The 70,171-nt window shown below is 50.8% G+C and overlaps 4 protein-coding genes across 4 annotated transcripts in view; all 4 read right to left on the bottom strand.

Moving 5' to 3' along the window:
* The window catches only part of TDRKH (tudor and KH domain containing), a 9,559-nt gene extending 5,300 nt beyond the window's left edge, over positions 1–4,259 (bottom strand). Inside the window, 6 exon segments of the mRNA XM_047784646.1 lie at positions 747–1,068; positions 1,179–1,318; positions 2,589–2,778; positions 3,361–3,467; positions 4,135–4,228; positions 4,230–4,259. Of these exon segments, the coding sequence (XP_047640602.1) occupies positions 747–1,068; positions 1,179–1,318; positions 2,589–2,778; positions 3,361–3,467; positions 4,135–4,228; positions 4,230–4,259 (883 nt within the window).
* A 22,654-nt stretch (positions 4,260–26,913) lies between these two features.
* Positions 26,914–32,450, bottom strand: LINGO4 (leucine rich repeat and Ig domain containing 4). Its single transcript, XM_047784645.1, has 2 exons — positions 32,324–32,450; positions 26,914–29,365 (listed from the first exon to the last, which is right to left on the bottom strand). The coding sequence occupies exon 2, from the start codon at positions 29,350–29,352 to the stop codon at positions 27,571–27,573; it is 1,782 nt and encodes a 593-aa protein (XP_047640601.1). The 5' UTR covers positions 29,353–29,365; positions 32,324–32,450; the 3' UTR covers positions 26,914–27,570.
* A 1,885-nt stretch (positions 32,451–34,335) lies between these two features.
* Positions 34,336–58,370, bottom strand: RORC (RAR related orphan receptor C). Its single transcript, XM_047784644.1, is given in 13 exon segments — positions 34,336–34,998; positions 39,034–39,143; positions 40,326–40,373; positions 40,376–40,435; positions 40,620–40,727; positions 40,883–41,015; positions 42,055–42,176; positions 42,391–42,903; positions 44,105–44,183; positions 44,185–44,247; positions 44,557–44,642; positions 55,939–55,968; positions 58,125–58,370. Coding segments are annotated over 13 exon segments (1,554 nt in total). The 5' UTR covers positions 58,165–58,370; the 3' UTR covers positions 34,336–34,836.
* A 5,086-nt stretch (positions 58,371–63,456) lies between these two features.
* On the bottom strand, positions 63,457–64,675 carry C2CD4D (C2 calcium dependent domain containing 4D). Its single transcript, XM_047784643.1, is given in 3 exon segments — positions 63,457–63,587; positions 63,589–64,164; positions 64,167–64,675. Coding segments are annotated over 3 exon segments (1,062 nt in total). The 5' UTR covers positions 64,590–64,675; the 3' UTR covers positions 63,457–63,524.
* Between the last annotated feature and the right edge of the window lie 5,496 nt (positions 64,676–70,171).

The following is a 70,171-nucleotide window of genomic DNA, read 5'->3' as shown; positions in this document are numbered from 1 at the left end:
ATTCAGTATTTTACTCATTTAAATATGTTTGGAGAAAGAATGCCATGTAATTCAATTACTTGATATATTACAGACTAGTTTCCTGTGAACTATCTATAATTAGCTGGTTTGTATTCAGAAAGAAATATTTGCGTTTAGTACTAATCTAAGTAGGAGTTCCTGTTGTGGCACAGCGGAAACAAATCCCGCTTGGAACCATGGGGTTGCAAGTTCGATCCCTGGCCTCGCTCACTACATTAAGGATCTGGCGTTCCTGTGAGCTGTGGTGTAGGCCGGGGCTACAGGTCCGATTTGACTCCTAGGCCTGGCAACCTCCATATCCTGCAGATGTGACTCTTAAAAAAAAAGTACTAATCTAAGTAAAATATTACAAGAGAGTCCTATCTGTGATTAAAGTTGTACGTGTAGTCAAGAAAACAAATTATTCTTTGTTGTTTCCTATTTGGGGTTATCTAGGCCAGTGGATACTGGTCCCTTTTCGTTACATACTTTTTTTTTTCTCTTTACGGCTGCACCTATGGCATATGGAAGTTTCCTGGCTAAAGGTGGAAACAGCGCTGCATCTGAGGCCACAGCCAGAACCACAGCAACCCCAGATCTAACTCCCATCTGCGAACTATGACAAAGCTAGAGGCAATGCCAGATCCTTAACCCATTGAGTCAGTCTGGGATTTAACCAGCATCCTCACCCACCTACGCTGTAGTCTTAACTGGCTGAGCCACAATGGGACCTCCTTGTTACATACTTTCAAACATGGACATCTCGGAACTGGTCTGAGCTCCAGACATCTGAAAGCTGTCATCATTATTTTTCTCCCAGGAACTTTCTTCTGGTCCTACAACAGCCAAGTCACCGCCTCCTTTGTGAGGAGGAACTGCCAGAGGCGCAGGCTGCTGCAGGCTAGGACCAGTGTTTTTCCATAAAGCTGGCTCTCCAGCGCCACCTGGTGCTCTCACTTCCTCTCTCCTTACACTGATTGGCTGCTTGCGTGGAACTCTGGTTTCTGCAGAATGAGCAATTCTCTTTCTAAGTTCTTCATCTTCTGAAACTTTCTCTAGTATCAAATGCTGTGGAAAATAGGAGAAGGGATGATATCTACATGGCCAAATATTGAATCAGGATGGAGTAAACGGTTCTTCTCATTCTTAGATACAATTCAAATCTCTCAGCTACTTGCCTTGGCTGCTGCCACTTCCTTCTGTGTTCCTGAGATTTTTATAAGTCTTGATAGTAGCAGTGTCCCCTCCGATTCTTTGTCACAGGTTATTTTGGCTCCCGAGGCCTTACAGATAGAACGAATTGTCTCGCCACCTCTCCCTGCATTGAACAATACATAAAAAGCTTCCTTCCTGGCTAAGCTTAATTACTAGAGATACCACTATTTTGTATAGACTACGAGAGTAGAGTCAGTTCTCATCTTCAAATTAAATAGAATATGAGACAGTGAATGGAAAGCAGGAGCTACTGGAATCCTTACTATAATAAGAATATTAGATTATTTGCTCTATCAATTTTATTTAAATTATAAACATTGGCTAGGTTGATGTGATCATGTTACTTTCATTCCTTTTTTTTTTTTTTTTGCTTTTTGGGGCCATACCCTCGGCATATGGAGGTTCCCAGGCTAGGGGTCCAATTGGAGCCGTAGCCACCGGCCTACGCCAGAGCCACAGCAACGTGGGATCCGAGCCGCATCTGCAACCTACACCACAGCTCACAGCAACACTGGATCCTTAATGCACTGAGTGAGGCTAGGGGACTGAACCTGAAACCTCATGGTTCCTAGTCGGATTCGATTCGGATGTGCCACGACGGGAACTCCTACTTTGATTTCTTGATCACTCAGCATACTTTACATCCCCACTTCATTAGAAGGTATCCTACATGGTGTATGAAACACTGGACCAAGGACAGGGTATTTCTCTGTCTTTAGTAGCAACACAAGGAATGCTCGAGGAGAAAGCATAATAGATGCTCTCTAGAGCACTGTCTTGAAAAATCTGGGATAAAATAAACATCCTTAGCTTCCCTTTAAAATCTAATATGAGGTAAATACGGTTACCCTTCTTCTGGAATACTTCTGGAAGCTATCTGTAAGGTTCAGATCATACAACTTCTTGAGGTAATGAGTATTGCTTTACCACTGTTTCTGCAAAAAAAAAGTAAAACTCTGGTCTCAAAGTCCCTGTCTTTTTTTCTCAGCAAGGTGAAGGGGAAGTAGGTCGGGAAAAACCCTTGGGAAGGTGTAAAAGAAAGGCAAAGGTAGGGAGTTCCCGTCGTGGCGCAGTGGTTAATGAATCCGACTAGGAACCATGAGGTTGTGGGTTCGGTCCCTGCCCTTGCTCAGTGGGTTAATGATCCGGCGTTGCCGTGAGCTGTGGTGTAGGTTGCAGACGCAGCTCGGATCCCGCGTTGCTGTGGCTCTGGCGTAGGCCGGTGGCTACAGCTCCGATTCAACCCCTAGCCTGGGAACCTCCATATGCCGCGGGAGCGGCCCAAGAAATAGCAACAACAACGACAAAAAAAAAAAAAAGAAAGGCAAAGGTAAACAAATAAGGAAACAGCAGACGAAGCTGTCCAGTGGTACCTATGATTCTGCCCACAGATCTCTGGGGTACTGAGAGCTGCTCAGACACTGGGGTATTCTCTGTCAGGATCTGATGAATTGCTGCTTTGGCCTTGCACACCTGAACAGGAAAACCACTGATAAGCAGGACCCGCTCATCTCCTATATCCTCCGTGTCCACATCGATCCGAGCACCTGTCTGTTTTCGTAGCTGCAGAGAAAAGGATACGTGGTGGTATGCTCTGGAAGAGCTCTCATCTGGGTCAGTTAAGGATACTCTAAACCTAACCCTGGAGGTAGATGGAACACAGCAGTCAGTTAAATCAGTGCTATAAGTCCTCAATTATGTACCCTTATAGAAGGAGATTAGAGACAAAGGCAACCCCAAATAGCAGTTAATCCAGACAGTTTCTCTGTGTTTAGAACGTTCTTCCCCTCTAATTTTACTGGGATCAGAGAATTGACTGTTTTCTTGACATTCCAACTGAACAAATGGAAGATGGTAAAAAGGATCAGGCGGGCAATTAAATAGCTACTGTCGATTAATGAGAGTTCATAATTCCATAGTAGAAAGGAATGATTCAAGCTAATCGAGCTGAGAATCATCCAACTAAAAATCCCCACTTCAAGCTAAGTCATCTATTCTCCAGGGAGTAGAAGTATTATTTCTAGAAGGAAAATAGCAGTTAGCTTAAAAAGTTCCTATGTTTTTTCTGTTTTAAAATACACATAGTGTGAGTGGGTTTTATGGAATGGGCCCAGAGGGAAAGCTGTTGCCGGCTCACACACTTACCTGTTTAATATTGGCTCCTTGCCGGCCAATGATGAGCTTCACAGCCTCCTGGGGAACTCGCATCTCTATCTCGATGTCATCCTCCCCAACAAATGTCAGTCGCTCCTCTGTACAGATCATGGCTCATCAGAGGAGACTTAGATACCACCCAGAGCTACTACCTCTCCTCCCCTGAATCTAGCTTTCAAAGAAACAGGGATACAAGAGATAAACTGAGCATCTCAACCATAAAGGGAAGCGGCACCTGAGTGGGAATTAGAAGGTCCCAAAAGACCAGAAGATGGGCATCATCTCTGGGATACTGTTTCCAAATGCTAAAATGGGAGAAAACATTTCGCTCTGCAAGGAAGGGGTGCTGGATTCTAGGCAAACTACTTCTCCCAAGACACGACTCCTAGAGAAGAGTGAAGGCTAGAAGTTGCCTGAGGAGTCTACTAGGCTCAGAACTTCGCTTTTATGTGCTTACGTCATCTCTCTAGGTCTGGCCCATAGGAAAAGTGGATCCCATAGTTAGTCTTCTAAAAATAGAGAATATTAAAAGAGTTTGGATATAAAAAGAGAGAGAAGAACCCATTGTGGTGTTGGTGTTGCTGAAAGGAACAGATCAACAGAATTATAAAATGGGTATTTCATAGACTAGCTTCACATTAACAATATAGGAAAGAAGAAACTTTGTCTCAAAGACCCTTCACAGAAAGCCATTTACATCTCAACAGATGATAGTCTAGAAGGAAAGTTTTCATTTCAGTTTAACAAGGCCATAGATTCACATACCTCTGCTTTCCCTATATCTGCGATATAGGATATAGGCAACTGTTGCACTGGCTGGGATCCCAAGGCCCAGTGCTATTTTCTGAATAGTGGACAAAACTTGTCCAAGAAGTCCGTTCGGTGGCCATTTTCTGCTGCCTCCTAAAATAAGCAAATGAAGGAAAAGGAGTTTTCATACAACTTGTATAACAGGCAGAGAGACTGGGAACATGTTACAATATTATTAAAAAGAATACTACTGCCTACTTTCCCATTTCAAGAGCTTGAGCAATCTGGAAGTCTACCTCATGTGAAAGGTCTCGGGTATTTTTAACAAGTTAGCTAAGGGGAACATACACATACAACTCAAAGAGGGACACTTCTTCCTCCCCAACCCCTCCAAAGAATTATACATTGATTAGTTTTAAAAGACAAAGGAGGAGTTCCTTTGTGGAATAGTGGGTTTAGGATCCAGCATTGTCACTACAGTAGCTCAGGTCAGATCACTGGCCCAGGAACTTCCACATGCTGTGGGCACAGCCAAAAAGGAAAAGAAAAAAAAAAAGAAAAGAAAAATGGAGAAAAAAATATTAAATGAATCATATATTTTAAAAATTTAATTTCATATCAAACTATCTAAAATTCCTTATATGTGCACTTCTATGTCTCCAGGCCTTTCCAGAAGCTGTTGTCTCTGCAAGGAATGGCTCTCCAGCCCTAGCTTTAGGCTTTGCTACTTCTACTTTTCTTGTAAGTACGGTCTATTTGCTATTTATACTCCTTATTTCTACTCACTTCTCAACTAACTTTAACTGTTTTCTCCTGATCCCTCACCAAAACTACAACTTCCTAGGTAATCAACCTAGAGGGCACTTCTAAGCTTACACCTGTGTCCTCTTTCCCGTGATTTCTCCTATTTACCTGGAGGAGTCTTTTGAGTTTTGAGCTTGTCTTTTAGTGACCTCTATCCATCAATATTGTTACTGGGCTCTCTAAGGGCATTTCTATATATCATTGAGGCTTCAACTACCACCTATAGGCTATGTCTCCCAAATTGTACCTGAATTAATTCTGAAACTCATCAAATCTCATTTAGACTGCTGCCATGGCCCTTGCTATCAGTCTCTCTCTGACAATGTACCTTCATTTTGCTGCCACGCATATTTTAACATATCCCTCACTGTATTTCCTTATTCCATAAAATTTCTCATCCTCCCAATTATTTCATACCATCTCTCTGAAGCCTCTAGTGCTTCCTTCTCCATCCTCCCTCTCAACTGCTGTTTCTGTGCTTCCTACTTCACTGAGAAAGTAAAGCAGAGAAATTATTAGCAAACTTACAAACTGATCCAGCTACCTCTATCTGTGCCTAATATTCTATCTTCTTTCCTGTGGCCATTGATGAGCTGTTTCTGCTCCTAGCACTAAAGTCTCTCATAAAGTGTTCTCCTTCCTTCTCCTGCTTCATTTTCCTCTCAACTGAGTGTTTCCATCAGCAAACATGTCCTTATTTCTTTCTTAAAGAAAATCTTTTCTCAATTCCACTTATTCCTCTAAACACTACTCATTTCTTTCTTTCCTTTTACAGGAAACTCAAGAGTGTCAATCCTACTTCTGTGCTCAATTTCTCTTCTTGAATGTCAAGGTCTTGCCTTGGTGACCTTGGATTTGCTAATCCAATGATCAATTCTCAGTCCTTACTTTACTCCCTCAGGATGTGGTACAGCTGGTGACTCCTTCTTTCCTGACACTTTCTTCACCTGGCTTTCACCACGGCACTCTTTCCTGTTTTTCCTTCTTTCTTTCTGGCTGTTCCATCAATCTCCTTTGTTGTTTCCTGCTTCGTTTTCTATCCTTGAAACACTGGAGTGCCCCAGAGCTTCGTCCTTTGCCTTCTTTGCTCTATCTCACTTCTTTGGAGATCTCAAGTCTCATTCAGTCTTGTCTTTAAACCCCATCGATATACTGATTTAACTCCCCAATTCCTAGATCCAGTTAGGATTGTTCTCCTTAACTCCAGGTTTGTGATCCAGCTGCCTAAGCAAAGTCTCCATTTGATGTTTAATAAGCATCTGAGACTTAGGTGCAATACCTAGCTCCTGATCTCATCCTCTTCCCGTGGTCTTTGCCATCTCAGTAAGTGGCAACTCCATCTTCCAGTTCCTCAGGTTAAAAATCTTACTTTCTTCACCTCAAACAGAACATCCATCTTAACAAATCCTATTTGTTCTACCTTCAAACTATCCAGAATCTGACATTTTACCTCTCTACTGCTATGACCACCATCTGCTCTATATCACCATCATCTCTTGTCTAGATTATTGCAACTCTTTTAATTATGTTCCTGCTTTTGCCATTATTCATTCAGTTTATACTCAACAGCTGGAATAAGTCAAATAATGTTACTCATCTGCTCGAAAACTTCCATGACTTTCCATTTCACTATGATTAAAAAACAGTCATTATAATCACCTGCAAGGTGTTCATTCTCCTCCCCCCATTAGAAAGTAAACTCGAGTTCCTGTCGTGGTGCAGTGGTTAATGAATCTGACTAGGAACCATGAGGTTGCAGGTTCAATCCCTGCCCTTGCTCAGTGGGTTAACAATCCGGCGCTGCTGTGAGCTGTGGTGTAAGGTCGCAGACTCGGCTCGGATCCTGCATTGCTGTGGCTCTGGCGTAGGCCGGCAGCTACAGCTCCGATTCAACCCCTAGCCTGGGAACCTCCATATGCCGCGGGAGTGGCCCAAGAAATGACAAAAAAAAAAAAAGTAAACTCCCCAAATGCAGGAATTTTTTGTTTTGTTCCTTAGTACTTAGCACATAGTAGTCACTCAGTAAATATCACTTGTTGAATGACTCAATACACTTATTATTCTTCAGCAACTCTCTTGCCTACATGTAAACCCAGTGGCAGGAAAGTTTCTTTATATAATCTAATCTCTGCCTACCATCTTCACAGTCTTATGTTCTAAACCTGCCTCTAGGAGGATGTGCTCTCTAATGTATCTTACTCTGACATGCTACTTCTGTCTTCCTAGTTTTATTCCTTAGCCCACCTGGTAACTCAGAAAAATCCTATTCCTTGAGGTCTCAGCTCTACCATCACCTCTCTCGGAAGCCTCTTGAATTTCTCCCAGCTAACTTAGGGTGAGGTTCTCTTTAGCTCATACTGCTGTGAATGATGCCTATATGATAGCGCTTATTAACACTGTATGCAACTGTTTATCTAATACACCTGTGTCCTCCAGACAGGTGGCTTCACCAGTAGTCTTACAGGACACAGTTCAACCACATTTATTAGGCACTTCTATGCACTGGATGCTACTGTAGTACTAACGATCCAAAGGTGAAAAGATAAAGTAGCTACCATACCACCAGGCACCTTCTGTACATTATTTTATTCAATCTTCATACAATTCTGTAAGGTAGGAAATATTAACCCCAGATTTACAGAGTACACACGCTTAAAGAGGTTACCTAACATCTCATCCAGAGTCTGGGTTATTACTTGCATATTAAAAACTTTTTTTGGAGTTCCCGTCGTGGGGCAGTGGTTAACGAATCCGACTAGGAACCATGAGGTTGCGGGTTCAGTCCCTGCCCTTGCTCAGTGGGTTGACGATCCGGCGTTGCCGTCAGCTGTGGTGCAGGTTGCAGACGCGGCTCGGATCACACGTTGCTGTGGCTCTGGTGTAGGCTGGTGGCTACGGCTCCGATTAGACCCCTAGCCTGGGAATCTCCATATGCCGCGGGAGCAGCCCAAGAAATAGCAAAAAGACAAAAAAAACACCTTTTTTTGGGGGGGTGCACCTGGGGTATATGGAAGTTCCTGGGCAAAGGGTCGAGTTGGAGCTGCAGCTGCTGGCAACAGCCACAGCCACACAGGATCCAGGTCTTGTCTTCGACCTATACCACAGCCCATGGCAATGCCAGATCCTTAACCCAACCAGCGAGGCCAGGGATCGAACCTCATGGATATCAGTCTGGTTCACTACTGCTGAGCCATAATGGGAACTCCCTACATATTAAAAAACATTTTAAAGTGACTTTATGACTTCTGCCCTGGCTTTTACCTAAACTCTCATGGGAGTACTACCTGGTGTCTTTATCCTGATCAATACATTCAATTCAAAATTATTAACAAATACTGGTGGAAAACATTGCAGGTGGTAAAAAAAACTAAAGAAAACGTCTATTTCCCAATATTACAACCTAGTAAAATAAAACACAATGTAGCTTTTAAAAAGATTTGCTTTAAAATGAAGAAATGGGGAGTTCCCACCATAGCGCAGCAGAAACGAATCCCACTAGGAACCATGAGGTTGCGGGTTCGATCCCTGGCCTTGCTCAGTAGGTTAAGGATCTGGCATTGTAGTGAGCTGTGGTGTAGGCTGCAGACACAGTTCGGATCCTGTGTGGCTGTGGACGGCAGTTGTAGCTCCAGTTTGACCCCTAGCCTGGGAATCGCCATATGCTGTGGGTGTGGCCCTAAAAGGCAAAAAAAAAAAAAAGAAAGAAATGTAATTTATGCTATAATTTGCCTCCAGTCACAAAAAGTCAATCCAAATAATTATGATATCCAAGATATGTCACTCACTTATCCTAGTTAAGACTAAGAACATATTCATTAATAGAGGACCTACTTAGAAATAAAACTTTGGTTCCAAATATGTTTCCCGACAGCCTTTTAGGAAAGAGTGATGAGGGAAAGGTGAAGACCTACCACAAAAATCTTATTCCAAGGAGCAGATAAAAATCACAGAGAGACTGGAGTTCCCATTGTGGCGCAGTGGTTAATGAATCCGACTAGGAACCATGAGGTTGCGGGTTCGATCCCTGCCCTTGCTCAGTGGGTTAAGGATCCAGCGTTGCCGTGAGCTGTGGTGTAGGTCACAGATGTGGCTGGGATCCTGCATTGCTGTGGCTGTGGTGTAGGCTGGCAGCTGTAGCTCTGATTAGACCCCTAGCCTGGGAACCTCCATATGCCACAGGTGCGGCCCTGAAAAGACAAAAAGACCAAAAAAAAAAAAAAATCAGAGACAGCAGGTAGATTTCCTTCTACTATCAGAAACAGGACCAAGTTTTTTCATCTGGCCTTGGAGAGTTTTGTTGACCTAAAGAAATAAACTTCTTCAGAGAACTACCAGAAGTTTGCCAAATCTATTTTTTGTAGTCAATAGTTTATAAATATATATATGCATGTATGTATACACCCCCCCCATCTCTTTTTGGCTGCACCTTTGGACATGTAGAAGTTCCTGGGCCAGGGATCGAACATGTGCCACAAACATGATCTGAGGTGCAGCAGTGACAATGCTGAACCCTTAACCCACTGAGCCACAAGGGAACTCCTCTAGTCAATAGTTTTAAACAATTTTTGTTTTTTTTTTTTTTGCCATTTCTTGGGCCACTCCCGCGGCATATGGAGGTTCCCAGGCTAGGGGTCGAATCGGAGCTGTAGCTGCCGGCCTACGCCAGAGCCACAGCAACGCGGGATCCGAGCCGCGTCTGCGACCTTACACCACAGCTCACGGCAGCGCCGGATTGTTAACCCACTGAGCAAGGGCAGGGATTGAACCTGCAACCTCATGGTTCCTAGTCGGATTCGTTAACCACTGCGCCACGACGGGAACTCCTTAAACAAATTTAATCTACTCTCTTGCCCAGACTCATGGCCTGAAGAGAAAAACCACCTTTTATTATCTTGGTGAGAGGCTCTTTTCTTTTTTTCTGTTTTTTTTTTAGGGGCCACACCCGCAGCATATAGAGATTCCCAGGCTAGGGGTAGAATCAGAGCTGTAGCTGCCGGCCTACACCACAACCACACAACGCCGTATCCGAGATGCGTCTGTGACCTACACTACAGATCACAGCAACGCCGCCGGATCCTTAACCCACCGAGCGAGGCCAGGGATTGAATCTACATCCTCTTGGATGCTAGTCAGATTCGCTTCAGTTGAGCTACAATGGGAACTCTGAGAGGCCCTTTTCAAGTGTCTTTTGTTATTCCTGCTAATTAGTTATGAAATAACCATTATATAGATAGTCTCTGACAACAATGGTTTGACTTACAATTTTTGACTTTACAATGGTGCAAAAGTGAAATGTACTCAGTAGAAAGGATGCTGGCCCTAAAAAAAAAAAAAAAAAAAGACAAAAAAAGAAACAAGAAACCATGCTTAGAATTTGGTTTTTTTTTTTTTTTTTTTTTTTTGCTTTTTAGGGCCGCACTGGCAGCATATGGAGGTTCCCAGGCTAGGGGTCTAATCAGAGCTACAGCTGCCAGCCTACACCACAGCCACAGCAACACCAGATCCGAGCTGCATGTGCGACCTCCATCACAGCTCACAGAAACGCCAGATCCTTAACTCACTGAGAGGGGCTAGGGATCGAACCAGCAACCTCACCGTTCCTAATCGGATTCATTTCCACTGTGTCACGTCAGGGAATCCTGAATTTGGACCTTTTCTCAGGCTAGTCAGCCAGCAATAAGTGATAGCACACTGCAGCTCCCAGTCAGTCACAGCATCACAAGGGTAAACAACCAATACACTTACAACCATTCTGTTTTTCACTTTTAGTCTTCAATAAATTACATGTGATGAAGTAAAAATTCATATTCTAAGGCAAGTCAAGGATAATCTAAACATAAAAAATTTTCTCTGCCCTTGGCCTCTCTCCGATCTGTGCATTGTGTATCTGGATTATGCCGACCAAACCTTGCCATTGGCAGAAATACATGCTCAACGTAAAGTGCAACACTCTTGAGAAGCTAGACTCAGAAGCAGCACACATTCAATTCACCACTGTTCTCAAAATTTTAAGATCTCATATCTGAATTAGGCTGCCAAATTAATGAGAAATTGTGTCACAAAGGTCTAACAGCTCCTGTGCAGGCAGACAGCCACTTATGGGGATACCAGCTGGGTTTATGTATGCTTGCAAGTACTTAATTGGGAATTACAGGAAATCCCATCCTGAAACGACCAAGACTGGATTCTCTCTGACATTCCTAAACCAATTTTTTACACCCAGTTAAAGCTGGAACTTTCCTGGATCTCTGCCCACAGTGTTAACTGGAAACAATGTAAAAGATTCTCTTATTTTTATCTTTTGGCCCTACACGTGGCAGGTGGAAGTTTCAGGTGTTGGACTTCCAGGCCCCTTCAAGGAGACAGAATTCAAAGTTTCTGGCCAAGAATTACCAGACCCTTATTATCTTCCCACCCATCTCATTGTAATGCCACCTACCTCCTTTGAGCAACCTAGTCTACTCCTTCCTAACTGCTACTGGAAAAGGTATGTGGCTCACTCCTCACCCATTTATAGGGGCTTTATATTTATACATCAGCGAGTGCCTCGTAAGGCCCTTCCCCCAACAAATCAGCAGGTCAGCAGGTGTATGCTGAGACTTCTCTCCCTGGGCTGTAAAAACAGACATGACCACGTGCCCAGAATTGGCTGTCCCTGATTGTCAGGAAGTGGGCCCACTGTGTTAACAGTGTCTCAATAAACTTGTCTTTTCTTCACCTTGTTTTGAATCTAGAAAATTCTTTTTTCCGACGCCCGTGTACAGACCACAGCACCAGGGACAGGGATTGATCCCGCGCCAGAGCAGTGACAATGTCAGATCCTTAACCTGCTAAGCCAGCAGGGAACTCCAAGAGTTTCTCTTTTAAAAATTAGGTTAGCAGGGAGAAATATTTGCATAAGGCTAGCTCTTTGAAACTCTAATGCCTATGAATTAGAAAAACTTCCAAATTGCTGAAATTTTAGAGAGCTCTCATCTTAAACTGTGGTACCTATTTTAACTGATACACAGAAGCCCCCTGAACATTTCAAAATAGCCTCATTGAAAGATTTGTTGTACAAGACTAATGAAAGATTAATGATATAAAAGGTCCCTGAAACTTTACATCCCCTATATCCTCTTTTGAATACTCATTCTAGTAATCCTCTAATGCACTACACCTTCACTACAGGGTGAGTGGCCTTTCCACTCCGAAAACACTATTAAATGGTTACCTTTAGAAATGGGACCCCTTGAGGCTATAAGCTATAGTGAAAGTATTTCTTAAACTCAAGGAGGAGCCTCAAGTGTTTGTAAATGGATTGCCAAGTTGAGAAGCCACTGTTTTGATTAAACCAACCCCAGCTGATAAAGCAAGACAGAATGGGGAGGGTGGGAACCTTCTCCCCTAAGCTAAGCAAAACTCCAAAATTGTCAGTCCTTTCTTTTTTTCTTTTGGCCGTGGAAGTTCCTGGGGCAGGGATCAAACCCACACCACAGCAGCGAGAGAGCCACTGTAGTAACAATGCTGATTCTTAACCCGCTGCACCACAAAGAACTCTGGTCTGTGGTGCACTGTGGTCTGTCAGTTCTTTCCCGTCTTTGAGGTGGCCACTCAATTCTTTAAGGAATTAACAACTGTCCTTGCTTTAAAAATCTAGTCTTTACAGGACCAGAGGTGTGGCTCCAGAAACAATACAAAGCCCACCAATTCTTTTCCACTCCCCAAACCTCACCTATTTACCTTAAGAGACAAGTATTGAAAAACAAAAATCTAGACTTTAAGGAACAAAGCCCTCCTAGGAGGAACTTGCTTTTCTCCTCCTGTGCCTTTAAAAGGCAAATATTCTACTGGGTTTTTCTCCAGGAACTCTTATCTTAACCATCTTTTTCTCTTTTTTTTTTGGCCGCCCCAAGGCATATGGAATTCCTGGGCCAGGGATCAGATTAGAGCTGCAATTGTGAACAACGCCAGCTGGATCCTTAACCCACTGTGCCAGGTGACACAAGGAACCTAAGTCCCAGGACTCTAGAGATGTCCCAGTACTCTGTTGTACCTCAGGAACTTCTTGACTATCTTTTAAAAAGGCAAATCTCATGCAAGTAAAAACTACAATGAGTCAGAATGGCTATCATTAACGAGTCTACAAATGGAGATCTCTTGTGGTGCACAGGGTAAGGATTCAGCCAGCGGCCTGGGTCGCGTCTGTGGTACAGGTTCGATCCCTGGCCTCAGAACTTCTGCATGATATGGGCATGGCCAAGAAAAAAAAAAAATCTACAAATAACAAATGCTGGAGAGGGTGTGGAGAAAAGGGAACCTCCTACACTGTTGGTGGGAATGTAAACTGGTGCCTCAGTGTCCATTGACAGATGAGTGGGTAAGGATATGGTACGTATGCATGTATGTACAGATATACACATACACACAATGGAATACTAGCCATAAAAAAGGATGAAATAATGCCATTTGCAGCAACATAGATAGACCTGGAGATCATCATACTAAGTCAGAAAGAGAAAGACAAACTTATATGTGGAATTTAAAATATGACACAAACGAACTTGGAAAAGGGGGTGAGGGAGGGATAAATTAGGAGTTTGGGATTAGCAGGTATAAACTATATATATAAAATAAACAAGATCCTACTGTACAGCACAGAAAACTATTTTCAATATCCTGTAATAAACCATAATGGAGACTATGAAACAATATGTATATATACATGTATAATTGCACTTTGACATACATCAGACACAACACTGTGAATCAACTATACTTCAATTAAAAAAGATAAGACGCAAATTCCAACAAGAGTATGGGTAATTTGAAACTTATCAATGACAAAACCTGAAGTGTCTTCTCCATAAATGTTAGTAAAAAGGGTTTAGCCATCTAAAAAGGTGACTTTGATTTGTTCCATCTGCCAAAAGCCCAATTTGAATCCAACCACTTGTAATGATGAGTTTAATATTATTGTACCTAAATCATGGCTGAAATTTTGGAAAGAAAACTATGGCATGTCTGTTCGTAGGCACCTATATGTGTTGTAGATCTGTGGTACTGCCAAAATTAATTTGTAAAAGAATATTTAGTTGGCTTAAAGGAAATTAAACACTTAAATCCTTCCTTCTCCAGATCTCTGGCTTGGTTGTGTCTTGTAGCTTGACACTCACCAGAGGGTGAAGCCAGCTTTCGGAGAACTATCTGGGAAATATTCAGTATTGAATTTACATCTGGTGTTAGAATTAGGGTAAGCTTGCTGGTTTAATTAATAATACATATCCATGGAGTCATCAACATTAAATATACAACTTTTATTGTATCTAGGTTTACTAGAAATCAAGTAAGACCTTATATCTCTTGCAAAGTTTGTCAGCAAGAAAATAATGATATGATGAAAATCTTAAATAAAATAGAAGTAAATGAAATGAGCTTTTAGGTAAACTCTTTAGGAATAATTACATCTATAATAGTCTCTCCAGATTTTGCTAATTTGAAATTTAGAGTTTTTCTAAATTAAGTTAAATGATGGAAGTCTACTGAATATCTAGATAATTCCTAGATAAAAGGAGATAACTGAAGCAATAGTTACTGAACACAGACTTCCTCTTACAATGAGACCAAAGACATTTGGAACCATTAATATGTTTGGTGCCACACTAAGATATTTTCTATAGAAAAGCAGGTGTATTCTAGAAACCATAAATATATTCATAAGTTTGCCAATCTACAGAATGAGGATGAAAAAAGACAATACTTGCTTACTATTCATTAAAAGTCAGTGTTTTAAAAGAGCTGAGAATTCTAATACATGTATTTTGAGCTACTAGAATTAAGGTAAACATCTGTATACAAAGGAAGTAAGAGGTGTATTTTCAGGAAAAAAGAATGTATGCAGAATGGAAAAACATTGCCTTTGAAATTTTTTGTCCTTTTTAGGATAGCACCTGTGGCATATGGAGGTTCCCAGGCTAGGGGTTGAATCAGAGCTGTAGCTGCCGGCCTACGCCCGAGCCACAGCAGCGCCAGATCCGAGCTTCGTCTGTGACCTATACCATAGCTCACGGAAACGCCGGATCCTTAACCCACTGAGTGAGGCCAGGGATGGAACCTGAAACCCCATGGTTCCTAGTTGGATTCATTTCTGCTGTGCCACGACGGCAACTATGAGAGATTTTTTTTTTTTTTTTTAATATGGCTGCACTCACAGTATATGGAAGCTCCCAGGCCAGGGATCAAACCCTTGCCTCTGTAGCAACTCAAGCCACTGCAGTCAGATTATTATTATTATTATTATTTTGCTATTTCTTGGGCCACTCCCACGGCACATGGAGGTTCCCAGCCTAGGGGTCAAATCGGAGCTGTAGCCACTGGCCTATGCCAGAGCTACAGCAACGTGGGATCCGAGCCGCATCTGCAACCACAGCTCATGGCAACGCCAGATCGTCAACCCACTGAGCAAGGGCAGGGATCGAACCCGCAACCTCATGGTTCCTAGTCAGATTCGTTAACCACTGGCCACGACGGGAACTCCCTGAAGTCAGATTCTTAACCCACTGTGCCACAGTGGGAACTCTTCGAGATCTTTTATTGTCACTTTGGTTAAGAGAATAGGTATTGTTCCACAGTGACTTATGCCTATTTGACCAAGTGTTTTAAAACTGGTATTTTTGACAAACTTCCCAAAGATCAAATTCTTTTTTTCTTATTAAAACTCATTTAATTATTTATTTACTCATGAAGGTAACATGCACAGAATACAAGATTTAATACTTTAAAATGTGTGTGGTTTAAAATCTCCCTCCTACTACACAGAAGTCTCTGAGGTAATAAATGGCATTTATTTCTTGTACATTTATCAGAGCTCCAAAGTCTGTTTTACCTCCAGCTAACTTTGAGGTTTTTCAAAGTATCCCTGGAACATCTCTTCATCTGAGAGAGAGGACAGAATGACCCTATTATGACCCTCTTTCCTAGTTTGGGTCTCATTGCTATGGATTTCCATAGCACTGCAAACATCCCTTCATAACACATGCATTGCTTGTAATTGTTGATTAATGGCTATGTCTGTAGTGAGGATGAATTGAAGGCAGCAGCAGCAGGTATAGGGAGACCAATTCAGAGGCTAGTCCAGGTGTCAATGATGGAGATGGTGGGAAGTAAAAAGATGCAATTGATTTATGGAAAGGTTAGAGGGTGAGCCAGGGAGCTGGCTATCAGGTTTCTCATTTGAGCACCTGGTAGATGGTGGTATCTGAGAATATTAATGATTTTATTGTGGAGGGGTGTGGGTGGCAGGATGAATGTGGCAAGGATGAATTTATTGGGTGACTTCTATTTGAATCAAAACCTAAATTTTACTAACTCCTCCTCAAATATTACAAATAAAGTCTTTTTTGTTATCAGCTGATACCTCAAGGAATGAGGTATTAATATCAACTAATTGATAGTATAGTTTTGTTTACAATTTACATATTCTTTCACATTAAGTTTCTCTCCCAAGAAAAATAAAAGTGGGAAATAACATGATGGAAATGGGAATAACTATAATACTAAATGCTCATTTGTATTAGATTTTATTACATCAAATTGAATATGAAGGGGAGACCAGAACTTAAGACCACAGCTCCTAGAAGAAGCTAGGTAAAAAGAAGACACGTGCATCATTTGAAGGTTGAGAAATGTAGCCAGACAATGCTTTTCAGCAAAAGCTAACTTCAAATTATCTTGACATTTGTATTAAAAGGTTGCTAACAACTATCTGATATGCATAACTACAACTTACTTTTATAACTTCAAAGTCACTTTCTGAGCTCCACGGGGGCAAGGATCTTATCATTCCAGTATCTCCTAAAAACCAGAACTTAAAAAGTACCTAAAACATGGTGATAGGCTTGTTGAATTGAGGCAGCTCATTCAATTTTCCTCATCTTTGCTACACTTATTTTTAAACCAGTGAGTGAAAAAAGCCTCCACCCACTTCTCTCAAGCTAAGAGTAGCTCTGACATGTGAGTCTTGAGCCAAAACCCACGACGCTATGTGCCTTAAGGATGAAAGAGGGAAATTGGAAAAACAAACCAAAACCCCCTTATTATTCTGACAACGGTAAACAGTCATCCTATCAGATAATACACTAAAAGGCTGCGAAAAAGCAAAATGCAAACTGATAACCTGATGGTGCTTCTGAGGCTCAAAAAGGACCAAAGAGCCCAAACTGGCTTGGGGGGCGGGGGGGGGGGGGCTTCTCGCACTGGTGCAAGTGTCCACGGTGGCTAAACTCTGGGACCCGCGCATTTCCTTTGGATACGGTTACCTGCCCCAGGGTGGGAGAAAGTTGCCCCCACACACAGCGCCTCACCGCCCCGGGCGCTACGCCAGCCCCCCCCCCCGGCCCCACACCCTCGCCTCGCTCTGAGACGCCTCCCTTCCCTCAGCCCATTTCCTCCTCCTTGCTGCCAAAGGAACCCCTGACCCAGCCTCTCCACTCCCCAAGGCTCCGCTCCCGCCCACACCTTTACTGATCCTCGAGTCAGCCGTCGCGCGCTCCGCCTCGCACCTCAACCGGAGCCTGTCGCCTCTTCTCATTCGCAACGCGCCTCAGAGCCCCGCCGGCCTCTCTTCAGCCGCCGCTTCCCCGCCCCCTCTACTGGCCCTGACCAATCAACACCCGGTTAGCAGTGCGGCCAATTAGCCTTCCCCACCACAACCAATCCTCGCGCGGGATGCCTCTGAGCGACGGCGCTGCTGCGTGCTGACACCCAATTACCCGGATGGAATTCAAAGCCGGCCCACTAGGTCAGCCAATAGGCTACAGGGAAAGGAGGCTTCGTTAAATTGAGATGCCACCTGCTGAGTATTAAACAGCCTATTAGAGGTTCGCGGAGTACTCTCAGTCCATCTCCAGGCCAATTACCCAGGGGACTTCCACCAACCAAGCCTGCAGGAAAAATCAGCGCTCCCAAGGTGCGAGGGTGTGGAATCACTCACTCATATCACTGTTCGCACATTAGTGTCTTTGTATAAAGCCAGTGCCACCCCTCAACCCAAACCATTGGGATGCCACCTTCTGATGGGCGATGCTCCGCTACCTGTTTCTTCTGCGATCTTTTGCCTCGACCTGTCCCCGTACCATGACAGGGACTCTGGAGGCGTGGAAACATTTTTTGGGGAAAACATTGAATAGGCTTCGTAGAGCTGGAAAAAAGCCAAGAAGGAACTGCGTGGCAGAGAGTGAGGGCCCACTCTGTTTCTCTGCCGAGGAATGAACAGACGAGGAGGACCAACATGGTGGCGGGAGAGACGAAGAGGGACCCAAGTTCGGGGCATCTGGTGGTAAGGGAGCTGTGGTTAGTGCGGGAGTCGGGGGCCCACCTTTCCCTGGAGTAAAGAGGGACAAGCGCGAAGGCACAACTTGGGGTGCTGTTTCTGTGGCGGCGACAAAGGGGGTGGGTTTCTGCAGGCGGCAGTTTGCTTTGGAAGAGTGCATTCCAGCTGCGGTCTGGGTCCCTGGACCGTTAGAGACGGTTGGGCCGTGCTAACGACTCGCCGGGCTTGGAGCCTCGCGAGTCGAACCCAGGCCGCTCCCCGCCTCCAGTCCCCTCCCCGCACTAGGGGCTCACCCTGGGGACCGGGGAGGGGTTGAACGCTCCTTGTGATGTGGCACCAGCTTCTGTCACAATGCCTGTCGCATGATAAGCACGCAGTACATGTTTGTTGAATGAACGCAAGATTTTTCCTTTGGTCAGCTAAGGAGATGCCATTGGGCCTCAGTTTTTCGTTTTGTATTAGTTTTAAAAATATATAGTTTTTTAAAATAAGTGATACATACACATTCTACAAAGGAATAAAAGATCTCTCTTCCCTAGGAGGTAACCAGTTTTACCAGATTCTTGTGGATTTTTCACAAGATATTCTATAGTAAACATGCATATATTAAATAATTTGTATATATTACCCAGTTAGTAACATGTTATAAATTACTGTCTTGCAATTTCCTTTTATATAGTCTTGATATCTTTCCATAGCAGCACATAGGTATCTGCTTCACGGTTATGCTTCATGGTAAGCCTGGAGGATATATTAAGATGTATTCAGCCAGACCTTTTAATAATATATCAATATGCAAGTATATTTCATTTGGTTCTTGTACAATAAATATTTAGGGCTGCAAATACTAAGTCTGAGCAGTGCATGCATTGTTTTTTTATTTGGATAGATACAATTTCACAAATTCTCCCATAAAGATTTTTCTCATTTCCATAACACCAACGATATTTGAAAAGGATTTGCTAAGTATAGCATTGCCAAATTTGCCTTCCACGGAGGTGTTTGTTTTGTTTTTTTTGTTTGTTTTTTTTTGCCAATTTTCTCTCCCATCAGTGAATTTATATAGCCTGTTATCAAACTTTGATTTTTGACAGTCTGAGATGTAAGTGGCATCTTACTGCTCTTTTATTTTTTGTTTTCTTATAAGGTTGAGTGTCTTTTAACATGTTTAAGTGGCTATTCTGTTTTTCTGTAAATTGTTCATATAGTTCATTTTTAAAGGTTATCAGGTCTTTTAATATTTGCTTTTTCTTCATGTATAAGTTAAAAATATCCTTCCCTTTTCCCAGTTTGCCCTGTCTTTTTACTTTGTTTATGGTAACTTTTTTTGCTATGCAAGTATTTTTTATTTTTATGCAGTTGAACTTGTCAGTATTTTCTTTGATAACCTCTGGGTTCATATTTAGAAAAGCCTCCTACTACCTAAAATTATTAAAAATTATCCTATGTTTTCTTTAAATACTTTATAGTATCTTTCTGAATATGTAAATATTTGATTCACTTGGAGTTTATTTTGGTGTGAAAGTGTGAGATAGAGATTCAAATTTTATTTTGTTTTGTTTTATCCAACCCTTATTGAATAACCTGTATTTCTTCTATTGTTTTTGAATGGTACTTTTATAAGATCCAAATCGTGATATATATTTGGGTGTGTTTCTGGGTTTTTCACATTCCCTTCATCTCTCTATGTATTGTACTGTTTTTTAAAATTGAGGTACATGTGTTTTTTTTTTTTTACCACAATGAAATTTATGTTATGTATATATGTATATATATATACATATATACATACACACACACACACACACACACAGAAAAGTGCACAAATGAAAAGCATACATGTTGGTGAATTTTCAAAAATGCAGCACTTTTGGAGTTCCCTGGTGGCACAGTGGGTTAAGCATCCAGCATTGTCAGTGCAGCAGCTTGGGTCACTGCTATAACATAGGTTGGATCCCTGGCCTGGGAACTTCTGCATGCTACCAGTGTGGCCCCTCCCAAAATAGGGAACCCACATTTGTATAATCAACACCCAGATTAAAAAAAAAAAAAAAGAAAACTTATCAGGTTGTCCTGGTCCCTTCCCAGTCACTACTCCCCTCAAGGGTAGACATGATTCTGATTCCTAATAGTAGAAACTAGTTTTGTTTGCTTTGCTTTTTCTGTAAAGAGAATCACACAGTATGTACTCTTTTGTGTCAGGCTTCTTCTTCTTCCTTTTTTTTTTTTTTTTTTTTTGCCCTCACCCACAGCATGTTGGAAGTTCCTGGCCCAGGGATCAAACCTGTACCACAGAAGCTATAGTGACGATGCTGGATCCTTAACCCACTGCACCACAAGGGAACTTGTGTCTGGCTTCTTTTGTTCAACATTATTTTTGTGACATTCAGCCATATTGCTATGTGTAGTTTTAGTCCATTCATGCTCATTACTGGGTAGTATTATATTGTGGGAATATACCACAATTTACTTTTTGATTATAACTGTTAATGGAATCAAATATTTTTGCATCACATAAGGGAGAATTCTATTTATGATAGAGAATCTTCTTATAAACATGTTAAAGTCATGTCCTATCAGTAACATTTTAAGTTTTGTCATATAAAATTTATATATTCCCTTTAAAGATTATTTCTAGGTATTTGAGTGTCTTGATTGCTATAGTTATTTTTACTTTATTTTATTTATTTATTTGCTTTTTAGGGCTTAACCTGCAGCATATAGAAGTTCCCAGGCTATAGGTTGAATTGGAGCTGCAGCTATTAGTCTATGCCACAGCAACACCAGATCCAAGCCGCGTCTGTGACCTACACCACAGCTCATGGCAATGCTGGATCCTTAACTGACTGAGGCTAGGGATTGAACCCGTGTCTTCATGGATACTAGTCGGATTTGTTACCACTGAGCTACAACAGGAACTCCAAGTTTTTTTTTTTTTACTTTTAAAAAGGTAAAAGAATAGTTCAGACTCAAGGAAGAATATCCATTGTTGCTCTAAAAAGCACAGGCCTATTTTACAGGTTCATCTTCCAGCTCTAATGGGGATGGGAGGTGGGGGGCACAAGAGAGGAAATAAAGTGGTAGTCCAAAAAGGGGTTAAAAATTAAAAATTAAACCATAGCAGTAATTTCTTAATGAGAGCAGTGAAAAGCTGGATGTAATCACTTTTCCTGGAGATTTTTTGAAGAAGGGTTGACTCTAAATGGTTGGGTAGGGAGATTGGGGAGTAGAAGGGGTAACTTTAGATGAGATGATTCCAAACTCACTCTCAAACCACTCTGCACTTGGGATTTGTCATCTCATTTACCCTCTAAGAGCCCAAACCAGGACTGAAAGATTGAGTTGTGAGAGGCTGGGATTGGGTGAATTGTGATTTCTTTATTCTTATCTCCAATTCTGAAGAGTCCATTCTGTTTCCTGGAAGGTTGTCCTGAACGAGATGCAGGTGGCAGTAGATGAAACCAGTTAACGTGAAGTGTTGATTGCCCAACCAGCCCAGTGGGCAGGTGTTTTCACTCAATAAGTCAAAGCAGGAAAGTAGACTTGAGCTAGATGGTTTGGCAGTGAGGGGTTCTCAAAAACAGTAGCCTGTTTACAGAGCCTTGACTGCTTAGAGTTCCCTTTCTTGATAGCCTGCAGATGATCCATTCAAATAGCACTCAGCTATCTGAGGTTTTGAAAAACAGCACACTCCCTTTGCCCATTGAAAGAATCACCCCTTTCTTGCCCCATCACTCAAGGCTCTTCACCAGAAACCAACTGGAGCATGGGCCTTCATCTCAGAAATCATGCTGGTGCTACTCCTCAGTCTTTAGATTAGATTGACAAATTGTGGCAGGTGTCCTAGGAGAGAAACATTCTCCTCAGCCTCTCCAGCTGCCACCATCCAGCTTAACTCCCCTTTACATAGGGGAATTTGAAGTTTGAAGAAGACTCAGGAATCCCAGATCTCAGATGCCCTCCAGCCTGAATCACCACCACACTCGCCTCTTAGAGTAAAAGTCCTCTGCAAAGTCTCCTGCCTCTCTGAGAGGTGGATGCTGTGGGGAGAAAGGGGATGGGGAGGGGAGAAGCTGGAGGCAACAATGTGTTTTCTCACAGGGTCCATCTACCATTTGCTCTTACCTGTGCAGTTATCTACCTCACACCATAGTCCTTTGCAGTCTTTTCGCTTTGTCTCTAATGGTCCCTGGAGAGCACAGGTGCCTAAGCCTTCAGCTTTCTTCCTGCCACTTGAGGCTTTTCACAGCAGAGGTCCTACAAGTTTTTTGTTTGTTTGTTTGTTTTAAATAGCCTCACTCAAGGCATATGGAAGTTCCTGGACCAGAGACTGAATCCAAGCTGCAGCTGTGACTTGTGCCACAGCTGCAGTAATGCTGGATCCTTTAACCCACTGCGCCAGGCCAGGGATTGAACCTGTGCCACTACAGTAACCCAAACTACTGCAGTCAGATTCTTTTTCATTTGCTTTTTTTTTTAGGGCCTCATCTGTGGCATATGGAAGTTCCCAGGCAAGGGGTCAAATCAGAGCTGTAGCTGCTGACCTATACCACAGCCACAGCCATAGCCACAGCAGCTTAGGATCCAAGCCACTTCTGCAACCTACACCACAGCTTGTGGCAATGCTGGGTCCTTAACCCAGTGAGTGAGGCTAGGGATCCAACTTGTGTCTTCATGGATACTAGTCAGGTTAATTACCACTGAGGCACAGCAGGAACTCCTGCAGTCACTTCTTAACCCACTGTGCCACAGTGGGAACTCCTCTATGAGCATTTTTGTTCATTACTTGCACCAGATATTCTCAGAGGGTCTGTGACTCATTGCCTTGCATCGTGCTCCTCTCTTGTATAAGGGAACCAGCCCAGCAGAGGACATGGGGAAATTAGAATATATATCAGGGGCCAAAATGGGGTGTGCTGAAACACTGGCCAGAGTATCTATGAGTGCAGACTTCTCTTAGCTTAGATAAGATCGTGTCTGAAATGGAAGAGAGGAGGGGTAGGGAGAGGTTGGGTTGGGATGACCTCAGGAAGGCGCTCTCGGGCAGGAGTAGGCAGAGGGAGGGCAGAGACGAATTCTCCTTGAATCTGAAGCAGCTCACTGATTGTCCCACCATACTGGAAATTCCTGAGCCAGGCTCGTTAGAACCTAGGAAAAAACCTCGGAAATCTGGAGCTGCCTTTTTTTTTCTTTTTCTTTTTAGGGCCGTGCCTGCAGCATATGGAGGTTCCCAGGCTAAGGGTCTAATCGGAGCTGTAGATGCCAGTCTTTGCCAGGGCCACAGCCACCCAGGATCCGAGCCGCGTCTGCGACCCACACCACAGCTCACAGCAACGCCAGATCCTTAACCCACTGAGAGGGGCCAGGGATTGAACCCACAACCTCATGGTTCCTTGTTGGATTTGTTAACCATTGCGCCACCACGGGAAGTCCCTGAAGCCGCCATTTTTAATTATGAGAGGTTGTGTTGCTGGCAGCCAGGCATTTCAGTTCATCTGATTTCTGGAATTTCTGCTGGTCCCTGGGGCAGAGGCAAGTATGCTGGGAGAGGAAACTGAGAAGAAAGATGAAAAACCAACAACTAATCCTCAGCTTCCTGAATCAGGTGCATTAGAGTTACTGAACTGACCCCAGTTCCCCTTAAAAGAATTGTTCAGAGTGGATTTTACCTTCCTCACAAGCCAGTTTCTACAGCTGAGAGGCCCTGGGAGAGGGGGTTAAAAGAGCAGACAGCGACTGGAGCAATGTGGCACTGTGGTGGAAAAGCATTGGGTTTTAAGTCAGATGGCCCTGAGTTCAGACGCAGCTCCCTTACTAACTATCTCTGTGTACTTGAACAAGTTGCTTAATCTATTTGACCTTTAGTTCCATCAGCCAAGAATCCCTGTCTTATAGGGTGGATGTAAGGATGAAATAAGAACAAAAAAATATAAATATCAGCTCTATATCAGACCTATATCTCTGTCTATCTCTATATATCCACTGACACAGAATAGGCCCTCAGCAGATGTTATTTTTCTTCTCTCTCCATGACTCTCTCCGCCCCCACCCCTGACCTCTGAAGCTGCCATTGGATTGCCTTCCATGGGGACCATAACATCCCTGCACATGTGCACACATCACCCACCGCTGTCCCTGGTTACAGGCGCACACATGTTGACACACACACACACCCCTGAGCTACGGGCAGCCTTTCCAGACAGGGGAGGTAAGGGGCTGGCTTGTTGATGATTGGGCAAGCTGTTTAAGTACTCAGTCATAGTAACCTTGTTATGGTAACTTGAAGGTGTTCTGGAAAGGCAGTGTTAGGAGAGCAAGGGCTGGTGGGGGAATCCCACAGGCATTTCCTCTAGGTTGAATGTGCATCTTAGGGATACTTTGCACACCTCTGCCAAGGAGGTCCTGGTGTACACCCAGAGTTATGGTGTCTGGAGCTGTGCCGTCTAGTATGGTAGCCACCGGCCACATGTGGTTATGGAGCAGTTGAAAGATAGCCCGTGTGACCTAGGAGTGGAATTTAAATTTAATTTTATTTTATTTAATTAACTAATTTTTAATTTATTTATTTTTGCCCTTTTTTTTTTTAAAGGGCCACACCTGTAGCATATGGAGATTCCTAGACTAGGGATCTAATTGGAGCTGTAGCCAAGTGACGCCAGATCTGAGCCTCCTCTTTGACCTACACCACAGCTCACGCCAGACCCTTAACCCACTGAGCGAGCCCAGGGATCAAACCCATGTCCTCATGGATACTAGTCAGATTTGTTTCTGCTGAGCCACGATGGGAACTCCTAAATTTTAATTTCAATAAATTTAAATGTTAAAACCAGTACTTGATTTAGTTATTGGCAAAGTTTTAATATAATTGGAGAAAGCTGGGTGTGTGAATTGACTTTCAACAGTGAATTCTGTGAGACTTAAATACAGATCAGATATTTCTGGTGAAGATTTAGTTATCAAATTGGAATGTGCTGTAAAGGTAAGATCTACACCGGATTTCAAAGACCTAATATGACAAAAATGTAAAATATTTCATTATCCATTTTTATCATGATAACGTGTTGGGCTAGTTTGGGTACATTGGGTGAAATAAAATATAGTATTAAAATGCATTGTATCTGTTTTGTTTACTTTTTAACATGATACTAGAAAATTTGAAATACATGTGACTGGCATTCTGCTCTGGGGGCCACGTCATCTGCCTCCCCCCCCTCCCCAGCTCAGGGGGCTTCCCAGAAAAGATTTCTCTGAACAGCAGTGCTGCATTGCAGTGTGGGCAACTAGAATCTCTAGCACCTGACCCCCAAGTCCCAACCTAATAAACTGTTGGTAAAGATTTTGGACAGAAGGGAGGGCAGTGTCCTGAGGATACCATTCTGATGTCTTGTAAACTGGAGAGGGGAGGCTGCTGCAGTGTGAAGAGAATTGTGTGTGTACGGTGGGGGGAAGGCTTGGAGGCTCCGGGATATTTAAGATTATGGGATTCTTCCAGCCTCATTCTCCAAACTGGCAGGTTCTCACGTTCACCTCTGGCCACCTCTCCCTGCCCCCACCTCCACCCCTTATTCCCACCTCTGCCCCATTGAAGAGCTTGCCTGCTGGTGAAGTTGGGCTGCCTCTTTACAGTGGGGCACCAGCTCCTTCACCTTCAGGGACAGTTTGGGCTGGGAATCTTCCAGTGAGTGCAGTCTTTTCAGAGCAAGGACAGCAGCAGCAGGAATGGCTAGGAAGCTGATGATGCTTGTGTATTTTGGGGGGTGAGGGGTGGGTGGGGGCACTTGAGAGTGGAGGGGAACTAAGGACGCTGAGCAGATGCTGCTGCAAAGAGAGAGAGAGACAGTCTCCCCAAGACCTCGTGACTCTCCAGTTCTCGGTCCGCCTCCCTGCTCCTTTCCTTTCCCTTCACTCCTCCCCTTTCAGTGATGCTGAGGCTGCTGCGCTGTCCCTTGAGCATCTCTACTTTTTCTGGCTCTGCTTTGCCCTCTCTGAAGCACACTCAGAGGCAGTCAGCATCTCCTCCCACTCCGTCTCTGCATCTCGGGTCTCCGCAACACAGTGACCTCTATCCAGAGAGAGCTTCCCGCTGGGGCTGCACTAAGCACGGAGCAAGGGGAAACTGCCAAAGGATAGTGGAAAGGGGGACAGCTCCTGCTGCTCCTTATTCACTCCACTTTTCTCTACCGCTGGCGGTGGTGCCCCTCCTACCCTCCTCCTTCCAAACCTAGTCCTGCAGTGCTCTGGGTCTCTCTCCTTTGATAGCTGCGGAGGCTTCCTTTTGTTAGTCATTTTCTAGGAAGTTTCTGGCTTTCCCTCAAGGGCACTAGGGGTCTGGGATATAGGAATGGTTGGGAGATTACAACCAGAATGAGAACGAAGGGAAGTGGCTGGGTGTCCTGGGTCAGAATTTCTGTAGAGGGATCCCTTGGAAGGTGGAGGATCTCTCCTCCAACTCCAGAGATGCAGAGTGTGGGGAAGGGTTGACACTGAAAAGGGCTGGGAGTGCTGCTCCCTCCAGGCATGATGAGCAGCCTTTTTCACAAACCCCGGGTTGTCAGGCTCATTAGATCCAGGCCAGGCCAGTGGGCTACATGCTCAGTGGGCAGAGGCAGAATAGGAAGGGGGGGATCCGACAGAAATGAGGGGTGGAAAAGACTGAAGTAAAGAAAACGCCAGAGAGCACCTTCAGTTGTGGCTGCTACTGTCATGGCCTTTTGGCAGCAGGTTTAATGATGTGACGGACAGAGGCAGGGGCGGGAGGGTGCTCATGCAGACCAGTGTCAGTGGGAAGTCTGTCCTCCCCTGTCCCAGGCTCACATCCACTTCTCCTGCCTGAGGGCCTTGGCCCTAGTTCCTTGTGCCCAGGGAGAGGACAGAGCAGAAAGCAAGAAGGAGAGGGCCCGGTTGAGGAGCAGAGACTCCACGAAGCAAGTGGCATGTCCCAGCCCCACCTCAGAAATAAGCTCATAGCTGTGGTTGGCAGCCGGTGTGGTTGTTAAGGCTATGTGTGAGTGTGTGAAGAAAGCCTGGAGCTTAGGCTAGCAGATTGGAGGGTTGTGTTTCCTGCTTTGTGTGTGGTGAGGGGAGGGCCATGTGACTACAGGGGCTACATCTTCAGCTTCCTGGTACCCTCAGGGGAGAGATGACAACGCTATCCTCAAACTGCAAAAGCCCAGGGAGACCGACTTTCAGGAGGCAGCATTAGCTGCTGGCGTGGTGCAGGCAGGAGGCATGGGAGATCTATGCTGTTCAGGACGAGGTTCTGGTCCAAGCAGCCTTGGTTCTATTCCCCCGTGGTATCTGGAGCTGGCTTGAATGGGTCCCCAGTGCGGAAGGAAGGGTCAGAAGAGCTTGGCAGTAACACGGTTACCCCCAGAGTTCTTATCCCCAGAGGTACGAGGTGCCACAAAGTCAAAAGTCATATGATGTTTGACCTGACCTTTGCCCTTGCTCCAGAGGGCGATGAGGCCAAAGCAGAGGGTTACCGAGGTGAGGAAGGGGAGGAAGCCGACTGCCAGGACCATAGCTACACCTCTGCTATCCAGGAAGAAAGGCCCTGGGATCCCTGGCATGGTGATGTTGGGGTCAGAGAGAGTGCCATTTGGGGGTTCAACTTGGATTACTTCCAGCCAGGTCCTCAGGGAGTCATTTCCCGCTACGTTGCTGACCACACAGATGTAGGCCCCTCTATCCCGCAGCTGCACAGAGCGGATCTCCAGTGTCCCGTCCTGCAGGACCCTTACTCTCCCAGCCCTTCCTAGCCAAGCCCCCTGAGGCCTCATCCAGGAGATAGTGGGGGCTGGGTCACCGTCTCCAGAGCAGGAGAAAACAGCATGCCCCCCCTCCTCCGCAATGACCCACCTTGGCCCGGACTTGCGGATAAGGGCTGGTTGACAAGTGAAGTGCCCTGGAGGTAAGATATCTGAAAACTCCCTCAGGCTCTTCCCCTGGACGTGCTGTGGGCCAGCACAGGCAGGGGGGGAAGTGCCAAAGTCCAGGTGGCGGCGGAGCCGGAGCAGCCAAAGGAGGCGGCAGTCACAGGTCAGGGGGTTACCAGACAGCCTCAGGGTGACCAGCTTGTTTGGAGAAGGAAAGGCTGTTTCTTCCAGTGTCTGTAGGGCGTTATCCGCTACGTCCAGGAGGTGGAAAGCAGTCAGGCCATGGAAGGCGTGGGCAGCGATAGAGGTGAGGCAGGCCCCTGACAGTCGGAGCTCCTGGAGCCGTACCAGGGCACTGAGCCTCCGGGCCGGGATGGCTGAGATGGGGTTCTGAGAGAGATCCAGGACCCTGAGGAAGCTCAGGTGGTGCAGTGCTTGGAAGGGCACAGAGCTCAGATTGCAGCGGGTGATGGCCAGGCTGCTGAGATTGAGCCCAGCCAGACTCCCAGGCTCCAGAGCCTCCAGAGATGGCCAGTGGTGGATCTCCAGCTCCTTCAGCTGTCCCAGGCCCTGTAGCGCCCCTGCTGGCAGCCTCTCAATATCTAGTTCTCGGAGCCTTAGGGCCACTAGTGCAGGGAGGCGGGCCAGGGCCAGGCCAGGCACGGTGCTGAGGTTGCAGCGTTCCAGGGTGAGGGTGCTCAGCTTGGCCAACCCTGCAAAGGCTCCCGGAGCCACAAACACCAGGTGGTTGTCCCCCACTTCCAGCTGCTGGAGGCTGCCTAGCTCCCTGAAAGCTCCGTCGAGGAAGAGGACGAGCTGGTTGAGGCGGAGGTCCAGCAGCGTGAGGGCGGACAGGCCTGAGAAGACCCCAGGCCCCATGATTCGCAGCCGGTTGCCCTGCAGCCTCAGGGTGAGTAGGCTCTGCAGGCCCTGGAAGGCCCCCGGCTCCAGGGTGGACAGCTGGTTGTAGCTGAGGTCCAGTTCCCGGAGAAGCCCCAGGCGGGAGAGCATTCCCCGCTGAAGCCCCCACAGGCGGTTCCCACTCAGGTCGAGAAGCTCGGTGTCCAGCGGGAGTCCCCCCGGTACAGCCTCCAGTCGTCGGTGAGCACAGAGCACTGCCCGGGGTTGGGAGGTGCAGTCACACACAGCAGGGCAGCCTCCGCTGCTCCCCGCAGGCAAGAGGAGCAGGAAAAGGAGGGGGGGCCACGGGGGCCAGGAGTGCTTTGGAACTGTGGCCACAGCCATCCCCTCTTCAATCCTGGAACAGATGATGACATGGCCCTGTTTGGAAAGTGGCTTCAGATGGTGGGGACCCTGGACTTCCCGGGGTCTCCTTAGAGGAGAGGGAGATTGAGCTATCCATCTCAGGATGGCCAGCAGGCAGAGTGCAGACCTGGGAGGAATTCCAGTGCGTGTCGGCTTGGAGCCTCCTGGAGCTCCTCTTTGGGGAAACTCTACTTTCCTCCCCCTCCCAGCCCTGGATAACAGTCCAAGTGCTTACTAGCTCATGGAACCCTAGCCACGCAGGAAAACTTTTAGGAGAATGAGACAGGAAGCATCAGGGAAGGAACTTTTTTTTTTTTTTTTTTTTTTAACGGCCGCACCTGCCGCATATGAAGTTCCCAGGTTAGGGGTCAAACAGCTGCACCCGTCTGCCTACATCACAGCCACAGACGCGTGGGATCTGAGCCACGTCTTCGACCACAGCTCATGGCAACACCTGATCCTTAACCCACTGAGTGAGGCCAGGGATGGAACCTACAAACTCATGGATACTAGTTGGGTGCTTAACCCGCTGAGCCACAATGGGAACTCCAGGGAAGTCATTTTGACAAAAGTTTCCTTATCTGTGAGATCCAGAAATACCTGAGGTCTCTTCTCCCTGATAACTTCTCTCCCCAATCTCTGTTCTGCCCTCCTCTGCCCACCCTTCTTCTCCCATATTTTCTATCCACAGCTTTGTCTAAGGCTCAGAGGAATCACATCCTTGGATCTTTTTTTTTTTTTTTGTCTTTTTGTCTTTTCAGGGCCGCACCTGTGTCATATGGAGGTTCCCAGGCTAGGGGTCTAACTGGAGTTACAGCTGCTGGCCTACGCCGCAGCCACAGCCACGCCACATCCGAGCCGAGTCTGCGACCTGCACCACAGCTCACGGCAACACCGGATCCTTAACCCACTGAGCGAGGCCAGGGATTGAACCTGCAACCTCATGGTTCCTAGTCAGATTTGTTTCCACTTTGCCATGATGGGAACTCCACATCCTTGGATCTTGATTGGAGAGAGGCCTCATCTTGGCTAAGTTATCCAAGGCTGGGTAGCACGTGGGCCTCAGCTCTGTCCCCTCCACCCCCCAGAGCTCCACTTACTGCCTCACTGTCCTCCTCCGGCCTGGCCTGGGGCCTGAAGCCCTGGACTAACAAGATCCAATCTCCCCAGAACGCCCTGTGGATGACAGCCAAGTTGCACATTAGGCATGGCACAGGATGCAGGGGGCACATGAATCCCTCACAAGAACCCTGAGAGTAAGATGATGGTGGCATGTGTGAGGGACCCAAGAGATGCCCATGCATTGTTGCTTGGTCCTCAGACTCAGCCTTCTTTCACGTCGCTCCTTCATGGTGACTGATTCAAGCCCAGTGTGTGAGTCTGGGGGAGATCTCTGGTCCCCTTTGGCCTTGTTGCCTGAGCCATCCGCCAGAGGCAGGCTGTGAGCCTGGAAGGCACAGACAAGGGAGGGGAGACAGTGCCTGAGCAGATGCTGTGGTGGGGAGCAAGGGAGCCCTCGGCTGGCACAGCAGATCTCTGGGCACTGGCTGTGTGCCCAGCCTAACTTAAAATGGGTTTCTGGGTGCCAGGGGCCTGGGCGAAATCAGGAAGATGGTGACTCTGATGACCCCTGGGCCTGACTGAGGTGGTGGAGAAGTGGTCCCATAGACCCACCCTGTTCAGTGACAACTGGGACCCCCAGGGAGGGGAGGCACTGGAATTGGCAAGGGAAAGCTGAGAGATGGGACAAGAGCCAACGGATGCACTGGGAGGCAGGCAGCCTGGGTTTCTTTCTAGCTGCAGAGCCCGTTCACCTCTGACCATTCAGGCCTCAGGTTTTCTGGGCCCTACAGGGTCAGCTTTCTACTGCATGGCCCATTTTCTGCCGGGCGGAACTTAAGAGAGGCAGTTTAAGGAATGGTGTGATTTCTTTCCCTTTCCTTCCACTCTGCACTCTCTCCTAGAAGGAGCCTTCTGGTGGCTGCCCTACAGCTACTTCAGAGAACAGGAGTAGTTAGGAAACTGAAGAAAGAGGCCAAAAGAGCAGAGGGATGTAGGACACCATTCTGAGGCTTGGGCATGAGAAAGAACCGCCGGCAGAGAATCTACTTACTGAGTCCTCACTTCCTTCTCCCTATCTAACAGGTCTCCATGGCTTGCTAAGAGTTCTCCAGGGAGAGAAAAGTCCCAGCCTCCCTCATTCCCCCGTGCCTGCTCTAGGAAGTCCACCTGACAGCTAGCTCTTTATCACTCCTGCTGCAGTTCCTGCTCAGCCTTCTTTACTCTGCATTCAGCAAAAGTGCAGTGAAGCGTGTAACCCAGCTTCCCTCCTTCCCATTCCTGTGACTGTCCTCTTAGTCTCCAAAGCTTGCTGGGCTGGGGGGATCTGGTCCCCTTCTCTTTAAAGGTGGCCAGTGTAATCACAAACTTGCTTGCCAATCTCCATGGCTACAGGACTGGCTTCCAGCCACTTTGCGGGAGGAGAGAGGCGTCAGAACCACTTCTTTCTCTCCTTGTATGGGCTGGGGTCCAGAGGACCACCCTCAAGGAACTGGATGCTTTCTTCTTCGTGTCGCTCTGTGGCAGTCCAGAGGTACATTTTATACCCTGGATGTCCTCTCTAAAGCAGACCCGAGAGAGGCATGGGGAGGGGGCTCCTGGAGGAAAGATTTCTGGAATATCCATACTGATTGCCGAAAAACCTTTCCCAGAGGTAGAGAGAGCACCTGGGCAATGGGTGGGGGGGGGGTCTTCTTGGGGTCCTTCCCCCCAGGGGCACCTGGGACATCTTAGTTTTCTCCCCTCAAAGCCCTGTGGAGGCAGGATCAATGGTCGGCTGGGGGTAGGGGGTGGGCACCAACCCTCTCTCCTTGACAGTTCTGGCCTTGGCTCTGAGAATATTACGGAGAGGGGCAGCTGCAGCCCCGGGACAGGAGGTGGGGGCACTTACCAGAGAGGCTGGAGGGTGGCATCAAGTTTGGCACTGCATCTGTCCAGGGCAGGGGGCCCGTCCCATCGAGCTGCACCTCAGCCCCACGCCTCCCCTGTGTGCCTCACTCCCCGCTGCCCGCCTGCCTGCCGTCTGCCCTGCTGCCGCTGCTGCTGTGGCCGCTGCTGCCAAGACCGAGGTAGAGAAAAGAGCCAGAAAGCATTTCTCCTTTTTTTTTTTTTTTCCCGTCTCTCTCTTTTTAAACCAGGCAAGAATGAGTCTGCAGCAACCCCGTTGGTGCAAAATAAATAAATAAAGCAACCAGGGAGGGCTGCAGCAGGCGCCACTATAGGATGGCAGCAAAGGGGAGGGAGGGCGGGGGACCCTCTGGAGCCCGAAGGGGTCGGGCAGTGGAAGCTGCCGTGCTCCTCCGAAGGGTCTCTCAGATGACCTGATTCCCCTTGGGGAGCTCAGGGGCCAGGCCCTTTCCACAGGGTTGTCTTTCAGTCTCCCAGATGGGGGCAATTCTGTGCAGCCTCTTGTTCTAAATGCCCCCTGTGGGTATCATTTGTGGGGAAAGTTCTCAGTCCAGAACACCCCTGTGGTGTTTAGTTTGGGATTGCTTCAGTGGGGGTTCCTGAGGATCAGCGCCCCGCACCTCACTGGGGACCACTCAAGGTGGGGCCGGAATGCTCACAGCGCTGATGGCTGGCTGGGCTGGAAACCTGGGTCCTCAGGCAGGAATGAGAGTGAAGAGCAGCAGCCCACAGCTTATCTTAATTAAGTCTCCCCCTATCCCAACACACACACCTCTTGCCTTTGAAATCTTTTTTTTTTTTTTTAAGTTGTGCCCACGGCTTGCGGAAGTTCCCAGGCCAGGGACAGTGACAACGTCCAGACCCTTAACCCACGGAGCCACCAGGGAACTCCTGCCTTTGAAATCATTTTATAAAAATGGTATAGGTTGAGGTTTATGTTTACCCTCCCCTGACAGGAAAAAAAACCCTCCCCACCAGCTGCTGTTTATCCCTCAGAGGAGGGTTCACAGCTCTTTATAAAGCCAGGAGAAGTTTTTGGGCAAGATCACTGCTAGGGAAACAGGTCTCCTCCACCCTGCTGGACTCGGTGGTACCCAAGCACAGGATGGTGTCTGCTCCCTTTCTCCAAAATAAGAGAAGGGCTGGAGGGTGGCGCCCAGACAGTGCTCTGCGGGTCTGCCCTTGGCCTTGTGACCAGGGTCCAGCCATCTCTTCTCTTGGGGTTTCATGTGACAGAAGACAGCTGGGGCTGGAATAGAGTTTGGGCCACCCCCAGGTCTGAGACTGGGGAACTGGGACACCATGGACATGTTCTGGGGTCCCTCAGGATTGGGACATCTCTGAGGCCACTAGGTTCCTCTGAGTTGTGACCTCAAGGAAGATGGAGATTGTGTCAGATTAAATGTGTCTGTGGAGCTGCACAACAGCAGGTTGAGTGAGTATGTGTTTCACCTGTATGTGGATGTGTGTCTCTGATCAGATTTGTGTAACTACTAAAGTCTATTCTTTTTGCCTTTTTTTAGGGCCGCACCCGCAACACATGGAGATTCCCAGGCTAGGGGGTCCAATCAGAGCTGCAGCTGCCAGCCTATGCCAGAGCCACAGCAATTCGGGATCCGAGCCCTATCTGTGACCTATACCACAGGTCACGGCAATGCCAGATCCTTAACCCACTGAGCGAGGCCAGGGATGGAACCCGCAACCTCATGGTTCCTAGTCGGATTCGTTTCTGCCGCGCCTCGATGGGAACTCCGCTAAAGTCTATTTTTAAAGTGCACGTAGGATGTTTGGGTTCTAACTGTCTCTCTCTGGCTATGACGCTCTCAGCCTTCATTGTACCCTACCCCCTGTATCCAAATCCCATAACAATATTATCCCCAGCCCCTCCCTAGCTCCCATCCCAAACTTACCCTCCACACACCCAGGTTATTTTTTATATCCCAGGGTGCCCAACCATTTCCTTGATGAGCTGGGAGGAACAGGGAAGGCAAAAAATCTAGAGATCCAGATTTATGTTATATACAGTTCCTTCTGGGCTCCAGCCGCCAGCCCCTGAGCTTGATGCAGCTCCCCAGCCAAAGCCCCCAGGGAAATGCAATGAGGTATTTCAAAGGCCTATTCTTAGCTTCTGAGCCCAGAGTTGAGTTCCATTTGTCCCGTGTGTCCTGGATCCTCCTGCTGTCCTGAGGACACCTAGGTCCTCCTAGAGGTCCTTGTATCCCACCCCAGGCCTCCCAGAAGCTGGGGGTGACAGGGTATGGGACACGAGACAGGACAAAGCCGAGGCTGGAGACAGCGTGCCTCTATCCCCACCCTCTGGCTCTTGGCCTGCTGCCTGGCAGCCCGGTGGGCAGAAAATCAGTCTCTGCATTTGCTCACCCTCACCCCCTCCAAAAACAGGCAGAGACCACCTTCCAGGGTGTACAGGAAAGGAAAAGGCCGAGGGGGAAGTAAGCCAGCAGGCTCTAGGGAAGGGAACAGACTCCTGCTTCCAGGTCACTCGGACAGCCCATCAGATGACTCGATTTCAGTGCTGAAGAGTTCCTTATAGAGTGGAGGGAAAGCAACTTGGACCACGATGGGGTGGAGGTGCTGGAAGGTTTGCAGCTTTTCCACGTGCTGACTGCACAGGCTCCGAAGCTTCCCCTTGGGTGGCAGCTGGAGATGGGTTCATGGGGAAAGAGGGTCAATACTGCTGCTCTATCTCCAGGGCAGAGCAGTCCTCCCATCCTTCCCAGGCTGGGATAACCCTCCTTGAACCTGGAGGTGCACCCGGAACGTGTGTGGAACAGCCAGATTCCCTGGGTGAGGCAGGTCTGTGTTCAGGGGATTGGAGGTAAGTGAGAACTGCTGTGGGACAGGTGCATTTTTCTGGATGAAACCACCAAATTGTGTTCCTGCTACTCCCAAAATGAGCCCCATTGAAGACTCTCTAACTCACACTTTATGCTTTTATAACAGTAAAATTCTGTGACTCTCTGTTATGTACTGTTACATGCCTCTTAGCCTTTGTTGATAGGGTTCCCCTTACCTGCAATGCCTTTCCAATTCTCCTGTGCTTGGCTAATACTTACACACTTTCGAGTGTCACCTCTTCTGGGAATATTCCCTTAACTAACCCTGGATTAAGGGCCCTTCCTTTGGGCTTCCATCTGTGTAGCACTTAAACCTCATTTTAGGAAAATGATCCAATTTCTCTGTCTCCCCATCCTAAATTTGAGCTCCTTAGGTGGGGTCTCCCCCCTCCCCCATCTCCCCCGCTTTCCCTCCCTCCCTCTCTTGGTAACCTTGGTACCTATCAAACTGCTCGCATATGGCAAGTGCTCAATAACTGTTTGGACTAAGCAATTTCCAAGCAGCTACCCAACACTGCAAATAGGAAACCAATACTGTTGTCACTCAGCAAGAGGGGAGTGAGAAAGGCCCAGAGACTGTGAGGGGACAGAGGCAGGGAAACCTCCCTGGAGAGAGGCTGAGAAAACCATTTATCTTCTGCAGTTTCCTGTATAACCAAGTGAGGCTTGAAAATACTTCTCACCATAGATTGCAGATGCGGCTTGGATCCCACATTGCTGTGGCTGTGGCGTAGGCCGGCGGCTACAGCTCCGATTGGACCCCTAGCCTGGGAACCTCCAAATGCCTCGGGCGTGGCCCTAAAAAGACAAAAATAAAAAATAAAAAAATAATTCTCACCAGCCACCCACCACCTGCTTCTCCTCCACTTTGTGCCTCAGAAAGGGACAGACAGGGGAGTTCCCATCGTGGCTCAGTGGCTAACGAATCCGACTGGGAACCATGAAGTTGTGGGTTCCATCCCTGGCCTCGCTCATTGGGTTGAGGATCCGGCGTTGCCGTGAGCTGTGGTGTAGATCGAAGATGCAGCTCGAATCCTACGTTGCTGTGGCTGTGGTGTAGGCGGGCGGCTACAGCTCTGATTAGACCCCTAGCCTGGGAACCTCCTTTTCTAGGGAGCGGCCCTAGAAAAGGCAAAAAAAAAAAAAAAAGACCAAACAAACAAACAAAAAAACAAAAGAAAGGGACAGACAGGGAAGAGCACTCAGCATGGGATCCCTTGATATCTCTTTAATTCATCCACTTTTCATTTCTCCTGCTTTATTTTGAGTTTATTTGGGCTATGGCAAAAACTTCATTCATTCATGCTTTCATTCACTCAAATATTTGGTGAGAACTTAGCTAGAAACTGTGATGGGCTGTGGTATTATATCAGTGAGTAAAATAAAATCTCCACTTTTATTAAATGTATATTCTAATGGAGGGAGCCAGAAAATAAATACATGTAAGATAATTTCTTTCTTTCTTTTTTTGGTTGTGCCACAGTATGTGGATATTCTTGGACCAGGGATCTAAACATGCACCATAGCAGTGGCCTGAGCCACAGCAATGTCAATGCCAGATCCTTAACCCACTCAACCAGCTGGGAACTCTGATAATTTCTTTAAAGAACAATAAAGCGGGGTAATGGGTAGAGGTCCTTTTGTGGGGGGGTCTAGGAAAATCTCTCCAGAAGGAAGGGATGGAGCAAGCCATATGGAAAAGCAGGGAAGAATCTTCCAGGCATGTGGAACAGCAGGTGCAAAAGCCCTGAGGAACAACTAGGCCTGATGTGTTTAAGGGAGACCAAGGAGGTCAGTGTTGCTGGAACAGGTGACGAGAGGGCAGTGGAAGGAGATGAGGTGAGAGAAGTCCAGGGTCACGTCATGACAACAATGGGCCACAACACAGACTCTAGATTTAATTCCCAGTGTGCTATAGGCAGCTACAGGGGCGCTGAGAACAGTGCTGTGTGGCTGCTGTAGGACACATAGGGGTAAAGGCAGGGGTTGGGTTACAAAGCCTCTCTGATGGTCCAAGAGACAATTGACAGCCAGGGGATGACAGTGGGGTGGGGATGTGTTCTGAAGGTGGATCCAATGGGATTTGCTTTCCAACTGCTCTCCCAGAGTTCTCTTCCTTCTGATCTATTCTACCAGACTCAAAGTTTTTTTAGGGCAGAGACTATTGTTTAAGTCATTTCTTGTATTCTCAGCACCTAGCACTGTGCCTGGCACATAGCAAGGACCCGGTGCTTGAACCATTATATAAATGGTTCCTTTACACTGGTTCCAAATTAAATTGCCTAAATCGTAGCTTTGATGATATCATTCCTCTAGCCTTTGGTGCTCTCCATTGCCTGGAAATAAAGCCTTAACTCTTTAATATGGCCTTGAAAGTCCTCTCTGATTTGCTCCTTGACCTAATTTGCAAGCTTGTCTTCTGCCACCTCCCTGCCCCCACCAATCCATCCCAGCTCCTGGTCTTATACTTGAGTCAAAATGTTCCATGAGTTCCATATATGTGTTATCTTGTGTCCTTATTTTTGCTCACATTGTTCCCTAAGCCTGGAATGCCTGCCTCAGCCCGAATGCCTGTTAAAATCTTACCTATTTCATGGCCTAGTTTAAATGCCACCTTCTCTAGGAAGCATTTATGATCTACTCCTTTTACCCTCAAGTTATTTTTTATCCCTAGTCCATGCCCTCACTGTTCTCCGATATCTCTGATTGTAGTAGTTAGGGGCACAGGGATACAGGAGGAAGAGCACTGCATTTGTCACTTAGGATTGTGCAAACCTGGACAAGTCATTTAAGTGTCCTTATCACAATGTAGAGTTGTTTTTTGTTTTTTGTTTTTTTTTGTCTTTTGTCTTTTTAGGGCTGCACCCTCAGCATATGGAGGTTCCCAGGCTAGGGGTCGAATTGGAGCTGTAGCCACTGGCCTACGCCACAGCCACAGCAACGCCAGATCTGAGCTGCATCTACGACCCTACACCACAGCTCACGGCAATGCCAGATCCTTAACCCACTGAGCGAGGCCAGGGATTGAACCCACAACCTCACGGTTCCTAGTAGGATTCCTTTCTGCTGTGCCACGATGGGAACTCCACGATGTGGAGATTTTTAGCACTCTTCTTCCTGACTGAGTTGCCTCAAAGATGAGCATACTGTGAAAGCACTTCGTTTTTGGTTGTTTTTTGTTTTGCTTTTTCTGCGCCCTTGGCATATGGAAGATCCCAGGCTAGGGGTCGAATCGGAGCTGTAGCCGCCGGCCTACGCCACAGCCACAGCAACACCAGATATGAGCCGCATCTGTGACCTACACCACAGCTCACGGCAACCCCAGATCCTTAACCCACTGAGTGAGGCCAGGGGATTGAACCCACATCCTCATAGGTACTAGTTGGGTTCGTTACTGCTGAGGCACAATGGGAACTCCTGAAAGTACTCTGTTAATCACATTATTATTATGTCACATATCACATCCTGCTCTATGTTAGAGTCACTGGTACACGAGTCTCTTCTTCACAGCAGATTATAAACTCTTGGCGGGGGCAAGGACAGCATCTCTGTATCTTTCCACTCCACAGTACAAGCAGGTGCTGGGTAAGCGGTCGCTCTATTAAACCCAATTGTTCCCTGGAGGCTTCTCCCAGTTCTAGGCTCCCTAATGTTCCATCTGCATGCACATCGAAGTGACTGCTTCGTTCCCTGTCCCTGCGCTATTGCAAGCTCTCTAACACAACTTTGCACTGAAGCACTGGCTCCTCTGCACCCTCAGACCCTGGCCCTCACAAGCCCTGATGGCCCGGAGCTGGCGCTGGGCCTGACCTCCTCTGTCCCAGGGGACTGCTCCTACCTTGGCCAGGATGCCTTGGCGATGGGTCTTGCAGAGATGATGATGAAAGGCCAGCTCCAGATTGTACTGCAGCTGTTCTACTTTCCTTTTCTCTTGGAGTCCTGGCCGGTCTGAAGGAGGGGATGGGACCACAGCAAGAACAAGAAAGAACATGGATGTTAGCTTCCACCAAAAGCATGTGTTATTTTCTGTGCTGAAGAGAGGTCCTTTCAAGCTGAGCTAGAAAGAGTGTAGTGTGTGTGTGTGTGTGTGTGTGTGTGTGTGTGTGTGTGTGTGTGTGTGTGTCTTGGTTTGATAATGGTAGGCTCTGGAGCCTTGGACATGGCTAGTTTCCACCGGGAAAACTGGGGACAGATGAAAGCAATGAGACTTTCCAGTCTCCCACTGCAAGCTGTCTTTTCCCTGGTACTCTGACATTGCACATAGCCAATTCAATGCTAGGCACTAAAACTCTGCCATGGGGGAAAAAAAGATTGGAAGAGTCCCCTTTCCCCAACCCCCACCCAGCAAGGACAGCCCTGGAGAGGGGCTCTGCAGCCATCTGTGGCTAACTTCAAGAGACAGACAAATCAGCTTTTGCCCTGACTCCATAAAATAGCCAGGAGTCATCTTTCATGTCTTTATTTCCAGTTCAAAGGGACTGTTGGGTCTCTAGTTAATGGCAGAAGACTGATCATCTTGTCTGCAAGCTCAGGTTAGCAGCCCACCCCACTCCCTCAGGTTCTCTGCATCCTCAGCATCCCCCTTGGCTCGCCTGGCCCATTCTGATCTAGTGGCGAGAACATCCAGAGTCCTGCCATGATGCCTGCAGTCTTAAAATGAGTCCACACAGAGTAGTGATTCTCAAGCTTGGCACGTTACAATCACTTGTGAGAGGCTGTTAAAGATTCTGGTGTTCCGACTGCACCCGGATCAATGACCTCACAGTCGCTGCCAGTGGGACCCCGGCAGCAGCCGTATTTAAAGCTCCTTGGGTGATTCAGATGTGTGGCCACTATGGAGTCCCTGACCGGGACTCACCAGCAGACTAATTTCTCTTAGAGAGGTGGCCTGCTTCCTCTCATCCTCAGGTCTCCCCACGGTCCAACCCCACCTGTGCTGCTCTTTCTCCTCTCAGGCTTCTTTCAATCTTTTTTTAAAACTCGTTTTCTTTGATGGCACTGTTGGATGGGGCTCATTCTGCTCTTTAAAGCAACTTCCCAGATTTAACCACAAGGGAAGGTCCAGGCTCTGCGGTATCTGTTGCGCCCCCGCCACCCCAATGTCCTTTACCCAAGACCAGTGACACTCACTGGCATTGATGAGGACGAGGGCTGTGTAGAGTGCAATCTCGTCCTCAGAAAGCGCAAGGCACTCAGGGAGCGGGAGAAGTCAAAGATGGAGCTGATAAGCTCGCTGCAGCCTGAGGGATGGAAACAAAAGAGTGAGCACGATGGAGGAAGCTATGTGCCCCAGGATGCCCACCCATTGGTGTTTTTTTTTTTTGGGGGGGGAGCAATCTGTCCTGAAAAGAGGGCGCCCTGGCTCTTGAAGCCTTGGCTGGGGTGGCCTCTGACTCCTCTCTCTCATTTCCCCCTGCCCCTCACCCAAGGCTCGGAACAGCTCCATGCCACCGTATTTGCCTTCAAAAAAGACTGTGTGGTTGTCAGCGTTGTAGGCTCGGCACATCCTGACCAGCACCACTTCCATTGCTCCTGCGGAGGCGGGAGAAACGCAGGTAGACTGTCAAACCAAGTTAGGAGCCTGTCTCAGTCCCCCTCTGGTTTCCTTAAGGCACCTCCCTCCACTCGGCTCTGCCCATTCCACACCTGTCCCCATTGCCCCGGGCCTGCCCTCTCTCCCTGGGCACCTGCTTTGAGTAGCACGATCTGGTCGTTCTGGCAGAGCTCCATAAAGCCCGAGAGCCTCTTAGCGAACTCCACCACGTACTGAATGGCCTCGGTGAGGCGGTGGGCACAGCGTTCCCACATCTCCCACATTGACTGCAGGGAAGGAGGGGGGGGGATGTCCCACTGTAGCCTTCCTTATGACCCTGGGACCTCCCAAACCCTGGGAACCCAGATGAATAAATTGTAGGGGACCGATTCTGAACCCCCCCCCATTCTCAGCCCCTGTGTTTTCCACCTATTTTTAGCACAAATGCACATTCCAAATTAATTCTGGTCACTTGGCTGCACTTACTGAGCCCCCACCAGCCACTAGCACTGAGTTAGCTGTTGTGGGGGAAGAAAAAAACATCTGAGAGACAGTGTTGTCCTCTGAGAGTTTGCATCTTGTTGAGGTGAAAAGGACATATTCAGGTTCAGTACCAAATGAGTGTTTTTCATACAGGCAGTGTTGTCAGGGTGACGAAAGGGAGATCTATTGGAGCCCGATAGATCTGAACCTGCCTTTGGTTCTACCACTCAGTGACGTGGAATAGTCTGTGAACTCCTCTGAGCTCAGTTTCCTGGTCCATCAAAATAGAAATAAGGGAGTTCCCGCTGTGGTGCAGTGGGTTAAGGATCTGGCATTGCTACAGCTGTGGTATAGGTCGCAGCTGTGGCTTGGATGCCATCCCTGGCCTGGGAATTTCCATGTACTGTAGATACAGGAAAAAAAAAATAGAAAGAAAGAAAGAAAGAGAGAAAGAAAGAAATGCTGACATCATAGTTGGTTGTCTTATGAGTTGAGGATAATTTATGTAAAGCATTTAGCACAGTGCCTGGCAGAGAAGGAATGATTAACAAATGCTAAAGATTCGGAATATTGTTATCGTTGCTAGAGGAGAAGGCAGGGGTATACACCAGGTCTGTGTGGGGGAGAAGGGAAGATGAGGCCCAGGCAAAATGATCACAGGCAGGAGCTAAGGAAAAGCTCTCATCCCTCTGCTGGGGACACACTTAAAAGCGGGGATACACCTGTGTCTCTCTGTGATACCCTGCCTGGCCCCAGCCCACTTGCATGTGCAGGTGGCCATCTCTGGACTCCCCCCGTGGCGGCGGGAGGTCCTCCCTTCCCCTCAGAGTCTCCTGGCCTCACCTTCCTCTGGTAGCCGGCCACCTCCTCTCGGGAGAAGATGTTGGAGCGCTGCCGAAGCAGGTCCTCCAGCCGCAGCTGACACGTGTCTCGGTAAGACTTACAAACATTCTGCACCAGGTGCTCTGGGGCCAGAGGAGGAAGGCAGGGGTGCCATCTCAGCCAGCTCCTGTCCTACCCATATGCATACCTTCTGCGTGTCTAGCCCTGCTCAGCCTCCCGCCTACCCCCAAGGCATGAGTCCTGTGCATGTTTGATTTCCCTGGGGTGCTGGCTAAGGCCCCTCTTTGGAAGCCCCTCCCTCGCCTTCCCACCTCCGCCACCTACCCAGCTGCTCACCAATCTCTGTCAGGGAGGCGTAAGGCGCCTCTGGGGTACTGCGGAAACTGGGGCTGCAGTAGCTGTTGGGGCCCCGTCCTGGTTCCCCAAGCCCAGGATGCCTGGGGTCCTCAAAACGGAGTCCACACCTGTCAGGGGCCAGCTGGCTGCCTGTGCCATAGAAGTTCTCTCTGCCCTCAGCCTTGCCCCGCTCAGGGCTGTATTCCAGGTGGTAAGAAGCCCCATTGAGCCCAGCCTTGACCAAGCTGTTGGAGTAGGAGGGCCCGCAGCTTGGGGCTCTCAGGAGACCGGGGGGACAGGCCGAGGCCTCCGGCAGGTCAGGTGAGGAGCCCAAGGGCAGCTGCCCATCTGGGAGCCCCAGGGGGCAGGCGAGGGGGTCTGCTCCTTGGGCCCCTGCAGGAGGGGACTTGGCCGCTTGTTCCCGTTGCTGCTGTTGCCTCTGCTGCAGCTGTTTCTGCACCTCAGCATGCAGGCTGTCCCTTTGCTTCTTGGACATGCGGCCAAACTTGACAGCTGAAAGAGGTCCAGGGATCAGGAGATTTTGAGGCAGGAGGACATGGTACAAGGCAGAGTCAACAGGCATCTCAAGCATTACAGGATTAGCTTGCTGCTCCCTGAATAGCTGACTCCAAGCAGAGCTTCTCCAGGCTTGCCTGACAGTTTCCCTTCAGGGGACTTCGGTTCAAGACCCCTCCCACCTCACTCTTGTTACCTACGGAGCTCTGTCCAGCCCAGACTTTTCAGGCCTCTGAGCAAACTCTCCTTGCTTGAAACCAGCTTCTACTAGTGGCTGGATTCAAGCCATGGGTTGGAGTGAGGATCCTGGCTTCCTGATATGGGGGCTGGGGGTGGTTGAGTAGGGGGCCTTGAGCCATATCGGGGTCACTTCGCCTGTCTAGGAGGGTCGGAGGAAGAGGAGAGCCGAGAACACAGGTCCCCCTGTGGTCAGGCCTGCCGGCTCCCTGGTGACCTAGATACTCACCACAGCCCAACCCAGGCTCCGCGGCTTGCTTCTGAACATCCTCTTCTGCTCTCTTTCCTGCCTTTTCACTCGCCCCACCACCCCTCCCAGGTGTGGGGGCACAGCCCCTCGCCCCGCCTGCCCCTTTGCAACCCTGCGTGTTTCCTTTCACTTTGTTATTTTGGGCGCTGAAAAGTGCTGACAGGCTCCTTTTGGCTCCTCATCACCTCGTGCCTCCCCCCAGCCCCGCCCTGGGCTCCTTCTGTGGTGTTGGGGGTGGGGGGCAGCTCGGGGGCTGCGAGGGGCTAGTGGCTGAAGGTGGAGAAAGGCTCTAGGAACAGCCGTCCTCCCTCCCCTCGTGCCTTCTTCTGGGCTGTTCTCAGGCGGCCTCTGGTCCCATCCTCAGCCACAGTCCTGTGTCCAGGCTGGGGGCGGGCGATAGGGAGGCGGATGGAGCTGGAACCGGAGGATGAGGCAGGAGGGGAAGGGGTGGAAGCGGGGAGTTGGATGAGGAAGGAGAAAATGAAGCGTCTGGGACCTTGGGAAAAGGAGGGTTGTTCTAGCAGCGTCCGAAGTTGGGGACGTCGAAGACCTCTGATGAGAGTGGAAGGGACAGGGGCCCGCCCGCGGGAAGGATGGAGAGCAGAGCTCCAGAAAGACACTTTTACAGGCTAACCCTGTCTGGCACAGCAGCTCAGGCTGCCCCTCTGGAGACTCCAGGGAAGCCCCAGAGGGCTGCCTCCATGGCCTCACCATCTCGGGACATGCCCAGGGCCAGGCATTTCTGTAGGCGGCAGTGCTGGCATCGGTTTCGGCTAGTGCGGTCGATGGGGGCAGTTCTGCTGACGGGTGCAGGAGTAGGCCACGTTACACTGCTGGCTCCGGCGGAAGAAACCCTGGGGGAGGCAGGGTGGTGACGGTGGCTGCGGGTCCTGGCCAGGCCCAGCTCAGTCCCTGGGGCCTCCGGCCCGCAAACTCTGGCCGCAGCTTTTCCAGATCTTCCATCCCTCTCGATTTTCCCTCTTCCATCGTAATCTGTTCTGCCGTCACTTCTTTAGTTTAAGACCAGACCCTCCTGTGTGCGGGTAAGATGCCCCCGGGGTCGCCCCCTAGCTGTCTCAGGAGACCAGCCCTGTGGTCAGAACAAAGGCCACGGGGCCCTCTCTCCTCATCCTTGAAGAGACTGTGTATGTGTGTGCACTCACCTTGCACCCCTCACAGGTGATAACCCCGTAGTGGATCCCAGACGACTTGTCCCCACAGATTTTGCAGGGGATCACTTCAATTTGTGCTGGAAGAGAAAAAGGGCAGGGGTCAGCCCGGGAGCCTTTGGTGCATCCTACCTCCTGTACCTGGGTGGAGATCTGGGGACATGGTTGCCCCCGCTTCCCTCCCCCACTCCAGCTGGCTGATTACCTCTTGCAAGACGGAAGAAGGAATGAATGGCAAATACCACTCAGTAAAGGGTCTGCGGAGGTCGTTTTTGTTTCGGGGGGCGGCTGGGAGTTATATCAGTTCTACGGGGGCAGAGAAAGCAGCTGCAGAGAGGCCACCTGCTCAGCCCTTCAAGATAAAAAGCTCTAGTTGCCTCCCTCCTGCCTGGGGACCTAGGAGTCCTCACTGCTTCACAACACCTGCTTCCCGCCCTGGGGGCTTCCTCTGTGCTGCCTTTCCCCCACCCCCCTCACTGAGGCTCAGTCCCTCAGGGGAGTGTGGGGCATGGTGGGAAGATGTGGTGCACCAGGCAGGAGGCCCTGGGGGGGTCCAGGTAGAGGTGCCAGCCATCCTCAGCTGCACAGCGAAGGCTTAGGCAGGGGCCGCACAGAGACCAGGGGCCAAGGTGGCAGGGGCCCCAGAGAGGGTAGGAAGAAGCGGAGATGGAGCCCAGGAGAATGGGGTCAGCAAGCCAGCTCTGCTGGATGTCTGAGAGCCAGGGAGAGGATCAAACAGGGCTCCTATGTTCCTGGCCCCAGAGCAAAGGGTGGATCCATGTCTCAGCATATGAGAGTGTGTATGCTTCTGCGTGTACCAGGGCCTCTGTGTCCAATAAGACGCACACAAATCATGAACACTGGCTGGGCCTAGAGCCCATCAAATCCAATTTCTCTCCTTCACGAATGAAGGAAGAGGCCAGATAAGTCATTGGTCCAGGTTCATACAGCTCGTTTACCCAGGAGCTGGGTCTCTATCCCAGCTCCCCATAGCTTTCCATTCTGCCGTTCTGTGTATATGGCTTCGGTGGGCATGTTGCATATTTGAAGGGGTACTTGTGTGTGTGTGTATGTGTGCTCATGAAAAGGACATGGATTTGTGAGCCACTGGGCGTGTCTGCTTGAGCCAGTGTGCACCCATGCATATTTGTGAGTTAATTTCTGTTCACTGGGTGCCAAGACACCCTCTCTCCCACTAGGCTCATTTGTAACCTGTGCCTGCCCCTTCCCGTCACTGTGGAGTCTGCTGGCCCTGGGTTTATCTCCTCTACTTTGTCCCATCCCTCTCAGTGCCCACAGCTCTCTGCTGGGTTTCAGGGACCGGTGGTTGGCCTCCCACCAGACCATTTATTTTTTTGCTTTTTTAGGACTGCACCTGCAGCATATGGAGGTTCCTAGGTTAGGGGTCCAATCGGAGCTACAGCTGCCGGCCTACGCCCCGGCCACAGCAACATCAGATCTGAGCCGAGTCTGTGACCTACACCACACAGCTCATGGCGATGCCAGATCCTTAACCCATTGAGTGAGGCCAGGGATCAAACTCACAACCTCATGGTTCTTAGTCGGATTCATTTCCACTGTGCCACAACGGGGACTCCCCCAGCAGCCCCTCTTTGAAGAGACTGGGCAGAGTTGGGGTCCTCGCTATTTAAGGTGTTTTCGTCACTCCTAAGGGCATGGGGGTCTCTTCTCTGCCATCGCCGACCTGCTGCCTCCCCTCTGAGGGGATGTCCCTGGGGTGGGGCAGGCCATGAACGTGGTCTGGGACCGAAGCCCCTTCTCATCTCTGACCCATCTCCCCCCACCTCCTGGCCTGAGGGTCACAGGAAGCAGCAGCCTGCCTATTGGCTGTGAGCTCTCCTCTGGCCCAGGCCTAAAGCAGGCTGGTTGCGTGTAGGACCTGCTGACATTCGGTGAGGAGCGTGACCGTGGCTTGCCCACCCACCACGCCCTGAATGATTGTTTCCATCATCCTTAAACTGTCATCCCCTCGGGCTGGCTTTGAGCTGAGTCAGAGTAAGCAGCTGCCTCCTCTTGGGGGACAAGGTGCAGGGGTGTCTGAAATCCTTCCATTAGAACTTGGGTCTCTGCCCAACCCCCTCACAATAGGCTGTGATCATCCAGGACAGATGGCAAGGGTGCTTTCAGATTCTTTCCAGTAAGTTAAGAGCAGATTGGAATGAGTGGAGGGAAGAGAGAACTAGAGGGGATTGGGTGCCTGGAAAAGGAGCAGAGAATATGAGGCACCTGTGCATCAAGCCCCTGGGTTCTTTAGGCCTCAGTTCCCTGTTGGTAAAATCAGGGTAGGAGTCGCCTTCATTGGCTGTCCTCGGGCTGCTGTGCGGTAGCACATTAGGCGCAGGGAGAAAGCACAACCACGAGTGCTATGTGCTGGCTCTTACCGAGTACCGCAGGCCAGAACCCAGAACACATCTGAGACCCGTAGAGTCCGCTGTCACCTTTCCCCAGCGCCTTCCCCCCCAGTGCTGTGAGCTCGCTCTCCACAGTGGCCTTAAGCCCAGAGAGGGCAGAAACCAACGTGGGTCACCCAAAAAAGTAAGCGGGAGGGAGACTAGGCCAAGCCACAGTGGGAACTCAGGCTCCGGCCCAGCAGGCAACCACAGGCCTCCCTGCCGCTTCCCTTCTCCAAGGGCCACATCCGTGTGCGTGTGTGCACCGACCACATGGGTGACCCAGACACATCTCTACCCCGTGGGCTGACCCATTGCTGGTCCCGGCCCTAGGAACCTCACAACAGCATCACCAAGACCTCGCCCTCTCATAGGACGATATGGCTGGCCACGGACCCCCTTTTCAAATACCCGTGTGTGTGTGTGTGTGTGTGTGTGTGTGTGTGGTGTGTGTGTACCAGCGTTTGGACCTCAGCCACCAGGCCAGCCACTCCCCCATGCTCCCCAACTGTAGTCTAGGACAGAGGTACACACAGAGAAAAGCACATAGGTTTAGGGGTTCTGAGCTAGAGGGTCTGAACCTCTAGCCTCAGAGCTAGAGAGACCAAGAGGTTCGAGACCAGGGGACAAAAGAGACAAACCCAGAGATGGAGAGAGAGCCGCGGAAACACAGAATACCCCACACTCGTGTCCTGGCTCCATGCCCAACCCCTGGCCCCATCTTATCCTGCTCCTCCCTCCTTGCCCTGCCACCTGTACCCCCGCAGGGCCATCTACCCAAAACCTCAAAGAGAAAGTACCGGTGCGCACCGGGGTGGCTTGGGGAGGAGGGGAGGGGAGAGAACGGGAAGGGGACTGGCAGAGCTGGCGGTGGGGTGAACCGGGGCTGAAAAACAGCTCGGATACCTCCCCTTCAAAACCTCCCCCCTTGAGTCCTGTCCCTGAAGTAACAGGTGGTGGGAACCCAGATTGGGGAGGGGAGCTGAGTAATCACAGGATTACTCAGGCTGTTGCCCGGGAGCCTGGCCTGCCAGGAACTTACCAGCTAAGGGCCTGCCAGTGCCAGGAACTAGAACCAAGCAGAGGTCAGAAACCCCTAGGCCAGCCCCTGCACGGCTCCCAGAGCAGCCCTCACTCTGCCCACCCTCACCTGCTGCTTCGGGGAGATCTCCGTAGCTCTTTCTCAGGGTCCATCAAAGGACGCCCTCTAATTCCTAGGAGGGAGAACTGCCCAGGTGCGCACCATACCTCCTGTAACCACCTAGTGACTGGATAACTCTAGACCTCTGAGTCCCAAACAAGATCAGCCAGGGGTCTTGTTAAAATGCAGGTCCCTAGGCAGGAGGTCTGAGGGGGTGGCCCAGGTCCTGCATTTGAACGAGCTCTCCGTGGTGCCCAAGCTTGCTGGTCCTCACTCTATACTTTTGAGTAGCAAGAATTTCGTTCCTTGTCCTGCTTTTGGGCCAGGCTGCTTTTCCTGGGGCATAAGAGTGGGGTTGGCGGTCTCCTCCCCGGCCCATTCCTGTATCTTCCCTGCCATCCGGTATGGCTTCTGAATCTTCACGCTGACATGGTACCAGGACAAGAAAGTGACTCTCTTCCGGACCGCTTCGGGAATTGCAGGATGCCCAGGGGGCTTCCTCCGAGCACCTCCTACGTGGGGAAATACGGTAGAGACAAAGTAGGCTGCCCCCCACCTCCCTCCAGCCTCCTCTAATCTCACTCTTTTCACAGCTGCAAGATTCATTGATAGCGCTCTATGAATGCATCCAGAGCCTGGCTGGGTGCCACTTTAGGAAGCCAGCCCTGGGCCCTGTCCAGGTGCCTTATACCACAGAGAGGAAGTGGTAGGAGCAAAGGAGGGGCTGCAACCCAGGGGGATCTCTCCCCTCAAACCCCAGAACCACCCCAGCCCTGGTAGAGAAGGGATGCAGAGAGAGGAACCTCACCGTCTCCTGCTGCCCCATCGGTCTAGGGCTGGGCCTCTCCTTTCTTCTCTGTTCCTCTCCTTTTCTCCAGTGGACATGGATTAACCAGGAATAATAATAATGATAGACACAAGCACTGGCCGAAACTTACATGGAAAGCCAGGCTTTGCATACATTTTCATTTAACGATCACAACAATCCTGTGAAGGAGGCGCTATTTCTATTGTCCCCATTTTATGTGAGAAAACTGAGTCCTAGAGAGAGTAAGCGGCTTGACTAAAGTTACACAGCCAGAAGTGGCAGATCCAGCATGTGAACAGGTCTCTAACCCGAGAGCCCGTGTCCTCAGCCATAGATAGAGCCATATGCTCTATGAGGATGAGATGCCCAAATGCACTGGGCAGAGTGGCATGGGGTGGGGGCAAGGTCACCAGAAGCAGGGGGAAGTGTGAGGTGAGGGGGTGGGCTAGGAATGACATTCAAGGATACCTGTGGAACTAAAGTCAGGACTCAGGTCTAGTCTAAGGATCCAGAGGGACATTATTCCCTCTGTCCCACACCTTCTTCTGTGGTGCCTGCCCCCTCCCGCCTTTACCCTTGGCTTCTAGGGCCAGGGAGGAATGGCTGGCCCATCCTACCAGAGCTCCTGACTTGGGAGATGACAGGCCCCTTGGGGTGTGGATGGGCTCTTACACATCTCAGAGGGCCTCTCTGCAGCTACAAATGAGTGAGTGAGAAAGAGGAATGCATCTCTTTTCTTAGCTTAGCGTCCCCCCACCCACCCCGCCCGCTCCCCAGAGCCAACACTCAGGCCCTCTCCCCACGGAGACCACAGCTCTGGCCAGGGGTCCCCTGGGTACCCCAGCCCGTTACCAGCCTCCCTCCTTTCTCAGCTCTCAGTTCCCGCAGCTTCTGCAAAGCTGGAAACCACAGCGGTGGGCTCCGCCGCAGAAAGCAGGAGGGGGAGGGTCAGGTGGGGGTTGGGAGAGAAGCAGTTGTACCTGGGGAACACTCCCCCCACCCCACCCCACCCCGGCCCGGGGCGAGAATTTTCTGCTGATACATCCAGATCCCAGGGCTGAGAAAGTAGTGAAGCTAAAACTCAGGTGGGCGATGGAGAGTCTGGGGTTTTGAAAAGCCACGAAAGGCAGCCAGCCACCTGAAACCCCCTCCTGGTGCCCCCGCCACCCCCGCAGTCTGGGACAGGAGAAAGGAGGGGAAACAAAGAATTGAGTGAAAACAACCAGTGGATGAGGGAGGGGATGAATCACCAGGAGGAAGCTGTGAGGATGGGAACCCAGACAGTCACAGGCAGTGGCCATGCCGGCCTCCGGGGCCGCATCTCCTTACCGGGTACCTCAGCTGCAGGGGACCTGTGGATCCGGAAGGACCCTGACTCTGGCCTCAAGCCCCTGCCCGGTTGCTCTCCCTCCCTGCAGACAGACCTCTCCATCCTTTCTGAGCCCAGAACCCCAGGGGCAGGGTTGCAGCAGGACTGGAGATCTCAGAAAGAACGAGTCAATGGAGGAGAGGAGGAGACCCCAGGGCTGCCTTTCTTGGAGAGCTCGTAGCATGGGAAAGTCCCTGTTCCCTGTTTGAGTCAGGGGCACAGAGGCCGGGGAGAAGGAGGGCGCCCCTGGGAGGGGCGGCCACACCAACGCCCATGTTTATGGTGATGGGACAGGCTGGGATGCTCCTGGCTGCTCGTGCCCTGGGCTGGGGGTGTTTGGGAGTCCCATTAGGAATGGGAAGACAGGAAAAGGCGAAGGTGCAGCAGTTATGCGAGGAAGGAGGGGGCCCTTTGTAAGTCCTCAGATGGCCCTGAGCTCTCGGGATGAGGTCTCTGGCACCCTGGGACTTGGGATGCTTTCCGGCCCACGACTCCTTATTTTCGTGACCGGGTTTGAGAACGATCAGGGCACAGCAAAGATAGGCATGTGACCTCATACCCCTCGTCCTCCACGCCCGCCATGCCCCGACTCAGCCCTCCCTCTGGCTGGCTGCGGAGTCTTTCTAGCTGATGGACATTTCCTTTCTACTTAGCAGCAGGTCGCGGCAGAGAGCCTGTATCATTCTTTCAGAACCTCTAGAAATCCCATGCCTCCCACTTCCTGTCTTCCTAGGCCCGATCAATCCTCAGCGTCTCCCCTCTCCTGCCAGCTTTACGTCCTCTCCGTCTCTCCCTGCATCTGTGTGCCTGTCTTTTGCACACAAGTTCTGTCTCAGGCTTCACATAGCGATTTGGGCTCTCCTGGCGTTTCTCCAGTTATCTCTCTCTGGATATCACTCTCTCCCCATGCCATCTGAGTTTGGTCTCAGCATCCCTCTTTATTTCTTGGTCTGCTGCTGCTGCTTGTGTGTCTGGCCCTAGGTCTTTGGTGTATCACAGTCCCAAGACCCCAGCTATGGTCAGAGAACATGGTGGTGGCTGGCACTGACTAGGGGGTTGGGGCAGTCTGATAATCTGGGGCTATGAGAGACAGGGGGATGTCCAAGTGAGAAGGACCAGTGGCACCAAGCCCCTGGACCAGCCCCTCTCCTGCTTACCAGCCCAGGGTGATATCATGCAGAGCTGCAGTATTTACCCGGCCAGTCCTGGGGATTCCTGCCCTCCTGCCAGGCTCTGAAGCACGCCCGATCACTGCTTCCCAGGGTGGATTTGCTGATTTGAGACTGTTTCTGGGAAGACTGGTCTGCTAACCTTTGCTGCTAATGGGAAGAAGCTAGAAGGGAAACCGAAGCTCCAAGGGGCCCATCTTCCCATGGATGGTGTTGGCTCTTCTCCTCACCCCTCCTGACCCGCCCCAGCTCGTACACCTGCACTGGGGTCTCCGTCCCAGGCGTGGAAGTAGAGCCCTTTCCTTCCCTGGCCTTCTCTCCGTGTACCCTCCAGGAGAGCTGAGTTTTCTCCACTGCCTTTGGAGGTACTTAACTTGGAGAGCAGGCCACTCTCCTTGGTCCTGGGCCCTCAGAACTGGGGGCCTCTCCATAGGTGATTTTTGTTTGAAAATTCAGCTTGTTTTGCAGAAGGGGAGACAGAGGCGCAATGGCTGGCCTAAGGCTACAAGGCTCATCAGTGACAGACATGGCACCAGAACCTGGTCTTGAGTCTCTTGGCTGACGGGTCTTTCCAGGACCTTTCTGTGGGTTGTGGGAAGGCCCCGGGTTGAGGCAGGGGCTGCCTCAGGCCACAGGGACGTGGGGCTTCCCTTTTCCTCCTTCACCCTGGGCTCGGAGAGGTTCTCTGGCCTCCTTTACCAGGGTGGTTGCCCTGCCCACCCCTAGTCCGCTAGAAGGCAGGGACCCCAGCCATCTGCCCACCAGCAGTTGGCCCATGGCTCTGCCAGGATAGGGGTGAAGCTGAAGGCTTTTTGCTCCCATCTCTTCTGCCTGAACCATCTCCTCAAATGGGCATCTGAACCCAGGGTGGGCCACTCGCTCCACACACACACACACACACACACACACACACACACACACACACACACGGCACCCTGGCTGGAGTCCACTTGGGCCTCACGTCCCTGCATTGGGCAGAGAGTGTGGTGGTTCTGAGGCCTGGATGCTGGGGTTCTGACCCCCTCTGCCTGACCTCGCTTTACTCCACTATCCTGCTGCTTTAGGGCCTATCAATTCCGCTGCCTCCTTTCTCACCCCATTCTCAGGCAGCCTGGAGGCTTGGAGGGAAGGAGCCGAAAGAGCGAGTTCAGGCTCGCTGTTAATTACCAACCTCCACCTACTAGAGCTGTGTGCCTGAGGTGGAGCCCTCGGCCGCTCTGGGTCTCAGTCTCTTGTCGTAAGAGGCCGGGTACCCCAGATGCTCTTGGAGATTCTGTCCAGAGCCCATGACAGAGGAGTTCCTCAATAGTTCCTTTACTGTGGCTGCTCTAAGGGAACTGTTGGGGGAGCAAGACCCCCTCCCCAACTACTCCACCCATCTCCCAACAGACCTTGGCCTTGACTGGGAGGCACCCTGCTAAGGAAGAGCACTCAGCTTTGCTCGCACTGTTCCCAAGATGCCCCTCCTTTCCAGAGGATGGGGGATGACGACTGGCCCCAGGTTCTCCTCTCCCGGGTGGCCCCATTCACTTACTTCTCATGACTGAGCCGTGGGCTTTGCCGACTGGGCTCCTGTCCTTCTTAGCGGGGGGTGGTCCAGGGATGGGGTGCAGCTGGCAGCGGGGTTGGGGTGAGGCCCTCTCAGCAGAGCCTCAGCCTGCAGTTCTGCACCTAGCTCTCCCCCAATGCTTCTGGGCAGGGGGGTTTAAGCTCCTCACCACACAGGTGGCCGAGTGACAACCCCCCCAACTTTACCACCCCCCACCCCCTGGGGTGCAGTGGGTAGGATGACAGGCGCCTCATGTGGCCAATCTGGGCCTGGGGCAGGGTGTGAGGGGCGGGGCAGCCAATCGCAGGGGGCGTTGGAAAATTCCAAAACCACATGCGACAGCCACACGCGGTAAAAGCTGTTTCCACCCGCCTGGGTCGTTCTGGCTGGGGAGCCGGAATGGAGCTCACAGGAGCCTGGGGCCAGGCCCTTACTCCCCCTCCCCCCTGAGGACCCCGAGCCTGACCCTCTTTGCCAGGTGACTCCAGGGACAGGGATGTTTCTAGAGGTAAGTCACAGAATGTCTGCCTGGGGCGGTGGCGTGTGCCACCTGCGACCTTGTGGACTGCCAACAGCTGTGCTCAGTGAGACACAGTCTGGGAGGCTCCCCCACCACCAACTCTGCTTACGCCCCTCCCTACAGACCCGGAGCACACCCTGGGCTAGGGAATAAATGATAGTAGTAGCCGGAATAATCATTAGACAAATGCCACTGTCTGTAGGAGGGGTTAGTGTGTCAGAAATTTCCCCAGGAGCAAAACTGCTGAAATTGGAATGCAGATGCTGCTGCTGCTGATACCACTGAACTGTGTGCCAGAAATGGTTCCGAATGTTTTACATGGATTGTCTAATCCCTGCAAAATACTTTATGAGGTAGGTGCCATTATCCCTATTTCAAAGATGAGGACAGTGAGACACAGAGAAGTTAAGCCACTTCTCCAAAGTCACACAGCTATGCGGTGGAGTCAGGATTCAAAAGCAGGCAGTTGGGCCCCAGGTCCCACCTGAGGAATGGGACGGGTTCCCTGGTTCAGGTCTGCTTATGAGGGTGTCTCAGCCTGGGCGGTCTCCTTCTGTTTGAGTCTATAGAATTTCTTGGTCTAGGGGTCCTTCTAGGGCCCTCTCAGCCTCATATCTGCTCTGCCGGGTACCTCGGCCTGCGGGTTCTCTCTTCAAGGCCCCTTAGTAATCAGGCCCCCTCTTGGTCTGGGGTTCCCCGTTGGGCTCCTCCCTTTTGGGGTTGTCTCCTTTCCAGAGCCTATTTTTCAGAGCCTCTTGGCCTGGGGGAGGTGTTTCTTCCGGATTCTCCAGGCCAACCCTCCTAAGAGGTCTCTGACTCTAACGACTTTTCAGCCTGGCACAGGCCTTTGCCCGCTGGCCTTCGGGCTCTCGGAGCTGGGCAGTGGGTTGGGGGAGGGGCTGTCAGCCCCTCTTCTTCCGAGGACACTCACGAGTTGGGGGATGAGATGGCCGTGCGATTGCACAGGGCCAGTGGGTTAGGAAGGAGATAAGGGGGTGTGGTCCTGGTCGAGGTTTCTGTGGTGAAGGGTTAAGGGTAGGAATAGAGTTCAGCCTCTTCCACTTCCAGATGCTCCGAAAGTCCCCCTTCTCCCCCCACCCACATATGGTCCCTGGCCCCCCTCCCCCAGCTCACCCGCGTCACTCCATGACCCGCTTTCCTCCCAGGGCCCTGCTCAGCATTTCCGTGGGGCCCTGTGGCTAGGGGCAGGCGAGGCACCGATCAGGATTGTGCTGAGCAAAGCAACCCCCCACTCAGAAGGATGTAGCCTCCTGGTGCCCCCCCAGCCTCTGTCTGACCAACTCAGGGAGGAGGGTGATGCTGTTGCCCCCCAAGAGCTCTCTGCTGGCAATGGGGAGCTCTAGGCAGTTCTGGCAGCAGGAGGAGCCCAAGTGAGCTCAGGAAGAACTGGTAGGCAATCTAAGGGAGGGTGGCCTCTCCTGCCCAGGAGGGTCCTTGTCAATTCAGGGATGCTTAGAAAGCCGACCCCAGAGGGCTCTTAGCCTGGGAAGGGCTTGTTTATGGGACATAAGCTTTGAGCATAAGGTGCAGTAGGTGCATTTTCTGGAGGAGCAGCCTCTCCCACAAACCAGGAGGATAGATCTGTTGGGCTGAGACGTCCCCAGAGAGGATGCTTACTTGCTAGCCTCCACGTGAAAGTGCTTCCTGAGCTCTAACCCCTTTCTCAGCTGCTGTAGCCTCAGGCTTTCAGGGCCCCAGGACCCAGAGTGTTCCTATCCCTACAGAGATGAAGGCTTTCCTGCTCTCCAGCCCTGCACAGCCTGGCCCCAGGCTTGTTCACACCTTGGGATGTGTTAACCACAGAGATGAACACCAAACCTGGGCTTGCCGCCACAAAGCCTGGTGCAGGCTCCCTGAGCCCCTGAGGTCACCCTGCCTCCCCCATCTGCCCCTGCTCTGGCCCAGCGGTCTGCCCCACCCCCTTGCGTCTCCTGGGCGCCCTTTCATTGTTCTCTCCTTGATTCTTTGCGATGTTCCCTCTCACTCTTTTTTTTTTTTTCCTACGCCAGAGCCACAGCAATGCCAGATCCGAGCCACATCTGCGACCTACACCACAGCTCACGGCAATGCCGGATCCTTAACCCACTGAGCAAGGCCAGGGATGGAACCCGCAACCTCATGGTTCCTAGTCGGATTCGTTAACCACTGTGCCACAACGGGAACGCCTCCCCCTCACTCTTCAGGCTTCCTGTCTCCCTCTGTTGCCTGGATCTTGAGGTTTCTTCAGCCCTCCCTCTCCCTTCCTCATCTCAGCCATCTCCGCCTAGCTGCTCCATCTCTGAGCAAGGCGCAAGCCATTCATCTGCACGGGCTGGCTGGAGCCCTTGCTGAATTCTTTGTCCTCTCCCCAGACCCCAGCACCAGCTCTTATCCCAATCCTCTACTCACAGGTGTGGGTCTTCTTTGCAGCCAGCAGCTCTATAAGGAGAAAGGGGGGGGGGGTTCAGGGTCAAAAGCCGAGGACCACAGTGGACTCCCCAGTGCCCAGGCCCCCACCCCACCTCATTCCTTCCCAGCAGAACCGTATCTGAGGAGAAGGTGGGACCACCCTCCACTGCACCCTCTCTTCACTCTCGGCCCTATGGTCACCCAAGGACTCTTCCAGGTCCTCAAAAGTGCAGGCTCCTCACCACTCTGAGGCTTCTATACACTATTCCTCCTGCCCGGAATGTCCCTCCCTGGCCCCTCGTCCATCTAGCCAACTTCTCATCCTCCAGCGTCCCGATCATGTCTTTTCCTTGGAGAAGGTAAGCATGCCTTTCTCCCTTGTCCTTGCATTTACTCAGCATCAGGCATTTGATTTCCTGGCACTCACCACATCATCTCACCGCTATAGTTGTGTCACTACCTGTGAAACGGGGCTTTCCTGCGAGACAGTAAGCCCCATGGAGGCAGGGACTGTGCCTGCCTCGTTCACGTTGTTATTCTGTAGTGCCCGCCCCGTTACAGGTGCACAGTATTCTGCAGCCAGAGTTAAATCTCTTGGTTGCTTATTTGTGCCTGAAGGCACCTGGGAATTTCAGAGGTGTGGGGGTGAAGAATAGGCTAGTGAGGCTATTAAGAGGAAGAGGGAGAGCTTCAAGCACGGACTCCGTTTGGCCTTCCACAGGCTCTGGCTCCACTGGTCCATGAGCTTGCAGAGGAAGGAATCCCTTCCTGCTGGTGTGTGTGGCTGGTCCAGGTGGAGAGCAGGCAGTGCCGAGCTAGGTGAGTTGATCTGGTGTGGGCAGGGAGGCGTAGACCGCCGGAGGGAAAGCCTTAGCTAGAGTATCATTGCAGGGGGCGGGGCGGTGTCATTCATTCATATGGTGAGCTTTTATTAAACACCTACCAAGACCCTGGGAAGAAGCCTCCCCAGGGCCAGACCTTGGTGCATTTCCCACATCCATACAGCAGCTCCTCACAGAGCACAGGGCCAGTCTTTCCTTTCAGAAAACGCTGCAAGCCTGCCTTATGCCCCAAGTTTCTCTAACTTCTGACTCTGCTCTCCGGTTATTTTTTTTCCTTCCGTTTGTCCAATCCTTGACACCTCCCCCCTCTGCCCTCGACCCCGCACTGTCCCTCTGCCCAAGAGATGCTCCCTCTAACAAGCTTCCTCCACTGGGCTGAGTGGGGGTGATTGGACTTGAAGGCCCAGGCTCCGCTGGGGTGGGGTGGGGGGAGGTGCCCAGGGAGGGAGTGGCTCCATCCGGCCCCTCCCGCCTCCCCCCACCCCGCTGATCCTGCCTGGCCCCACCCAGCTTCCTCCCTGACGTGGCACTGTCTCTCTGGCCTCCAGCCTTGCACCTCAGAGCAGTCCTGGGGTGGGAGCGCTCCCCTCTTGGCCCCGGCAGTGAAGTTCTTCCTCCGCCAGGTGGCCCTGGAGCGTTTTCCCTCAGTGCTCACACCTGACCGAGCCTGTGGCCATGGGAGAGGCTGAGTTAGACCATCCGTGGGGCCAAGGTCTGCCCGAGTCTCTGTCCGCCGCTGCCCCTGGCCAGGTGCCCCACATTCTTTGCAGAAATGAAACCCCACACCGGGGAGGAAAGTGCTGGGCCCGTGGGTACGGGCAGCGGACAGGGTGCTATTGCTTTCTCCCCCACCCTCTGTCATCCTTAAAGGCAGGGCAGCTTCCTCCACTGCTGGATGAACAGAAGGTGGGTGGCCAGCCTCCCAGCCACTGCTGCCCAGAGCGGGTCCCAGCCAAAGGAGCAGTGCCCGCTCCTCCTCCTAGGGGGCGCTCACACTTGGCAGGGCCTGGCCCTGTGCGGAGCTTCCTTCTTCCAGCTTCCCGACTCGGCTCTCCTCCCCCATCCCACTTGTCCCTTCCCTCCTCGCTTCTCCCTTTCTTTCCCCTCTGTGTGCTTCCGGCTTCTCCCGCTTCCCGTTTCTCCTTCTCCGGTCTCTCCTTCGGTTTCTATGGAGACCTGTCCTGTCTCACCTCCCGCCTTCGCCGGCCAACCCCTCTCTCCTTCTCTCTCCTCTTGCTCCTCCCCACCTCCTCACTTCCCAACCAGTCTCTTCCCACCTCTCCCTGTCCCCTGAACTTCCTGGCAGCCCCTGCCACCTGGCTGCAGGGCCGTAGGGCCTCTTACCCCTCGAGGCTCGGTGGTGTCTCTGTGGGGCCCTGTCCATGGGGCAACTCCCTGGGTGCCGTCCTTGCTGCCCTGGCTGCCCAGGAGGGCAGGGAGCAGGGCCCAGGGGAGGGAAGGGGGGAGGGACAGAGCACCTGGCCCAGCAGCAGGCAGGGGAAAGGAGTGGCTGGCAGAGTGTTTTGGCATCAGAAAGGGACAAGAGGAGAGACCGGAAGAACAAAGTTTAAGCCTTGGGGAGAAACAGGGTAGGTGACGGGAAGGGTGCTCACATTTATTGATCGACGTGTGCTGGGTATAAATCTATGATTTTCTCCGATCCTCCCAGCATCCGCCACGAGGCAAACATAGTTGCTCCAGATAACTAGGTGATGCTCGTAAGTGAGGTGATGCTCAAAGATTGTCCCGACTTGCCCAAGCATTTGCATAAGGACCATAAGTGGCTGAGCTGTGCATTGAACACAGGTCTTGCTGACTTTAGAATCATATGCTTTCTACTTGACCAAGACAGGTGATAAGATCAGGGGAGTTGGGGAGGGGAGAGATGAAGATAGGATGGTTTATCTGGGGGATGGGGTCTCTTCTCCAGGATGAGGTCAGAGTCATCCCAGTGGTTTCTGGGTTCCTTGAGGCCTCTGCCGGCTTAGCCTCTGCCATTTGCTGCCCTTCTCTAGAATTCCCTGGCTCCCTGATGCCTCCATATCCTCCCAGTCTTTTGGGGTCGGGGGCAGGCCTGGAGTTGTTTTCGGGGGCACAGGAGCCATGGGAGACGTGCTACACTGCACTAGGTACAGGAAGGAGACCTCCCTGCACCCCGATCCCCCATCACTGAGCAGGGCTCTTCAGGGTGGGGGGCACAGGATGCGGCTTCTGTGGGTCCTGGATGCTTCTATTCTCCCGCCCAGCCTCGGCCCAGAGTTTGATTAGCTGGGCCTGGCTCTCCTGGTTACCCAACAGGCCGGCTGGCCAGGGGCCAGGCTGCAGTGGGGAGGCTCCCTGGCACCTCCTCCTGCTCTCACTCCCAGCTGGTAAACAGCAGAGCAGGAGCCAGCCACGCCTCAGCCTCGTGACGGCAGCCCACTCCCCCCAACCTTGTGCACGTGGCACCTGGCGTGGAGAGGGCAGGCAGCTGTCCCTTTCCTCGCCTGCCCTCCCATCTCACCATCCTCCACTCTTACCCCATCCTGGAACTTCACACGGAGCACCTCCAGCACCTCCATTCCTGGGTAGCTCCCAGACTCTCCCAAGGGCTGCAGCTTATGAGACAAAGATTAGAGGTAGAGAAGGACTCTCCACCTCCTAGGATGGTTGACAAAGGGGTAGGGAGTGGGGGAAGAGTGGACGGAAAGTTGTGGGGAACTTCTTGTACGGAGAGAGAGGTCTGAGGGCATGTGTCTGTGCCTCTGAGCCTCTGATTAGCCCCGTGTCCTTTTGGTAAATGGGTGGCCCACGCATCTGTGTACCCTTCTCTGCACAGAACAGGATGTTGGTCTGTTTGGGGGCTCAGCCCCTTGGGCAGGCTTGGAGTAAGAGGCAAAGTTCTCTGAAGCACCCCTGAGGCCAGTGTCACAAAGACAAGTAGAGCCAGCAAGAGGCAGAAGGAGCGGCGCGCAGGGAGTGCTGGGGCGGTGCTGCCCTGCTGTTCCCTTCCCGCCACCGATGACTGGCTTTGCTTCCACTCAGTGTCCTCTCTGTGCCTCTCCCTGCCAAGCCCTTCCCGCCTGTGGCTCTTCTGTTTCCTGTGCTTCTGTAGCTCATTCCTCTCCCTCTTTTTCTCCTTTTGAAGCCTCTCCTCTGTGACTCTGGGTTTTTTAGGTTCCTTCCTGACCTCCCAATCATGGGCAGAGTAGAGGCCATGAGTAGAGTGCCCGGGGATGGGCACTTGGCCTTGGCCTTGTGCCAGGCAGCCCTGCCCACCCCAGATGCCACAGGTCTGGCTGCCTCTCCCAGCCACGCCACTTCGTGCCACTTCCAGAGGTGGGAAGGGAGGGACTGGTGGTTGGGAAGACAGGGTCCTGGCCTCTAGGCCTCAACCAGTCACATGCTTCCTAGACATTCTCATATCTCTACCCCCTCATTGCCCTAAGCGTGGATGGCTGGTGTTCTTTCTTCCTGGGGCAGGAATGTATGGTGAGCATCCTTTTGGGAAGTCCCCCCTCATGCCTGCCCTTCCCCCCTCTGGCTCCAGTCACAGCCCCTTTTCTGGAGGAATCTGTCCTTTCAAAGCAGGGCAGTGGTTATTTCCCTGTCACATTCTTACGCAAGGAAGAGGCTGATAGGGATCAGAGACCATTTTCACCCCCCACGTGCCGAAGTTCCCTTATCAGGCTGGGGAATCTCAACGCAGGGGGCAAGCAGCCTGGAGGGGGTGGAGGGGGAGTGGTGGCTTGGAACTGGGGAGCAGTCACCAACTTCTCTTTCCCTTCCTCCCCACCCCTTAAACCACAGAAACCACTTAAAGCTCAGGGCAGGCCTGCCCCTCCTGCGAGGGTCTGAGCTGTAAAGGTGGAAAGCGTGTGGGGCCTGGGCAGCCTGCAAGCCACATACCCCCTCAGCTCCACCTTTCAAGGGCCACCCCCCACTGGGAAGCCTGATCCGGTGGCGATTAGGAACACTTTTCTTTGGGTCCTCCCTTAGAGGTCCCTGCCTGGGGAGACCTCAACCCACTGTGATGACTCAGGGAGGGGGTCCAGCCCCCTCCACCATTAAAAAAGGACATCCCAGGCTTTACAAACATCTGTAGATCTCACAGCTGCCACCCCTCCCCTTTCCTGGTTGCAAAGGCCACTGTGGGTGGAGGGACCAGTGGGAGTTTGACCCAGCGCCTGGCCCTGAACTTTTCATGTCACCTCGCCTGTACCCTTCATCTGTCAATTAGCATTTGTGGCCACTTAAGCTTGGACACAGTGGGAGCTCTGATTTTTGGAGCCAAAAGACTTGAATAAGAACATAGCCCAGTACTACTGTTTGTAATCAATTACCACATCATTAAAAAGGGGACAATAATGTCTATCCAGACTTACGTCTGTGAACGGGCTTTAAGGCCAGAGCAGTCTGAACACAGGAGGGGTTCTTACAACTTTACTTGCCCCAGGGCATGCTTCTGTGGCTTTAGCTAGCCAGGAAGTTCCTCCTGGGACATTGCGGTCCCCCAGAGTGGGGGTGGAGGTGGGGACAGGTCCCAGCTGTGGATACGGAGTGAACGGCTCCTGAGAGGAGTGGACTTGAATTCTCACCTCACAGCCTCTTTGGAGCGGCAGGTGGGATAGGGGTTGTGGATGAGTCAGTCCTAAAACTTCCCTGCAGCCAGGGCCAAGCCCCAGGCCCGTTTACTTAACCTCCCGGATTTATCTCCTTGCGGAACCCACCTTACGGAGCGGTGGCAATGATTAACTGACAGAGCAAGTAAAGTACAGGACCTCTCAGTACAAAGTGCTGTGGTTAAAAAGAGATGTTTTGGTCCCTCCCTCCCTCTTTCCATTCTTACAATCCTCCCTTCTCTTCATCAGATCCCCTTCCTATGCCCCTTTCCTGCTGTATGTTTCTTTAGAAGTATTACCAAGTAACATTTTTGCATTTTATTCATTTTGTGACCTGTCTGATCCCTCTGTTTTGATCCCTGCTGTACCCAAGGCCCAGCGCCCCCTGGCCCTCTCTAGGCATTTGTGGAAGGAATGCATGAATGAAGGGTAAATGGCCTCTACTTTTCTTTCCAGCTGCTTTCAAATGGGCATCGAATCCAGGTGCTCACCTAAGAGGTTGTTAGGGGAGGATTTGTGGCTGAAGTAGCACAGGACGAGGGGCAGAGCTGGACCTACGGGTGGACTTCACGGGCTGAAAAGATTGGAGAGCTATCATCCTAGGGAAGGAAGTGATCTGACTGGGAGGTGGCAGCTGGCACTTAGGACTGCTCAAGTTAAGTGATTAAGAGCCCAGATTCTAAGGCGAGACTCTCTGGGTCTGAATCCTGGTTTTACTCTAAACTGAATGGATAAACCCAAGTTCACATTGGATAACAATATTCACAGTAGTACTCACCCCACAAGGGAGTTGCTGACAAATTGTTGGAACAATTCCTTGAGTGGTGATAATGATACTCTTTGGGTGGCTGTTAGCACCTAATATTATTTGATCAATGCTACCACCTGGTGGACATTTGGAGCAAGACTTCTGGGGGACAGGGACAGGGGTGGGGGGGTGGAGACGGAGGAGGGGGTGGGGGATGGCGGGGGTGGGGGAGGACGGGAGGGGGGACGGCGGGGGGGGGGGGGGGGAACCTAATCAAGAGAGGGAAGAGGAACTGAGGAGCAATCTGAATGGAAGTGCATGCATTATGCTAGCATTCTGCTGAGCTTTATCTGGATGCAGCAGGCTTGGCCCTGGTTAGGGGCCCTGGGCAAAATGAGAAAGGGCCCGAGAAAGAGGGAAAAAGAAGCTGGGTTGGCACAGTGCCTCCCTTCCTCCCTCCCTTTCTTCTTTCTTCCTCCAAGCCTAGCCTGAGCCAAGAGGAACCAGCTCCAGGGAAGGTGAGGTGAGTGAGAAGAAGGTCACTGCTGACGTCAGGGACATTCAGGTAGGTGGTAAACACGATGTGACCTACATTTATCCATCTTCCACATTCTCCTCCTACTCACCCGGTAGCCCTTTCCGGGCATCCCTGAGAACAGCACGCACAGTTCAGAGGGACGCTCTCCTCTCCCAAGCCCTCAGTCCCTGGGACTTTGAGATTGGTCTGGCTCTTGGCTCCAGCCTTACCCCTCAGGGTGGCACAGGTGCAGAAGGCAAGAGAGAGGACGCCCAAAGGCGTGGTGTGCTAGTCTGACATCTCCTGACTCACTCCCAAGGTGCAGAAGTTTCGTCTCTCTTCAGAACAGATGTGGGCCGAAGTGGTGCGGTAGATGGGTGGGGAGTGCTGGCTTCCCCTTGTGCAGCCCCAAGGAACCCCAGGGGACGGTGGCTTATGATGGTTTCAGCCACAGAGCTTTTTTTCTGGAGTGACTCAGTAATTGGACGGCCCCCTAAAGGGGCAGGGGCCTTGCTGAACAGGGAACCTAGGACCCGCCCAGCCCAGGCCTAGAGAACTAGTGTCAGTGTCTCTTGGGGATGGAGGCCAGGATTCTTTCCGCATGTTTAACAAGCTCATTCAAGCTGATGTCTGGCTAGTGTGATGCTCATTCAGTTCGAGAATCACTGCTAAAGGCCTGCTCCAATTCAGACAACCCAAATTAGCTTCCTCCATCCCTTGTATGGCCAGGGCAGAGGGAGGATAGGCTGCAGTTCTAAAAGCCTAGGATATGCCAATAAGGGGAGAGATCCCGCTAGAGACAAACGAGCATTTTATTAGCAAAAATAAATACATGCCCGGCAGATGGGAAGATCCAGTGGGCGAGACAGTCTCTCAGGCTAAAGGCTGAGATGGGCAGGTGCCAGGGAGGTCCCGGGACCTAGCCCACCACCCAAGGGAGGGTAGCAAGGCAATGAGGGGCGTCTCACACTCCCCCAGCAGCACGTCCCTGCGGAACCCCGCGCCCCTGTCCAGCACCTTGGCCCTCAGACTGCGAGTGGCCAGGTCTGGTGGACCGAGCCCATCAAAGAAGAAGTCCTCGTTGAAGATGGGGTTGGCGCTGCATTTGACCACTCGGCTCCGCTGGCCCCGAGGCCGGACGCGCGGCCGCAAACTCAGCACCACGCAACAGCCGCCGCCGCCGCACCCGGGGCCGGCCCGCGGCTCGGGCAGGCCCTCGGCGCTCACCAGGCGCAGCCGCAGCCGCCCATGGGCGGCCTGGTACTCGGCGGAGAACCGCAGCTGCCCGCCCCGGGGCTCGAGGCGCAGCACGCTCTCCTTGGTCGGCCGCAGCTGGCAGCACAAGAAGTCGAGGTGGAAGAGCGGCGGCGTGGGCGGCCCCGCGCGGCGCGGCGTGTAAGGGCTGGTGTCCGCCGAGCTCGCCTCCTCCGGGGACAGCGAGCACGGCCTGGGCGGCCGGGGCCGGTCGGGGCCTGGCCGCGGCGAGCCAAAGGGAGACGAATCGGGCGACGAGGCGGTGTGTCGCTGTCCGGGGCCCGGCAGAGGCGCAGGTCCGGGGCGGAGACGTGCAGCCGGGACTGCGCGGGGGACAGCCCCCCGGCCGGGGCGGGCGGCGGCGAATGGAACAGGGACTCGCGCCGGCGCGTGTGCGGGCTCTCGGGCAGGAAGGCCCAGCCTTCGCGGCCAGCCAGGTGCGGCAGCGAACAGGCCGTGGGGAGGCCGCGCCCGCCCGCGTCGCGCCCGCCCGGGGGCTCGGCGCCGCCTGGGTCCGAGAGCCGAGGCGGGATGATGAACTGCGGGATACGATCGGGGGTGAGGACGTTGGGGCAGGCGCGAGCCAGCTGGCCGGGGGTGCGGCGCTTAGGAAACAGGCTGGAGGGCGCCCACCGAGCCCGAGACTCCGCCGCCCCCACCCTGTAGCCAGCTTTTTCCAAGAGCCACATGCGGCGGGGTAGGGGGCTGAAAGTCCGAATTCTCCGAGGCCGAGAGGGTCCAAATCCAGCGTCTCGTAAGGAGGCCTGGCCGAGAAAGGAAGGGGAGGGCGAAGTGGGTGATGCTGCAAACACCTGGTGGTCCGCAGCCACTCCCTTCTTTAACGACCCACAGGGAGCACTGGTCCCTGTTTGAGCTGAGGTGGGAGGTGGGGGGTGGGGTGGGACAAAAGGCGGCAAAGTCTGGGGGCCCCTGGCTAAACTGTCACATTTTCAGATCAGGCCTTGGACATCCGAGTACACAGATTCTCTCATTGGTAATAAAGATGTCCACCCACTCTGGAGGTAGAAGGCTGAACACTCATTAGAACGCTAGGCTTCTCTTAGAATAGAGTAACATATGAATTATCAAAATATCTGTAACCACAAGCTCCCACCCAGATCCAGAATCCCAAACATATACGAGTTCCCCCAAGAGACATCCTGCGGGAAGACTCAGGCTCTCCTCCTAGGCCTGATCTGGCACCCCCTGGGACACCTCCATGCCCGGCTTCCCTCCCCTGCGGCAGGGCTAGCTTCTCAAGCTGAGCCATCCTTCGGCCCTATCCCCACCTGCCTTCTCTTGCTCCTCCCTCGCCTCCTGAGTCGTTCCAGGCCAGAAGCGGACTCGCTGCACACTTGGCTGCTGCCCTGCGAGCACCCAGAGCTGCTTCAAGGAGATGTACCTCTGCGGGGCACAGGATCCCACCCCCCTAAGGCCCTGTCCGTCCTGCTCCCTGCCTCCTAGCCCTACCTCATCCCAAGTCGGCAGCGCGAGCCCAGCGGTTGGGCCGTCCCTCCCTCTCTCCACTCCTTTTCTCCCTAGGAAACCGCTGAGCACAAAGGCAGCATTGATTCTCCACCACCCGTGAGGGGACTCTGGGAGGCCCGGCCTCCGCCGCGCGCTGCTTACCGCACCCTCTCGCCCGCACCTGGGGGAGCGCGATGTTCCGACCTTCTGCTTGGGAGTCTGAGCCCACCGCAGCGGCTCGGTCGGCACCTGGAGGGCAGGCCTCACCTGCGGGCCGCCTCTGGGTCCTGGCCTCTGGCCAGGAGGCGTTCAGAACCGGAGGGGAACAGCTTCCTACCCCAGCCCAGTCCTTCTGGGAGGAGTTGGCAGGGGCCTCCGTTGCGTTGCCTACGTACGACCTCTTTTCCTGGATAAACACAGCTCTGTCTCTGCAGCCATCAGGCCGGCCTTCTTAACTCCTTCCTTCGGGTTTCCAGCAGAAAGCCAGCCCTGCGCCCCTGAGGTTTTCTCTGCTGGGCCCAGGCCGCTGGGGAGTTGGGGAAGGGCTGCAGCAAAAAGGGTGACAGCCCTTTAGGGAGCAGTGGCCTCCATCTTTCTGTGCTACACTGGCCCCACCCCAGCCCTCCTAGGTGAAGTTACCACAAAAGGTAACTTCTGCAAAACCCTCCTTGCCGGAATCCTGCCTTGGGCCCCATTGTTCCGGTCTGGAGCCATTCATATTGCTCCCAGACAGGGTGATTTGCGGTGACTATTTCTCTGAATTACACGGGACCAAGGAAATGTGACCAGGCTCAAGATTTCTGGACACAGAGACATTGAGGACAGAGCTGGTTCCATCAGAGCCCAGGTCAGGCTGGTGGCAAGCACGGTGGCAACCCCCCATTCTTGTTAGAAGTGTGTTAAACTGTAAACATGGAGGATGTCTCCTCCCTCCTTCCCCTCCTTGAAGACGGCTCTAGGAAGCACAGGCTACCACGGAAAAGATGAGGCCATCAACTGTACTCCAGGTACAGTCACTATCCTTCATTCCCTCCTTAGGGCCTTTGCCTAAACTCTTTCCTCTCCTAGGACCACTCCCTCTTCATCTTTTGGCTCTGGAGGCCCTCGCTGATATCCTCACCATTGCTATTAAGGGCTTCTGTTCTCTACCTTCACAGCACCCCATACTCCCCTTTATGGTACTGTTCACAGTTCTTCCTGTGATTTATTTATGTGATTGTTTAATGACTTCCTCCCTTACTAGACTGTAAGCATCGCAAAGACAGTGCTAAGAACAAGGCAGGTGCTCAGTCAGGATTGTTGAATGAATTAATGATATTAAGCAGATTGCACCTGCATTAGTTCACTTATCCCTTCACTGGGCTAGGTGCTGGGGATACATAGAATGGGGAAGCAGTTTAAGGGGAGAGACATAACAGCAAAAACACAAGTTGTGAAATACAAGAAACAAACAAGATGATTATTTTGACATCTGATTCTTGAGTTTTGAGTGAGCAAATGTTTCGTTTATGGAGATTCCTGACACACTCAGACCTCCCAATCCTGTGATTTCTGACTTAACTCAGCCCTGAGGTCCTTTCTGGGGAGGGTGGTCTGTGTGGAGCACTGTGGCATCAGTTAGGCGGGTTGGGGATCTGAGCTCTGTGACTTACTAGCTGTGTGACCTCTGGCATGTAACTTAATCTTTCTGGGGTCACCTTTCCCATCTGGAAAACGGAGAGAAGATACCTAACTCTGAGTCAGCATGAAGATCAAATAAGATCACACCTGGGCATTAGTTAGGCTGACTTCTGCTAAAAGTATACAAAAACAGAAACCCCAAATCAATCTGACTTGAAAATAAGGACATTTTTGGCTTCTATCATAAGAAGTCCAGAGGAAGTCCAGATGATTAAGGGAAGTTTGATTCTGTGGCTTCATTCATTCATTCATTTATAGTCACTGACTATTTACTATATGGCACAGTATACTGGACTCTGGGGATATAGCCATGAGGCAGCAGAGAAGTGTCCTGGCTAGATGGAGTTTCTACTTTAGTGGGGGAATAAAGATAGACAAAAATAAATTAGGAAAAATATAGTTTATTAGATGGAAATCAGTGTTGGGGAGAAAATTAGAGAAGGCTAATAGAGGGTGTCAGGAGAGCATACAATTTTAAATAATGTGGTTAAAGATGGCCACTTTGAGAATGTAACATTTCAGTAATGATACAAAGGAAGGAGGAAGGCTATCTGGAGAAAAGCATTCTGGGCAGAAAGAATTGAAATGTAGAGGCCCGGAGGCAGAAGCATGCCTGGAGTGTTTAAGGAGTCACAGAGGCCAGTGTAGCCAGAAGAGAACGAGTGATGGGGATATGACATCAGAGATATACCAGGGCTAGATTCCATTGGGGCTGATAACAGTTTTGGCTTTTCCTTTTGATAAGCTGAGGAGTGATATGATGATGTACCGTTAAAAGGATTGCTCTTGTGGCTGTGTTGAGAATAGAATGAAAGGGATAAGGGCATAAGTTGGGAAACCAGATAGGAGAATATTGAAATAATCTTTGTACAAGATGACTGGGGCATGGATCACGGTTGCAGTAGTCAGTTTCTGGATATATTCTGAAGATAGTGTCAATAGGATTTCCTGATGGATCCATCCCTATCTAAAGAGAAGGAATTATCCAAGGTTTTTAGCCTGAATAGCCGGAAGAAGACAGCTGCCATTTATGGGGCAGGTACATCTCAGGAACTCAGTTTTAGATCTGTTAAATTTGAGATGCCTGTTAGACATCTAAATGGAGATGTTGAGTAAGCAGCTGGATATATGAATCTGAAGCTCCAAGGAGAGGCCCAGACTAGAAAAATAAATGTGGGCACCAGGAGAAGTGCAGGTGGAATTTAAAGCCACAAGACTTGGTGAACTGTAGGTCAAAAAGAAAAAGGATAAAATAAGACTGAGTCTCGGGTGCCCCAACAGTTAGAGTGGGAGAGGAGGAGGAACCAGCTGGTTCTGATAAAATAAGGCTTGAAAACTGACCATTGGTTTTAGTGCCAGAGTCATTGGTGACTTTGACAAGAGCAGTTTGGGAGAGCGGTGGAGGCAAAGGCTTGGGAAAGGATAGGAGAAAGAGAGCAAAGATAACTCTCTGGAAAAGTCTGCTAAAGGAGAAGTGGGGGCAGTGGCCAGAGTGGAGGGTAGAATCAAGAGCAAAATTTTAATTTTTATATTTTATTTATCTATTTGCTTATTTATTTATGTATCTTTTTAGGGTTGCACCTGCGGCATATTGAGGTCCCCAGGCTAGGGGTCAAATTGGAGCTACAGCTGCCGGCCTACACCACAGCCACAGCAACTCGGGATCTGAGCTGCGTCTGTGACCTACAACACAGCTCACAGCAGCACCAGATCCTTAACCCACCGAGTGAGGCCAGGGATCAAACCCATGATCCTCGTTAACCACTGAGCCACGACGGGAGCTATAAGAGCAAAATTTTTAAATGACAGAAATAATAATATATTTGTATGCTGCTGGGGAAAATCAAACAGAAAAGGAAAATCAATAGTGCGGAAGAGAGAAAGAAGAATATTTGGAGCAATATTGCTAAGTAGACAATAAGAAACAGGTGTTACACATGAGAAACAGATCTAAGGGTTGTCCCTTGCTTGCTCTATGAACAGTTCACCCGGTTACTGGAGGCAAAGTGGAATAAACTGGTAGAGGTGTGGGAGCTCGCTCTCTCTGAATGCTTCTCATTAATTTCTCAAGGAAACAGGAAGCAAGGTCATCAGCTGAGAGTGATGATGGGGGAGGAGCCAGTGCTAGGGGTTCGGGTAGAGAGGACCAGGAATGAAACAGTCACCCAGGAGAGCGGGAGACTGAATGGTCTAGGGAACTGCAGGCTGACTGCCAGGCTGTATAATGGGCCCACGTTAGGAGAGTGATCATGACGTTAAAGCAGGATAGCGGGGTTGTGTGTGTGTTTTCTCCAGCTGTGCTCAGCTGTGCAGTGTGTGTGTGGGGGGGAATGGGCAGAGAATTATTTTCAGCCTGGATTGTGCCCAGTCTTTGACAGGTCACTTTCCTCCTTCCTCACCCCTTCCGGGTCCTTCTCTTGGTGGGTGTTAAATTCAGGGTGCACACAAACGTGTAACCCACCTGGGCCGTACAGCAGTGGGACTGAAGAGAAAACTGACTACAGAAAATCCACAACCTGGCCATATGAGTTAGGGTCTGGTGAGGAAAACAGCACTTGTTTGGTGCTTCAACAGAGGGAGTTTAACACAGGGAACTTGTTACCGAGGTGATGGAAGAGCAAACATGGCCAATAGGATGTTGAGGGCTGTCTGGTAGGATTGGTAACCATGAGACAGAGCCGCTACTTACTGGAGTTGCCTTCCAAACAAAGAAAAGGGGAGAAATACCCTTACATCTCCTTACTTTCCACCTTCCAACCTGCCACTAGAGCCCTTCAAAGCCGGATGACAAAGGAGACTGGGAATCGGAGATTGTAGGCACTAGCCCTCTGCAGTCTAAGGCAGCGAAGGGGAAGGAGGAGATCTGGGAGCAGTCGAGCAAATGACTGGCATGCTGGGTAGCCAAAAGCTGACTTAATCAGAACGGTAAGACATCAGACCTGGAACTTGAGGATCACCTCATCTATGCTTTCATTTTTAGTGAACAGGAAACAGACCCTGGAAGAAATAATGTGCCACACAGCAGAGTTGAGGCTAGAACCCATATCTTCTTCTTTTCCTCTTATACTTCATTCTTAAAAAAAAAAAATTATTGGGAGTTCCCACCGTGGTTCAGTGGGTTAAG

Source organism: Phacochoerus africanus, chromosome 6 (genome assembly GCF_016906955.1).
Source record: "Phacochoerus africanus isolate WHEZ1 chromosome 6, ROS_Pafr_v1, whole genome shotgun sequence".
Taxonomy (NCBI): Eukaryota; Metazoa; Chordata; class Mammalia; order Artiodactyla; family Suidae; genus Phacochoerus; species Phacochoerus africanus.
Note: the sequence above shows the minus strand (reverse complement) of the source record. Positions and strands in the feature narration are given on the sequence as shown.

What these genes read in the sequence shown, in the direction of transcription:
- LINGO4 (XM_047784645.1), bottom strand. Translation starts at nt 29,352, where the DNA reads ATGGCTGTGGCCACAGTTCCAAAGCACTCCTGGCCCCCGTGGCCCCCC.